The sequence below is a fragment of the Quercus lobata genome, chromosome 8 (genome assembly GCF_001633185.2).
Source record: "Quercus lobata isolate SW786 chromosome 8, ValleyOak3.0 Primary Assembly, whole genome shotgun sequence".
Classification (NCBI taxonomy): domain Eukaryota; kingdom Viridiplantae; phylum Streptophyta; class Magnoliopsida; order Fagales; family Fagaceae; genus Quercus; species Quercus lobata.
The window spans coordinates 23,311,254-23,370,091 of NC_044911.1; the positions used below are offsets into that span (position 1 = coordinate 23,311,254).

Below are 58,838 nucleotides of genomic sequence, written 5' to 3' on the forward strand. Positions count from 1 at the left end.
GTTTTAACTCAGCTTTTGCACCGACCAATGTTTTTCTTTCAATATATATGTTTACGCATATTTTTGTTGCTGGTAAAGTATTTGTATCCATTAAGGATTTTTCTCTCCGTCTATTTGTATGTTAATTTGTACAAACCGGTCTGTTGATCCGTTCACTTTAAAAAGCTTTGCTCACTTCTAATCGGACCCGTCCACTTTATGTATAGGAAATATTATTCGTCCACTTTACAGATTTATAAAATTATTCTCCGTTTTGGGTGATCCGTCCACTTTGTGGCGGCTATACCGTCCACTTTATGGACTTGTAAGATTATTCCCGTTTCGGGTGATCCGTCCGCTTTGCGGTGGCTGTTCCGTCCATTTTATGGACTTGTAAAATTATTCACGTTAGGGGTGATCCGTCTACTTTGTGGACTTGTAAAATTATTACCCGTTAGGGGGTGATCCGTCCACTTTGTGGACTTGTAAAATTATTCACCGTTAGGGGTGATCCGTCCACTTTGTGGACTTGTAAAATTATTCACCGTTAGGGGTGATCCATCCACTTTGTGGACTTGTAAAATTATTCACCGTTAGGGGTGATCCGTCCACTTTGTGGCGGCTACATCGTCCACTTTATGGACTTGTTCTTTTACTGTTATGGAGATCCGTCCATCTTGTGGACTATGTAGTTATCCTTCAGGGACGATCCGTCGGACGCCCATCTTGTTGATTTCAAGTAATCATCCCTGTAGGATGATATCATCCCTGTGGGATGCTCCGTCCATCTTGTGGACTTTATCTTGTATCCGTCCATCTTGTGGACTTTAAGTTGTCATCCCTGTGGGATTCTCCGTCCATCTTGTGGACTTTATTTTGTGTCCGTCTCATGGACTTTTAACTAGCTCTCGTTATCTTTGTGAACAATTGGAATGACATCCAAGTAGAAGATCATAATTGTATCTAATTATAGAGATGCGTAAAGGAAAAGTGCCTGCCCCCCTGGGCTTAAAAAAGGCACGACAAGATTGTAGCAATAGAAAAACAGTAAAATGAAAAACTTATAAAAAACATAAAAAGCCAAAAAGAAACATGGTTGTCGTTCGCCGTATTACTATCAGCGGTAGTATTTTCTCAAGTGCTCGGCATTCCATGGATGCGGTAGCTTCTCTCCGTCTGTTGTCTCCAGGTGGTATGTTCCTTTCCTTTTCCATGCCGTGACTCTATAAGGTCCTTCCCAGTTGGGGCCGAGTTTTCCCTGTGTAGGGTCTCTAGTTGTACCTATGACCCTCCTGAGTACAAGGTCTCCTACTTGGATGTTTCTGTGTCGGACCCGGGAGTTGTAATGTCTGGCCATGTGATCCTGGTATCTAGCGATCCTTTGTTCCGCCGCCGACCTTACCTCATCTATCAGGTCCAGCTGTAGCCTCATGGATTCGTCGTTCCTGCTTTCGTCATGGTTGTGAACCCTGCAGCTTGTGAGCCCAACTTCTGCTGGGATGACCGCCTCACTCCCGTATGTCAGTCGGAATGGCGTCTCTCCTGTTGGAGTCCTCGCCGTTGTCCTGTATGCCCACAGTATGCTCGGCAATTCATCGAGCCATATGCTCTTTGCCCCCTCGAGCCGAGTCTTGATAATCTTTAGCAGGGATCGATTCGTGACTTCAACCTGGCCATTAGCCTGAGGATGGGCGGGTGATGAGTAGTGGTTTTTTATTCCTAGCTATGCGCAGAAATCCCGGAAGTGGCCGTTGTCGAACTGCCTCCCGTTATCTGAGATTAGGACTCTAGGAATACCGAACCTGCATACGATGCACCGCCAGACAAAACTTCTAATGTTCTTTTCTGTAATGGTGGCCAAGGCTTCCGCTTCTACCCATTTTGTGAAGTAGTCAATACCCACTACCAAGAACTTTAGCTGCCTTACCGCCGTTGGGAAAGGTCCCATGATATCTAGTCCCCACTGAGCGAACAGCCATGGAGCCGTTATAAGGGTCAGCTCTTCAGCTGGCCGTCCGATAAAATTGCTGAACCTCTGGCATTTGTCGCAGCTTTTAACGTAAGACTCGGCATCCTTCTGCATGGTTGGCCAGTAATACCCAGCTCGTACCAGTTTGTGCACCAATGACCGCGATCCAAAATGGTTCCCGCATATCCCTTCGTGAACTTCCCTCATTACGTAGTCTGCCTCCTCAACCCCGAGGCATCTTAGATAAGGGCGGGAGAAACCTCTCTTGTAAAGAATGTCTTTTATCAAGACGAACCTTGCCGCTTGGACTTTTAGCTTTCTCGCTGCCTCCTTCTCTTGTGGCAGTAACCCGTCCTTCAAGTATGAAGTTATCTGTGTAGTCCAGTTTCTTTCGGAGTGTATCTCCTGCATGTTGTCGGGGTCTATTAGTGGAAAGAGTTGAACAAAGGAAAGTACATTACCCGGTGTCACCATATGTTCTGCTGAAGCGGTCTTCGCTAGACGATCGGCGAGCTCATTTTCTCCCCTTGGTATTTGGACGACCATCGCTTTTAGCCCGTTGGCACTCGCCCTTACTTGATCAAGATATCTCTTCAACCTTTCCCCCTTGCATTCATAATCTCCGTTTACTTGATTGGTCACGACTTGAGAGTTGCAATAAACGACCACACTTTCAGCTCCGGCGGCTTTGGCTAGGTCGATTCCTGCCGCCACCGCTTCGTATTCTGCTTCATTGTTGGTAATGGGGAAGTCGAGACGGACCATACATTCGATCTTGTCTCCTTCAGGTGACAGCAATACTATGCCGGCCCCTCCAATTCGCCGATTGGATGATCCGTCGGTGTAGATGCTCCACTGGGGGGTTCTTCTGCCCCCTTGTCCTCGTCATGCGTAAACTCTGCTATAAAGTCGGCTACAGCTTGTCCCTTAATGGCCACACGTGGTCAGTACTTGATATCAAACTCGCTCAATTCTATTGCCCACAGCGTCAGTCGACCTGCGGCTTCAGGATTACTCAGTGCCCTTCGCAAGGGCTTGTCGGTCATTATATTCACGGTATGGGCTTGAAAGTAGGGTTTGAGCTTACGAGCCGCCGTGACCAATGCAAAAGCGAGTTTCTCCATGGGTTGGTATCTTTCTTCGGCACCGCGGAGAGCCCGGCTGGCGTAGTATACAGGCTTCTGTGCATTATCCTCTTCTCTAATTAGGGCCGCGCTGACGGCGACAGAGGAGACGGCCAAGTAGAGGAAAAGTTCTTCACCAGGTTGCGAGGGACTCAATAGGGGTGGTGAAGATAGGTATGCCTTTAATTCCTCAAACGCTTGCTGACACTCGTCCGTCCACTCGAAAGATTTCTTTAATGTGCAAAAGAAAGGCAAGCACTTGTCCGTTGCTCTCGACACAAATCTATTTAATGCCGCTATCCTGCCGTTAAGGCTTTGTATCTCCTTCACATTTCACGGGGGGGCCATCTCTACTATGGCTCGGATTTTGTCCGGATTAGCCTCAATTCCTCTCTGGGAAACCATGAACCCTAGGAATTTGCCTGCCGTTACGCCGAATGCGCACTTTCCCGGATTGAGTTTCATGTTGTAGGATCGGAGTGTACCGAATGTTTCCTTAAGGTCCTCCAGGTGGTCTTCCTCCTTCCGGCTCTTTACCAGCATGTCGTCGACATAGACTTGGACATTCCTCCCGATTTGCTGCGCGAACATCTTGTTCATTAGCCTCTGGTATGTTGCCCCCGCATTCTTCAGGCCGAATGGCATTACTTTGTAACAGAATAGTCCTTGGCTGGTTACGAACGAAGTCTTCTCCTGATCGGCCTCGTGCATGCGGATCTGGTTATAACCCGAGAAGGCGTCCATGAAGCTTAATAATTGGTGTTGAGCCGTCGAGTCTACTAGGATGTCGACCCTTGGGAGGAGGTAGCTATCTTTAGGGCACGCTTTGTTAAGATCGGTGAAATCCGCGCACATCCGCCACTTGCCGCTCGCTTTCTTTACCATTACCACATTCGCCAGCCAATCGGGATAGTAGACTTCCCTGATGAAACTTGCCTCTTGGAGTTTGCGGACCTCTTCCGCTATTGCTTGGTCTCGTTCGGTGCGAACACTCTCTTCTTTTTTCGGACGGGTGGAAATGAGGGCAATACATTCAATTTGTGTACCATGACCGAGGGATCTATTCCTGGCATATCGTCATGGCTCCAGGCGAACACATCCTTATTGCTCCTCAAGAAAGCTACGAGCTCTTGACGGATTGCGGGTTTGGCAAGCGTTCCGATCTTGGTGGTTCTGTCCAGATTGGAACTGTCGAGAGTTATCTCCTCCAGCCTCTCTGTGGGTTCTGCCATCGTTCGGTGCTCTTCTATGCTCAAGGCCTGGATTTGGTCTTGCATTTCCATCATAGTTACGTAGCATTCTCGTGCGGCAACTTGACTTCCGCGTAGCTCTCCTATCCCATACTCCGTTGGGAACTTGATCATTAGGTGGTAAGTTGATGTTACCGCCTTCCACGAGTTGAGCGTAGGTCGTCCAAGAATAGCATTGTAGGCGGACGAACAATCGACCACCAAGAATGTCACGTTCCTGGTGATTTGTTGGGGGGTAATCTCCTACCGTCACCGGTAACGTTACCGAGCCCAAAGGGAATATCCTACTCCCTCCGAAACCAACGAGCGGAGCATTTGTCGGTATCAGCTGCCCCCTGTCAATCCTCATTTGCTGGAATGCCGGATAGTACATGATATCGGCCGAGCTGCCGTTGTCGATCAATACTCGGTGCATGTTGTAGTCTCCTGTTCGCAGGCTGACGACGAGGGCATCGTCGTGTGGGTGGTGTAGGCGCCGTGCATCCTCTTCCGAGAACCAAAAAACAGGGCTTTCTCTTTTTGCTATCTTTGGCACTATGCCCGTCAGCTGGACATTCTGCACCATCCGAAGGTATGTTTTGCAAGCCTTTTTTGACGATCCGGCCGCAGCCGTTCCTCCGATTATCATTCTTATGTCCCCTAATGGGGGTCTTGGCCGCCCGTCTTCTCGGCGGGGGTGTTGTTCTTGTGGGGGTTGATCCGTTCTTCCCTTGTTGACGAACTTCTGCAGCTTCCCTTGTCGGATAAGGGCTTCGATTTGTTGCTTCAAGTCATAGCAATCGGCCGTGTCGTGGCCGTGGTCACGATGGAAGCGGCAATATTTGTCTCTGGACCTTTTACTGGGATCACTCTTCAGCTTTCCTGGGAACGTCAGGGACCCTTCGTCCTTAATCTGCATTAGGACTTGGTCTATCGGCGCGGTTAACGGGGTGAAACTTGTGAACCTTCCGCCCGTGGGTTTTGGACGTCTGTCCTCCCTTCGGTCTCCCATCCTTCCCTTTTTCTGCCCTTGGTCCTGCCGGGGATCCTCTTGTCTGTCTCTTTTCTTGGGTCTATCTTCTCGGGCTAGTAGCGCGTCTTCGGCGTTCATATATTTGGTGGCCCTGTAAAGCACCTCCGACATGGTCTTAGGATCGTTTTTGTACAAGGAGAACAAAAACTTACCCCCCTTCAGCCCATTCGTGAATGCTGCTACCAATATTTTGTCGTCGGCCTCGTCGATCGAGAGCGCTTCCTTATTGAAGCGTGATATGTAGGCTCGCAACGTCTCCTCCTCTCGCTGCTTGATATTCATTAGACAAGCCGTGGATTTTCTATACCAATGTCCTCCGATGAAGTGCGTAGTAAATTGAGCACTCATTCTTTGAAGGTGCTGATGGAGTTGGGTGCTAGCCGACTGAACCAAATCCTTGCTGCGCCCTTTAGGGTTGTAGGAAAGGCCCTGCACATAATCGCGTCTGCCACTCCCTGAAGGTGCATCAGGGTCTTAAAGGTCTCTAGGTGATCTAGAGGGTCCTTTACTCCGTCATAACTATCCATATTTGGCATTCGGAACTTTTTCGGCAGGGGGAAGGAGTTGACGAATGTCGTGAATGGCGAGTCAGTCCGGTTGACGAGGTCGTCAAGATCACTTGACACTCGACCCTTGAGAGCGTTCATCATTACATCCATCTGTTCCTTCATCGCTTGTATCTCCGCGATGAAGGATTGTGGAACCGTCTCCGTCGGGGAAGGGATGTTAATGTCCCGTCGCACTGGTCTGCTCGGGGCGTTACTCTCCTGTTGTCCGTCCTGATTTCTCCTCTCAGCGCTGGTCCCTTCTTGATCCTCTCCTTGGTTATTGACCGCCGCATTCTTTTGGTTCAGCTGCTCTTCTAGGTCGTGGTTTTGTTTGGTTAGGCGCTCCACGGCTGTGGCGAGCGTCCTGACCTGTTTCTCAAGGGCAGTCGTAGGGGCTTCTTCTTCTTGAACGTCGTTCGTAGTTGCCATTGAGCGAGTGAGTACCATGTAACTCTTTTGTCTAGGAAGTGATCGATTTCCCACAGACGGCGCCAACTGATGACGTTGAAAATTGTCACCAATAGATCACACCGTACTCGTGACTCAAAGCGAACCTGCACGACAAGAACAATCGAAGAAAACCTTTAGAGAGCACCGGTGTGGTGCCGGCCTAACACTCTCCGAAAGTCAAGTCAGAATTCGTCGTTTTACTTTTTAGAGCGCAAGAGAGGGTCAATTAATCTTACCTCGATTTCCGAGAATGTCAGTCCTTTTATAATGGTGGAGAGGTGGCTTTTCTTCTTGACCTCCAGATCTTTCCAATGTGGGACTATAGTGGTGGGGAGTAGGCTTTTCTTCTTGACCTCCAAATATTTCCAATGTGGGACTCTGATACCAATTCTCCAAAATGTGGTGAGCAACGATTTTCCTTTTTGGATCTTAGTGTTTTTCTGGGCGATAGAGATTTCGGATCATGGGCCCATACTGCGTCTGTCAGCGATGGGCTTTCACAGCGCATGGGACCATCTTCACATAGGTCCAACAGTCCCAATCCGTCAGGCCCATTAAGGTAGGCCCAACAGGCTCTATATTTTATCATCTTCATCTACAGTCATCAAAAAGCGAGAAAACTATAGTATTAGCATATGAGGGATTTTTTAGAGCATCAACAAGAGCTTTGGCATTAAGCTCCACCATAACAGCATTCAAATTTAGATGCTTATAAAGGAGTAAACCATCACGCAAGGCCCACGTTTCAGCCAAGAAACTGTTAGCTTTATCGATTTTCTAGTGAAACCTATGATCCAATTGCCCTGATCATCCCTAATCAGCCCGCCTCCTCCAACCGACCCTGCAGCAACATCCGCAGCCCCATCAATATTGAGCTTGACCCAACCCGTGTCTGGCCTTTCCCATTTGATTTGTCTAAATATCATTCGATTCCTGCACCTTGGTTGAGTTACACAGTGCACAAACTCCATGGCTTGCATAAATATCATGTTAGAGATGTTTGGGTTGACACCTTTGTTGTTGAAGACCACTTGATTCCTCTGCTTCCACAAAGCCCATATGGCAAAAGAAAAAAGGGAGAACCAGGGAATACCTTTGACAGTGTGAGAAGACTTTGAACAAGCATTGGAAGACAGCCAAAGTTTAAAGTCTTGAGAAAATAAATTAGTATTTAAGTGGTGAGACCCCAACTGATGCCACACCGGTTTCACAAGGCGACAGTCACGAAGAGCATGGGAAATAGATTCAGGATGCTCTAAGCACAAGGGGCACAAAGTGTCTAATGACATACCTCTTTTGGCTAAGCACTCCTTGACACCAACACTGTTGTGCATACACCTCTAGATGAACATTTGGATTTTTGGCAAGGTCTGGATCTTCCAAATCCAAGAACCCAAATAGGAAACAACAACCATTTGATCAATGGCTAAGAGGTAAGCACTCTTCATATCAAAACTTCCCTTAGCAGAAAATTTCCAAGCCAACTTATCACAACTTCTAGCAACTACCGGCAATGGGACCGCTTGAATGTCAGCTTTAATTTCTGGGGGAATTTCAAAAGGTATGGCAGCCCAATCCCAACCATACGGTGTACGCAGGTCTTTCAAAGTGAGGATGGCCGAATCTTGAGGGAGGGGGCCATGAATGCTAGATCTGATGGGACCACTATTCAACCAACAATCCAACCAAAAATTAAGGCTGCTCTCATACCCTGGAACTCATTTAGCCCCTTTTTTGAATACATCCATGCCTTTTCTCAAGCCTTTCCAGGTAAAGGAGCTTGGAAGCTTTGACTCATTTCTAGAGATTAACCGCTGCCTTGATCCATACTTGAATCTGAGAACTTTGGCCCATAGAGCTTCCTTCTCGATGTGAAACCTCCAATTAAGTTTAGCTAGGAGAGCCGTATTTCTCCCTTTTGCAGATTGAAGCCCCAAACCACCTGATTCTTTGGGCTTGGTAACTATTTCCCAGTTGACCCAGTGCATTTTCCTTTTGTGCTCAAAGGACCCCCAGAGGAAATTCCTATTGACTCTATCTATGCCATTGAGGATTTTGTTGGGTAAAGAATTACTCTGCATTACATAGCTAGGGATGGCTGAAGTCAATGCTTGAATAAGAACCATTCTATCCACCATAGAGAGCAGATTGGCCTTCCAACCAGCAAGAAAATAACTTTTGTTAACTATTAAGGATTGAAGAAAATCACCACCACCCAGCCTTAACTTGATGCTTACTCCATAAATACAAGTTTTTGTAAAATGTGAGAGAGCAATGTTCGTAAATAAACTTTTTTTTTTTTTTTTCAAGAATTTGATAGGGCTACAACAGCCTACAGGAGAGGCCACTATATATAAACTTAGAACTCCATAGGTCCTTTTTTTTTTTTTTTTTTTTTTTAATAATCACTCATCTTATCTACATGAGTCAAGTTGAAATGAGTATAAAATTTTTTTGGATGAAATACATATTATCATAAAAATAATAATAATAATAATGGCTATCACTATTTTTGGATCTATTTATAAATTATTAATGATCAATGATGTGACAAAATTATATCCAAACCTATTTCAAAATGAATGGATACAATTTTAAGAACTCTATAGTAGAGTTGTTCTAAGAAATCTAGAGGATAGATTAGAGTAAATGTTTTAATTTAGTATATTTCCATATTGAACAAATTCAAACTTGTTCATAAATTACTTAATTAGCTAATTCTTTTCCCTTACACAAATCTATGCTAATAATTAATAACTAAATTGTAGTTGAATTACATTATTTGAATTATGATTTCATCACTTAAAATCGTGTTTTCAAAACATAATTACAATTACAGAGACGTAACCCTACAAAGTACAAACACCAAAGGCAAAACATATTCATTAACCAAATTGAAGTATAATAACCATATTCTAAATTGCTACGATCTAGTAGCACTGCAATTTTGAATCCAAAGACTCTTTAGTTATGAAATTTGTTGCACGTGAACCTCTCGTCCACTGCTTCAAATACCCACTTGAAGTTTTGGTTCCAGTAGTTTGATCTTTTAGATGGGGCAACAACTTTAGGATCATCAAATCTTTAGTTCCTTTAATCTTGATCTCCAAATGATTGCTTTTCAAGAGCTCGGTTCTCACAACCCGTAAATACAAAAGCACAACTCTCTAAAATGTCTTAAATCACGTCCTCTAGGTTTTCTTATATAGTCTTCCTTTGGTAGCACAAAACCTTAGTAGTTGGACAAATTAATGGGATTGCATATTGAAAACCTTATGCGATTCTCATTCACTTGAAAATAGGCTCTATTGATTGCAGTGGCGACACCACGTACAGGTAAAGGTGTTCCCAGGAACACCCTGACCTTAAAAAAAAAAAAAAAATTTAAATTATATTTAAGCTAAATTAGGAACACCCTCAATCACAAAATTAGGAACACCCTCAAATTAAAAAATAAAAATAAAAATAAAAAATTTATCTGTTCAACTTTCAAGCAAAAAAAAAAAAAAAAAAAAAACCCCAAAAAAAAAAAATTGTAACAAAGCCAAGCCAAAATTTATTTGTTCAACTTTCAAGCAAAAAAAAAAAAAAAAGCCCAAAAAAAAAATTGAACTAAAATCTAAAAAAAAAAAAAATTGTAACAGAGCCAAGCCCACGGCAAGCCCAACAGAGCAAACCCACCCAAGGATACTCAAAAAAAAAAAAAACCAACACAGAGAATCAGAAATCAAACTTACCCACCGTACCCACGGTCACGTAGCTGGCAGAGAAAACCAAACCCCAATACACCGATACAGTCTATACAGAGCAAAAGCGAAACAAACCAAAACCAATACTCAAAAAAAAAAAAAAAAAAAAAAAAAAAAAAAAAAAAAAAAACCCCAATATAGAGCCTCTGTACCAAAACCAAACCAAAAAAAACCCTAATACTCGCTCATCGTCGCCGTAGCTCACTCCTCGTCATCGTCGCCGTAGCTCGCTCACCCCTCGTCGTCATCACTCGCCCCTCATCGCAAATCGCAGATCGTAGACGGTAGATCGCAGATCGCAATCGCAGATCCCTCCCTGAGCTGAGCTCCCTTAAGCCTCAAGGTATTTCTAATTTATCTCTCTTTTTCTCTCAGTCTCTCAGTCTCTCTCTCTCTTTATCTCACTGAAAGTTTGATTTTCTAAAATAATGAATGTCTCTCCCTTTTTAGTCACTATTCTTTAAGACTAAATTAACTCAGTAACTCTCTCTCTCTCTCTGATTGGTTGGCCGATGAATGGGGCTTTATTTATATTTTGCTTTTTCCTGTTTTTTGTCTTTTTGAATTTGGCTTTAGTGTTTATCTTATTCGTTGGTGTTGGTTAGTGTGTGTTCACTGTGTTGGTGAGATATTAATTGTCTTTTAGTGTGTATTGTGATTTGTGAATCTGTGATTGTGAAATTTTCTAATTGGCAGGCTATTGTGATTGGGGCATCAGGCTATTGTGATTTGTGAATCTGTGCTTGTCCATTAAGTCGGGTGGGGGTAGATGGGCTGATGAGCACATGGGGCTGGGAGCACAATAATTAAAGCAGTGTAATGTGCTACTCTTTTAGTGTAATGTGTACAAGGGGCTAAACAATATAACAAATTAAAACAGTATAATTAATGACAAATAAATTAAAGTAATATAGTTTATTGTTACGCTAAACAATAATAATTAAAGCTGTATAATTAACCAATACATTATAAAAGACAAATAAATTAAATTATGTTAAGCTAAATAATAATTAATAATTTTACAATTAATGAAATAACAATATAACAAATTATAGTTTATAAAAGACAAACAAATTAATGAAACAACTAAACAATAATAATTAATAATTTTATTAATATTTCAAATGAACTTATAGTTTATTGTTTATTCTTTTGCTAGAATTATGGACAAATATTTGATAAGAAAACCACGTACCCAAGATTCATCTCCTATGCAAGATTCATTTCCTGTGCAAGATTCATCTTCATCTTCTAAGCGAATTCGTGTTGACTTTAACTTAGAAAATCTTCCTTCAGATCCTAGGCTACGACAAAAGATATCATCTTATCATCCTAATAATCATGATGAAATAAGAAGACATTATTTAACAAAAGGCCCTTGTCAACCTGTTCTTCATGATTTCCCTGTATCATATTTTTCTGAAAAGCCCCGTCGATTTAGACCCGAATGGTATGTGGGTAGAAAGTGGTTGAAATATAGTATAGACAAGGATGCGGCATTTTGTTTTAATTGCTACCTATTTGGGCGGTAAAATGTTGGTAAGCAAGGAGAATGTGAGACTTTTGTAACGAATGGATTCAAACTTTGGAATCAAGTTGCGAAGTTAGATTCCCATGTTGGAGGAGTTAATAGTGCTCATAACCAAGCTGTCAAGAAGAGTGAAGATCTACTGAAGGAAAAGTAACACATTCAAAGTGTTTTGGTTAAGCAATCAAATAAAGATAAACATGATTATTGGGTTCAATTAAATGCAATAGTTGATTGCATAAGATTCCTTTTATGCCGGGGATTAGCTTTTCGTGGTCACGATGAATCTCAAGGTTCAAGTGATAAAGGAAATTTTCTTGAGCTTGTACAATTTTTGGGGGATCACAATGAAGTGTTGCAAACAGCTCCGAAAAATTGCAAGCTTACCCACTCGGATATTCAAAAAGATATTGTGAATGCAATTGCACGTGAAACATCCAAAGCCATCATCAAAGATCTTGACAATGGGTTCTTTTCAATATTAGTTGATGAATCACGTAATACCTCAGTGATAGAACAAATGCCCTTCGTTCTTCGTTATGTGAACAAAAAAGGAATTATTATAAAGCGGTTCCTTGGTATTGTACATGTTACAAGTACCACCGCTTTGTCACTCAAATGTGCTATTGAATGTTTACTTTGTGAACATAATTTGAGTTTGTTAAACCTACATGGGCAAGGTTATGACGGGGCTAGTAATATGCAAGGTGATATCAATGGTCTCAAAACTTTAATTTTGAAAGAGAATAAGTCAGCATTTTATGTCAATTGTTTTGCTCATCAACTTCAATTGACACTTGTTGTCGTTGCTAAAAATCACATTAACGTTGCTGAATTTTTTTATGTGGTTAGTAATTTAGTAACTGTTGTTGGAGGCTCTTGTAGGAGACGAGATGCACAATTTGCCAAAATTAAAGAAGATTTAGAGAATGGTGTACGTAGAAGTGGGTAAGGTTTGAATCAAGAGACAAATCTTAAACGCCCTGTTGTTACACATTGGGGATCATATTATGGGACTATTCTCAACTTGATTTTGATGTTCTCTGCTGTTGTTGATGTACTTGAGATTATTGAAGAAGATGGCCTCTCTGACCAAAAAGTTGAAGCTCGATCTATTATGAGGTCAATTCTATCTTTTGAATTTGTCTTTGCCTTACACTTGATGAAAAATATTTTAGGGATCACAAATGAGTTGTCAATAGCATTGCAAAAAAAAAAAATCAGGATATAATAAATGCTATGAATCTTGTTAAAGTGTCTAAACAACGACTGCAAGTGATGAGAGAAGATAAATGGAATTCTTTATTAACTGAAGTATCTTCATTTTGTACCACGAATGATATTTCTATCTTGAACATGGATGAAACATTTGTAGTTAGTGGGAGGTCGCAATGCAACACTCAACAAAAGACAAATTTACATCATTATTGTGTTGAGCTATTCTACACAGCCATAGATATGCAATTTCAAGAGCTTAACAACTGTTTTTCTAAGGCGAATACCGATTTGCTACTTTGTATGGTTTGCTTGAATCCAAGTAATTCATTTGTAGTTTTCGATAAGGAAAAGTTGATACATCTAGCTAAGTTCTATCCCTCTGATTTTCTTGGGACAGATATTTTGGCACTTGACTCTCAACTGTAGAATTATATTTTTGATATGCACAGCAACGACTTCTCTTTAGAGCTTCAAGGAGTTAGTAAACTTGCTGAAAAGTTAGTGAGCACAAGGAAGCATGAGACTTATCCCTTAGTCTATTTGCTTGTGAAGTTAGCTTGACCCTTCCAATTGCTACTGCAACAGTAGAAAGAAGTTTTTCAGCAATGAAATATATAAAGAATGAATTGCGCAATCGAATGGAAGATCAGTGAATGAATGATTGCTTGATTGTGTATATTGAAAAAGATGTAGCTTGTAGAATTGATAATGAGACTATCATGCAACGATTTCAAAATATGAAAACTCGTAAAAGACAATTGTAAATTTTATGTATTTGCGTATTTTTTGATTGTTGTTGTTATCAATATATAAAATTTTCTTTTTATTAAATTGTGTAATTTATGCTTGTTGAGAAATACCCTGCCAAATTTTCCTAGAGTCGCCACTGATTGATTGAACAATTAAACATCTCAATCAATCGAAAAGCTGTTGAGGATGCAAAACACACTATCAAGACTTATATGTGACACAATTTGTTTATGATTATTTTCCACCCAAGCCCACCAAAACTAGGTTTTGCAATAAAATAGGAGATGACATTTTAACAACATTTGCATTCATATTTTGCCCTCCTAATATAAAATCCTATTTCCATCCTTGCGGTTCTAGGTTAATAGAGCTCCAGCCTTCTTGTAATCTGTCTAGTAGAATTTTTTTTTAAGTCTATTTTAAAAAAAATAATTTGATAGCTACAATGGAAAGGGGAGATTTAAACCCTAGATGTCATGAACACACCAAAAGGTGCCAACCAACTGATCTACAAGTTCTTGGGAAAAATCCAATCTTTTATCTTCGGTTACTTTAGTATTCATGCCAATTGCCAAAATATTTTTTGAAGATAATGAAATTGGCAAACTCTCTTTTCCTTTGATAAACAGTTTTATCAATAGACTTGACACTAAAATCATTTCTTCAAGACATAATTTCAACTACTATACTATTTCTTGCTGACAATAGAGGTATCAAGAAGCATTTCAAACGGATGGGCAGCAGGAAATTACACCCAGACAGCAGCATATGCAGAACCTTACTAAGCCAAATTGGCAGGTAATCCTCAAAGTGGCAGCCTTCAAGAACAAAAGATCCAAGAAGTGTGGTTTTGCCTTTGAAGCTTTGAACCAGGAAGGAGTCAACCTATTCTCAGGGGGCAGCAGTTGTGGGAAAAAGAATCATTACCTTGCTATCCAGGATGCTGTGAGCGAAGCTGTTTTTAAGGCCAAGGAGCTGGGTTTCAACAGAATTCTAATCCTGAGTAACAGTAAGGGGCTTGACCAGGTTTGCAATCAAACTAGGAAGCCTACTTGGCTAGAACAGACCCTCTTTTCTGATCTTCATCATTTACATCTTCAGGGTCTCATTGTAAGCCACCTTTTTGTTCCTACAGTTGTTATCTCTCATGTTTTGGATTGGGCTTATATTACTACTTCCTTTCCTGTACATCACTGTAGGCTAAACCCAGGCTATGTTTAAGCCTGGTGAACTTTGCTGTAATGTTTCCTTTTGTTCAATGCATGTTTCTCTGGGACTGGTATCAAAAATAAAAATAAAACTACTATACTATTTGTATCTTTAATACAAGTTATCTTGATTATATTAGTAGAAAAATGTGTATTTTATTATTATTATTATTATTATTATTATAGTTAGCGGGGTTTACCATGAATGTGAGAATAAGAAGCACCACATTACTGTATTCTAAGAGTACTTAATAATTACTTGTAGAAGTAAAATACTTGCAACCTGTCCCGAACCTACTCTGCATGTGGTGTGTGTGTGGTTAAATACTTCCAACCCGCCCTAAATCTGCTTTGCATTGGTTTTTCCCATCTTGAAGAGGAGATGGGATGGGGCATTCCAAATCCAACTCCACCAAGTACCATTGTCATCCCTGCAAAGTTTTGCAGTAGAATAAGAGTGTTTCCTTAGGATTCACAAACACAAGTATGGGTACGATACGACACCACAAGCAATTTTTGAAAAATTATAATATAATATAACAAATAGGATACTGTTACGACACAAATACGACCAGTGACAAAGCCAAGTTTTCAGTTCAGGGGAGGAAGCGAGATTGAAAGCAAAACTAATCTAAAAGAAATTAATTGATATTAATAACAAACTAAATAAACAATTATATATTAATATAATTAAGAGATCTAAATACATAGAGTTTAAATTTTTTTTTTCCCTATTCTTTTAAGATGTTGAAATTTGGATCATAGCAAGAATAGGGTTTGAGACTAAAAAATATTAAAAACTAAAGTGATTATAAAAAGAGCGGAGGCAAGGTGCAACATATGAACATTCCTCAACTTTTTTTTTTTTTTTTTTTTTTAAGATATAATAATTGTGTAGACCCACCAAGAGGAGAGTTGGAATGTTCATAAGTTGACTTTCATAATTATATAAATGGTAGACAATAGAGTAGAATAAGTGGTGGGCTTACTTGAGAAATTTTTTTTTTAGAGAGTTTTCAACTTATAGCGTCCGCTTCTGATAATAGTTCTTTATCATCAAACCAAAACACCAATCGATTTTTGGTGTGGTCAGGTATTGAACTCTAAATCTCTTATTCAACCATCAAAGACTTTACTAATTGAGCTAACTGGAACCCACGGGCCTACATGAGAGTTGATAGTTCAACAATTGTGAAATTTGTTGGAAAAAATATTATGTATATAGTATTATTTTGACAATTGTTAAATTTATTGTGAACAAAATTATATACGTAAATCATTTACCGTTCATAGTGTGAAAACCTATCAAAAGAACAAAACTCTTAATTTTAAGTGGGGCCCATTAAACTTTGATTTCATTAGAAAATAAAATGTGCTAAGTACTTGTACAAACTGATGGACATAAGATAGTGTTTTTTTAAAATTAGAAGTAGAGAGGTTTTCTTATTTATGCTAGGGGGCAAATTTCAGATAGAAAAAATTTGCCAGAGGCAAAATGCTTTGTTAAGTGTATTATAAAAACAAAAGTGTATTATATAAGAGTTTTTGGGGGAGGTGGGGAGGGTAATTGCCCCCTCTCGCCCCCTTAGTTTCGCTTATGGATACAACACTTTAAATAAAGTGTCCGTGCATCTTAGGTGTTTTTCTACCCCCTCCCCTTGTCAAGTAGTGTTGGAGATCAAGCTTTTCAATATTATTCAATAATATCCATCATCTATCTGATCTTGTCTATAATGCTGGTAAAATAAGAAGTTAATGTCAACAAAAAAAAATTTGGGTAATTTGAGGGCTACCTCGACTTGTTAACACACAATAAAAAGAGTTCTACTTTCTAATCAACGACTTTCTTATACACATAATAAAATGAGTTCTACTTCATGAGAAATTATTAGGTTTATTAGGAGGACTGCTAAAGTGGTCATTCTAGTATTTCTTATCAATAAAATATTGTTATTTATGCAAATGTGACATCACCTAGTGATTTTTTATTTTTCATTCTTATGCTAATTAGGAATTGGACTCACACATTTGCATGTGTGTCATTATTTCATTGGTTGGGAGGACTACTTTAACAATCCTCCCATGTGCTTAATAATTTCACCTACTTCATAACCAATGACTTTCTATCCATATACATTCAAATTTTAGGTTGAAGTAAATTATGCAGATATTGTTATAATGTACGAAATGCGAAACTAAGAAAGTAGATGGGACCATACCATTTTTTACCTATAATAATCAAATTAATTATAAATTGTTGGGTCCCAAATAATATTATCACAAATATTAGCAATCCAAAATAGCAATCACACATAAGAACACAAATATTTACATGGAAAACCCTTTCTCTTTGAAGGGAAAAACCACGGGATAAACTCCAAATAATTTCACTATTATCAAATCAATTACAATAATTCTTGTGTATATCTCACGGCTAAAGAAAAAAATCTCTCTTATTTTTCTTTACTCTCACACACACAAATTATCTTTCTCAAAGGCAACAATCCTTTTTCTTTTCTTTTTCACTATGTGGCACCCACCTTTTTTTTTCACTATATCTCTAAATCTAAAACACACATCCCAAGCTTTATATAAAAGCTCTTGCCACCGCCTGTCACTCTCCTAATTACATTAGGAATAGAAGTTTTATTCATATAGAGCACTTCACATATTTCCACTTGCAATAGAAGTCTAAGTGGACTGGGCTATGATGCATGTGCACCCAACAATCTCCCCCTCTAGCCCACCAATGGGAGGAGATCTTCATTCCATCTCTTCAATTCAATTTTATGTTAGCCAAGCCAACACAAGGCTTGATCTTCTTCATTATCTTCACCAATACTGAGAACATCTCATCAACGTCAATTCCTTTCATTCTCAAATAATTAATCTCATCTTGGATATCCTTAATCCAATCTCTTGGCTCCCTCTAATCAGAAGCCCAATTATTCTCGAAGCTAACAGTTTGATGTTCTCTAGTAGTCCTCTTCTCATGAGGTTCAACAATCTCTAGTGGAGGATATTGCTCCCCCTGCTCAACCCCTCTAGGATCTTTCACTTCATCGTCATCCAATGTAGCCTTAGCATCTTCATATTCTTCATCACCTACCACTTCCTCTTCTGAAGCACTATTAGGCAATGAGAATTTTACTCTCTTGGTTTCAACACCATTAATCCCAACATTCATCTTCGGAGTCCTCTCAAAATTTTTAATCTCATTGAACTTCTTCTTCTTACAGGTCTTCACATGAGTCCTGTACAAACCGCAACATGCATGTCCTCTTGCAACAACCAATGGCCCCTTAGTAAGTTTCCATCTTCCATTACCAAGATAGTTACAATAACCCGCTCGATTCATGGCCAATGTAGAAAACACATTCATCCTTAAATTTGGAACATGTCGCACATCCTTTAACATCATAGTGCTACCAACATTGGTTTTAATGCACACATTACCAATTCCCACAATTTTTGAGTAACTAGAATTAACCATCTTCAATGTACCAAAGTCTCCTGCTTTGTACGTGGTAAACAACCCCTTCGTAAGGATAATATGGTGGGGGGCTGCAGAATCAACAACCCACTCAACATCATTATTAGTAACATGCTCACACTTTTACTCTTCAATAGAGAACACCACAACATCCCCATCAATCACAGCAACTGTAGTATTTTTCTCACCATCATTCTTTTCATATTTTCCTTTATTTTGTTCCTTATTCCAATGCCAACAATCTCTTCTTAAGTGACCCTTTTTCCCACAATGGAAGCATTCTCTAGTTTCCTTGAACTGAGATTGTAACGCCCCAGCCAATAAAAAAAAAAGGTGGATTAGATTTTAAGGGGCCACACGTGTGACCCCACCTACCCATTTGCTCCCCGCCACTCATTTGTAAAATATCTCTTTTCTCTCTTTGGCCGGCCACACTCATTCTTTGCTCTTCTTTTCTTTTTCATTTTCTCTCAACACAACACACCTCTCTCTCTCACTCCCTCACTCTCCCACCGGCACCTTCACTTCTCATCACCTCAACCATCTTTTTCCGGCAAAGTATACCGGAAAACTCCATAAGAATAAGGTAAGGCTCACTCATCTCTATTTATTTGCGGTAGAAAGTTCCTAATCTTTTGGTGGGTTTATATGCTTTTGCTTGAGGTTATGTCTATCTAAGTTTTAATAATAATACCCATGTGATTTATGAGCATTAGAAGTGATATTTATGTGTTTTTATGTATGGGTTTTGGTCTTGGTGGATGTATTTGATGAGTGGGTTTATGATTTTTGCAATGGTGGTTATTTAAGTGGTGAAAATTTGGGAGTTTTGGCTTTTTAATGTGAAATAGATTGTGAATATAATTTTATTGAGTTTATTTGGAGCTAGTAAAAGATTTAAATGGTTGTGTTGGAGGATATTCTGATTTTGGTTTCATGGGTCTTTAATGATGTTGTGTAAATCTTATGGAAGCGACTCATAAATTGTTAAGATTTTAGTATTAGGGAGACGATATTGAATGGGCAAATTTTATAAATTGGAGCCTATGTCTTGTGAGTTAATTTGTTGAGAAACTTTGGAAGTGAAATATATTATTTGTGAGGTTAATTACTAGGCTTGCCTAATTAACTGCTTAGTTAGCAATCTCTAATTCATAATTAAATGCAATGTCAAGCTTTATGCTTATTGTGATAGGTTTGCATGGTATTGTTTAGGTTCTAACTAATCTCCTTTGGAGCTTGGAGAGTTAGGCTTTTTGCGGGTTGCAAGGTAAATAGCTTTTTAATGGGAATTTTTTTGGAAGATAATCATGTTGCATAAACTTTGTTTGGGTCAAACACATATTGGAAAATTATTTGTGGAACTATGTATTTCTTAAAAAGTATTGTGTTGTGACCCTATTATATATGATTATATATATGAAAAGCGCATCATGTTTAATATTGCATATGGGAAAATGTATGATTTGTTAGTATGGAAGAGATAAACATCTTTTATATAATTCTTGAGAATGGCTTTTATGGATTTGTTGCATTATTTGCAAATTCTAAAGATGTTTTATCTTGATTTGTGATATTTGGGAAATTGATAGAAAATGTTATTGACAAGAAATGATTTTGGAAAATTTGAGAACCTTGTATTGGGTATTTCAAGGGTTTTTGTGAAACTACTTGAAATTGAACAGTGTTTTGATTTCATGTAAACTGTGAGCTCTTTATGCTTTTACCCTTGGGCGGTGACACATGACTACCCGGTGATTACCCAGCCAGATGTCGTAGTCTTTGTGACATTGGTATCTTGGCACCCCGTCTTTGTGGCGGATTGATGTCTTTGTGGCATAATTGATGTCTTCGTGGCATAACTGAGTCTTTGTGACATAATTGATGTCTTCCTGGCATAACTTGATGTCTTTGTGGCATACCTAACGTCTTTATGGCGGCTTTTCATGTGGCCTTGGGCTGGATTTTCAGGTTTTAAAAAGGGTGTTTTGATAGCTCACAGTAAATAGTACGTAGTTACATGATGGAATACTTTGAAAAAAAAAAAGCTTGGTGCTATGTTCTTTTAATCATTCTTGTCATTTTATTAAGAAAAATGGATTTGCTGGATTTTTATGGAAATTTCTAGATTATGAAATGTTTTGTAAAATGTCCATTATCATGAAACTTGCATTTCCCCCACCCCCATCAATTGCGCTACTTACTGGGCTCTATCTCATCCCATTATTTTATAAACTTTTCAGAGTAGACAACAATCTTTTGAGACAGTTTTTTGGTGGCTAATAGTAGTTAGACTAACTACTGATGGAGGCTGAACTTTTGTAATGGAGATATTAGATGTTGTACATCTTAGAATAGGCTTGACTCATTCTTTTGTATATTATAGTGGTTGTGACTTTATTTCCACTGATGGGACAAGCTGTTGATATGTAATTATTTATTCAAACCTCTATTATTTTGTGGCCAGTAGTCATTGTAATTAATGCTTAGAGCTCTAACTTACTCTGAGAGTATATTCAATGGAATTATAATGATAATTCTTGATATTAGAACTTGATATAATTTTTGTGGATTGAATTGTCAAAAAGGAAAGAAAAAAAAAATCTACAGGTACTTTGAGATGTGATTTCTCATGCCGTGGACCCTTTTGGGTTTGGGGCGTGACAGAGATCTATCTCTTGATTGTAACCTACCATTGAATTTCCGATCATTAGGTCCTCTACTTCTACCTCTACTCTTGTTCTCCGTGACAAAAGCTTGATCTTATGCATTGTCTATATTTGCATCTCTCCTGCGAACTTCTTCACTTAAAATCAAATCTCGAATATCATCATATTTGAGTTTGCTTTTCCCTGCAAAATTACTCACCGCCATTCTCATGGCTTCCCAACTGTTTGGTAAAGAAGCCAAAAGTATCAACGCATGAACCTCATCATCAAATTCAATTCCCACTGTGGATAATTGATTTGTGATTGTATTGAACTCATTCAGATGTTGCGCTATAGGAGTGCCTTATGTCTTCTTCAGATTAAATAACTTCTTCATCAGATACACCTTGTTGTTAGCCAAAGGCTTTTCATACATTCTAGACAAAGCTTTCATCAAATCCACTGTGGTTTTTTCTTTCACAATATTGTGCACAACTGATCTTGACAGAGTTAATCGAATAACTCCCAATACCTGTCTATCAAAAAGATTTCAATCTTCATCCTTCATAGTTTCAAGTTTCGTCTCCAAAAGAGGCAAATGCAATTTCTTTCCATAGAGATAATCTTCAATCTGCATCCTCCAATATGCGAAGTTTGTTCCATCAAATTTCTCAATTCCTATACCCTTGCCTTCTTCTTCGACCATCGCTTCCACTCTAACCTTAGCTCTGATACCACTTGTTGGGTCCTAAATAATATTATCACAAATATTAGCAATCCAAAATAGTAATCACACACAAGAACACAAAATATTTACGTGGAAAACCCTTTCTCTTTGAAGGGAAAAATCACGGGACAAATTCCGAATAATTTCACTATTATCAAATCAATTACAATAATTTTTGTGTATGCCTCACGGCTAAAGAAAAAAATCTCTCTTATTTTTCTTTACTCTCACACACAAATTATCTTTCTCAAAGGCGACAATCCTTTTTCTTTTCTTTTTCACTATGCGGCACCCACCTTTTTTTTCACTATGCGGCACACTTATTTTCTTCTTTTCACTATATCTCTATATCTGAAACACACGTCCCAAGCTTTATATAAAACCTCCTACCATCGCCTGTCACTCTCCTAATTACATTAGGAATAGAAGTTTTATTCATGTAGACCACTTCACCTATTTCCATTTGGAGTGGATTTTAGAGAGGATGAAAAAAAATTATAAAAAAATAAAAAATAAAAAAAGAGGAAAAACTTTTTGGAGGGTGTTTAATTGAGAGGGGGAGAGGGAAAAATAATGATGGAGCCCACTTGGGCCATTAAAAAGTTTTCTCCCCAAAATGGGGGAGAAAACTTGGTAGGAGAAAATCTTATGAGTGAAGGACAAAAATTCTCATGTGCAAGTTACACATGGACTTTAGTAGGTGTTTTTTTTTTTTTTTTTTTTAATTCCAATTTTAATAACTGTTTGATTTTGTTCTCATTCTTTTTTTTTCCTTTTTTTTTTTTTGTCATTTGCTTTTCTGAGCTTTAGTACCCTTGATTTTTATTTTTTAATAAATTTGGGTGATTATATATATATATATATATTTTTTTTTTTTTTTGTCATTTTTTTTTTAATTGGGCATCATTTTTTAGCAATGGTATATGATTAAATTTATACAAACTTACTTTTTTCATCCCTCCACTTGTCCACATTTCCAACCAAATGGACCCTAAGAGACATCTATTATATTAAATTGTCCAAATTAATTACAACAAAGCTTCACCATTATAGTTTAAATTTTAAACATTAAAAAAAAGTTTCATAAAAAAAGAATTTACATTTATTATTTATTACATAAAAATGATTAATACATTTTTTTTTTTTTTTACTCATATCACTCTTAATTTATACGCAGCTCATTAAATCACCTTCTAAACCACCCAACCCCATTCATCCAAAAGAGAAGGGCAGGAGACTGCTTTCGCTGCTAAGGCCTTACTCAGATGAGATCAACTATTGATTCAGATTCACATAGAAAGAAAATCTTTCCATATTCAACGTGATCCGATCTGTCCCCTTGTCTATAATATCTTCTCCTTCTCTTCTGGCTTGGCTCCTGGCTTCTCCAATCCTATTATGGGGCATGGCCATCTCTCCACTCTTCGTCTTTGTTCACGTCCCGTGGAGGAGGGAATTAGGAAGGCATTTTGAACGTATAATTGGAACATAGGCTAGTCTCTACTCTCTACAGAGCAGGAGCCGCACAGACTTCTTCTTGGATACCTTGTTTATTTCTTATCTCATATGTTTGAGTAAAGCCTTTAGCTACTAGCCTGACCTCTGCCCTTTTTTTTTCCTCATATTATTCTTATATATATATATATATATATATATGTGTGTGTGTGTGTGTGTGTGTGTGTGTGTGCGCGTGTGTGTGCGCGCGCGCGTGCAGTTTATTAAATCAAAGTGTATTTTAAGGTATACTTCCCTAAAAATATAAATAAATTGTGGAAGACTGAAGTAACTAAAATGCAGTGGGGCCTAGGGACTGTTCAGTAACATGAATATATTCCAACAAAAGTCAACATTCATCAAAAAACTAAAATTATGAACTTTCACTGGTTATTTGATTAGTTTTTTTTTTTTTTTTTTTTTTTTTTGAGGAACAACCCAACGTAGGTTGAAAATATATAACTAAACCAAGTCTTTTACAACATAATTCAAAATGTTTGGAGGAACAACCTCCCCCCAAACTCTTAACGGAAAAGAGAACCTAGTATCCCTAACTAATGCATGAGCAACATAATTACCCTACCGCCTCACATGGATGATAGAGTAGGATTGAAAATAACCCCCTATAGACGTGAAGTCTTTTACCAAGTGTCCAACCAGCGCATTTGAAGCCTTCCCCTCCTGCAGTTACTCTTCACCACAAGGTCTGCATCTCCTTCAAAGCACACCTTGCGAAAGCCGAGTTCCCAGGCAAAGAGAGCAGCTCTACTGGCCGCCAACATTTCCAAGATCTCCACTGATGTTGGCATGGGAACTTTCTCGAACAGAGCAGCTAACACCTGCCCCTCATTGCTGCGAATAACCACCCCAATGCCGCCCTCCTGCTCCTCCCTAAACACCGCCCTGTCAAAATTCGCTTTCACTGATCCCACAGGTGGAGGCTGCCACCGCACTGGTCCAATCCTTGTCTGAGGTTATTTGATTAGTTGTATAGCTGCTTTCTATTGTACTTTCAAAGTCATGTATTAGTGACAGCTGTAGAGTTGCTTTCTGCCCCTTTTTTTTTAATTCAAATAGAATAATTTTAGGAAAAATTTAAAAGAAACACATCCGACCAAACTTATTTAGTTATGTAGCACTTTTTTGGAACTTCAATTTGTCAAACTTGAGTAGTTCCAAGTATTATATTTGGTCAAATTGCCACGAGAGCACATAATGCTTAAATCATAAGTGAACATCGTTGATTATTAACCTTTCTTTAATTGATTTTTATAACATTAAAGTCATTAAGGGTTCTAGTGTTCCCCTAAAATCAAAGATATAGATTCTGAGGTTCAATTATGAGTGGGAAGGTGATTTGCATTCCATGACATATATCATACAACAACTATCCTATTTTGATCAAGCATCCCATGGTATGCATCAAGAGTGATACAAGTGAAATGAAACTAGTGTCACACAATCAACTCTTCCCTCTTTGCACGATACCTAATGCCACATCTTTAAGAACAAAACAAATGTAATGAAACTTGGGTTAAATCAAATACGCACCATGCTTTTATAGATCCACCAGGAAAGTCAATGCCTTCAAAAAAATTTAAAAAAAAATTTTAATTTTAAATTCCATACATTTTAGAAGCTAGAAACTTGAGCCGAATACTTAGTATAACCTTAAGCTTAATAAACTTTCTAAACGTGTTATAGCGAACAAAATTGCAATGATGTCTCGTTTGGTGAAATGGATGTAAATATTAATAATGATGTGAATGACGATGCATATATCCTTTGCGGTTAGATGTAAGATGTTTTTTCCTCTTTCACAATTTCTATTGTAATGATTGATTCCCTAAGATCAATTATTATAGATGTTTGAACATTATTTTGTTTAGGTATGTAATTTCATCGTCACTTTACCGATAGATTTTGGCAGTCATGTTAACATATGATGATGGTTGAAATAAATTTCTTTTACTGGACATGATTATTTCAAATAGAATTCCTGAGTCAATTTCTGAATTCTGAGTATTCATGACCATAACACACTGATCATTACGTATTTATATATATCCAAAAGAGATATTGACAAAAAATTGCCATATTTTTGCTTGTCAAAATTTTCCAAAACAATCATATTATAATAATATATACTCATTTCCAATCTTTGTCGTTTCCATATTTTCACATATGCTTTTGTTAAAAGAAGCTGAATGATATGCATCTGTACACTTACCATACTTTGCCCCTACCGTATTTTACTATAGCCCTTTTTTCCCAAGTCATGTTGCATTAAGACAACACCAGGATACCCTAGCAAAAAAAAAAGACAACACCAGGATTGCATGATTAATTCATTAGTGTTATACTACCCCAAATTCAGTTTGTTTTAGCTTCAATCAAGCACTTGTCACGTTCACTCGGCTTCTCCTTCCTCTTCACTGGCAACTGTGGCAGGTAGATCATCATCAGCAGCTTCTGTTGAATTTTCTTCATTATTATCTTGATCGTCTGCATATGCCTGGGAGCTCACCACCTGACCCATCAAGTCTTTATGCTTTAGATTCCCTATCAAAACAGAAATGAATGGTTAGGACTTAGCATTGAAACACACACACACACAGATAATGAGGACACCTTGGACTGACTAACCACCTCAATCTACAGACAAGGATAAATAAGACGTTTGATGAATAAAACCAAAGCAGAGCATAATTATAAAGGATTAAAAGTATGTATTTGTTTTCTAATTTCAACTCAATTTTTTTTTTTTTTTTTTGCAGGACTTAACAAACACACCTGCACAATACATTCACAATCCAAATCTGCACACATATCTACACATTTATATTAGAGTAGACATAATTCAAGGCTCCCCTCCCCCCCCCCCCCCCCCAACCCAAAAAAAAAAACCCACAAGAAAACCAATGATGTATATTGCATACCCATCCAGAAAGAGCATCCACTTGATGTTGTATGGAGAAGAGCCTTCACACAGAACAAGAAACGTTCCATAGATCTCTTTGTAGCAGGGATTTTGCTGGTGATAACCGTTTGTTTCAAGCCCTTTTGAAAAGAATAAAACCAAAACAAAGTGATGGATGTAGGTCATTTAATCTCAGATTCTTTTACTAATAAAATTATATTAAAACAAAAAAAGTAGGAATATAGGTTAAACCTTTGCTTCAGAACATAGGGCTTGAATTGTTCTTGTGGCCTTTTGAAGATCTCTCACCTGATTCAAAAAAAAAAAGGCTCAAATCTCTAGAATGTGTATTTCAATTAATCATGCCACAAGAGATTTTGTGCACCTTATCATACCAATTGGATTATAAGCTCATTGAACATATTGAAGTGGGCCTGCAAGAAGTCAAAAACTGGAAAGCATTCTGATTTTAGTACCCAAAAAATTGCACCTCAGATCATTGTTATCAAAAGTGTCACACCTATACCTTTCAGAAAAGAGTCGACAAACTTCCCACCATACTTGACAGCCATGGCATGCACAGTTACCTGTACCATCATTTTAAAATGTGAATATTTTTCTACCCTATGGCTTCTGTGCTTCAGAAGGTGACCATGAAACACAAAACAAATGTTAACAAAGAAACCCCCGAGTTCTGTTTCTTTACCTTATGGTGAGTTCTGCACATGTTAACTAATGATACAACTACGTTCACAGACTGTCGTAGTTTGATCAATAGTTTTTCAACGGTTTGAACTTGAACACCAGCTCTGGGTTTCTCTAAAAGAATGACTTCCTTGACCTAATAATAAGAAAGGGAAGGACAAAAATTCTTATTCTTTGACAAATAGTGAATTTTACTAGCTCATCTGATCACAGATTCAAAGATAGAATCTACAGCTTACCAATTTGTTAAGAATAGTAAGATTTACTTCATGCTGCACATAACACCATCTTCTGTAACATCTCAATCAAGAAATAGAATAAAACAATCATAATAGGAAAATGGAGATGCCTTACCAGTACCCGGTACCATAAAACAAATGTTGCAGAACATAAAGTTGGGAAACCATGATGATCAGCCCCTTCCTTAGTTTGGGAAACCTGTTACAGAGAGAGAACTCTATATTATGAAGGTAAGGACAGCAAACAATGCATAATGGGTTGACAGGTTCTAATTATATATGGACGATATATCCAAGTTTGAACCAAGTCAGTGTTATTGTTTTCATTTTCATAAATCCATACTCATTAAGTTCCTTTGTGTACAGTACACTCTCATCTCCTTAACAAAGGACACAATCTCAAAAATCTAGACATAGGTGGTATTAGGGTGATCACTTTCTAGTTTCAAAATGGCCCCCTTATAATTGACACATAGCATAAGGACAAAATATCACCATTAGTCTGGAAGGTAAAATGTCCAACCCAATTCAAAAAGTATGGAACAAATTCAAGCACCTGAGGCAAGATATCGCAGGCTAGTTCATCCAGCAAATCAGAAGTTGATTCACTGTTTTCCAAGTAAATGTGCAACATTTTCTGTATAATTTCTCCCTGCAAACAGCAGAAGGTTTTAACAACATATATGCAAACACACATACTGCAATAAGTTCCAAGATCATTCCCTAATCATGGCTAAATTACAAATATGGAGAAAAAGAGCTAGGAAACATAACATAGACATTCTTACTCTGCTCTTCCAACCACTCTCAAGTTGGCTGTTATCCCAGTTATGCCTTAAAAGCTTCTGAGCAGATGCTCCAAGTCTGCTGCGCAATGCAGGAAGAACCCCCTGGATACATTCTGAGTGTGTGATTTTACCATTTTCCTCCAACTTATCCAGAATATTCTGGAATGAGTTTACAATAGATTCTAGAGTAAGAAGAGATTCTGATGCCAGAGTAAAGGAAAAAGAGCACACTGCAGGAACCAGATGCCAATACCAATATGGTTAAAAATAATAACAGAAATAATTAAAGAACACCGACAAAAGGAAACATATCAGAGTTTATACCTGTGTTCAAGACACTTTCTATATATGAATAAGCGCCTAGATATAAATATTCTAAAGTCCCAGGCAAAATGTTGGGCTGTATGTCTGATAAAACACTATCCGGTATTTTGTTGGGCTGGAAGGCTTCAAGAAGATCAGAGAGAACTGGCTTTTCTCTCTGAATAGCAGGAAGATTTAGCATCTGCACTTAAATATTAGAACAGGTGTTTAATAGTTTTAGATACCACAACTTTTCTGTAATGAATCAGCAAGATCAAGTATCAGATTTGGTACAAAGACACACACACAGTGAGTAAAAAAGTTCACCTTACTGAAACAACAAAGTGTTTCCTTGAAAACCAATGTAGAAACTGCGGATCTTGAAAGCACAAGATTGGATACATCTGGGTTCTTAGCAGAAGCAGATTGAACTTTCCAATGTTCTTGACAAGTTTCATCACCTATAAAGTATCCGATCTAAGATTAAAAGAATATCGAAGCTCTGGTATACTATTTGTCCAACCAAGTTGAATACTATCATCTTACTTTCTTTCAGTGAACAAACTACACGTTTAAAATGCTTCTTAATACTTGGAAAAAGTGGTCTAATTTTGCTCATGAATTCATCCACTGTCATCCTGGTGAAACCAGCTGATGGACTCAAGCTTCTAGCCAAGAATTGTTTGCCCGGAGTGAAACAATTTAGCTTGTAGTGAAGATCCCGGAGGAGGTATAGATATAGGGGAAACTAGCAGACAATATATGGTTTCTGTTATCTATAAGGGGGTTAAGGAAAATAAGAACCTGTAAACCATTATCAGTGTAAAATTAAAATGGTACCTCTGCAGCAGGATCAGAGCAACAGGAACCTTGATTCTGCATTTGAAAAGACACATTATATAACTCCACACTCTTCCATTCATCTATAATGGACAAATCCAAGACTAAGCAGCATGATTTTTAACTCTATGATGCACTTACAGGAAATCTATGTCATTAAGCAATGAAACATATAAAATAGAAGTAGTTCAACACAGAGCGTAGTTTTCTGGAAGTTCTATTTGACAATCTACACATTGTGGCAATCAATGGTCCTGTTTTCTATATGTAAAATAGAACACAAAATTTGAGGGGACGTATACTTGCATAAAATATTTTCTCTCACAACTTGCAAGTTCCAACTGCTAAGCCTAACCTATCTAGGACTAGACAATTATAGTTATACTTCTAAGCCCAGTGCACAGAAGCTTTCCATTACCAAAACTGCAAGTAAACAGTTATTCTTCAAAATCTCACTAAGCTTAAAATTGTTAGGTGCACAGACTAACAGCAATCAGATTCAATAATAAGAAACAAGCACCAGTTTCAGAATTGGCATTTGAGCTTCATGGCCTTTTGCGAAGTGAGTTATAATTGTCAGCTTCATCTACTAATTACTGATCAGTAACAAATGCTGGATTTTTTAACTAAGCAATTGTAACTTTTTTTTTTTGAGAAAAACTAAGCAATTATAACCAAGGCAACCAGTTTTTTTTGTGTGTGTGTGTGTATAAATGCTGATAATAGCTTCCTACCTGATAATAGATTCCTACCTAAAAATTTTAGATGATAATTTCAATAACTACTCTTTAAGAAGCTCATAAACCAACCAAAAATAAATCTAATCTGCCCATTTATGACTCCTATATAGCACTGCTCCCGTCAGCCCTATACATATTACTCCACTTACTCCTCAGTTTTAAAGGCATCTCTCTCTCTCTCTCTCTCTCTCTCTCTCTCTCTCCACATTAAACAAAACCTAGAGAGAAATCAAAAGTCAAATGTGGAAGAGCTAGAATCAGCACTCAAAACACTTTGAAACCTTCTCACTTCCAATCCATGCAATCAATCTTTAGGTACTACTCTCCTCTCTCTTTCTCAGTTAGAACAGTATCCGAATGTGTCCAGAAAGTATCTGATTTTAAATTTATATGTTAATTTGTGAACACGATCCCAACCATGTCCAAGCTGTAGCCATGTGCAATACACATTCTGAGTGCCTTTAATAGTGTTATCACTTCCTTTTAGAGAGTATATTTGTAGCATGGATAAGTAAACTTAAAAAGGTAACTATTTATCAGGTTACTAAGTGTTTTTATTACAAATAAACAAGTTTTACTGGAAAAACTACTTCATGTCATGCACAAGTTAGATTTTAATGAGATCATAGAATTTATTTGTGCTCAGTCTCCATACTATCTCTAGTTCCACAATTAAATTAGCATTTGGAAAACATATTCAAAGGAAGCAGATATTTCACATAACTTTGTCATATGAACTTCATGCATCTATGTTAAAACAAGACAATACAACCCTACTCCTAATCACTTTCTTAAGCACTCTCAGAATCCAATGCAATGGAGATGAGTTACATCATAATTTAAGGAAAAAAAAAAAAAAACTAAATATGGGAGTATGTGAATTTTTAGGTCAAGAACAGTTTAATGAGGTCATAGAATTTATTTGTGCTCAGTCTCCATACTATCTCTAGTTCTACAATTAAATTAGCATTTGGAAAACATATTCAAAGGAAGCAGATATTTCACATAACTTTGTCATATGAACTTCATGCATCTATGTTAAAACAAGACAATACAACCCTACTCCTAATCACTTTCTTAAGCACTCTCAGAATCCAATGCGATGGAGATGAGTTACATCATAATTTAAGGAAAAAAAAAAAAAAAAACTAAATATGGGAGTATGTGAATTTTTAGGTCAAGAACAGAAAATTACTCAGCCTCCTAGAAAATGGATTGATGGTAAATAAAATCAAAGGATCCTAAATGTGAGATTTTGTCTGAATTGTAGGAGAAATAATGCATTCTAATTTCTACATTACAGCATAGTTTAAAAACCGGACCGGACAGTTGAACCAGTTCAACAGGGAACCAATCCGGTCCGGTAAAACCAGTCAAAACTGGGGACTGGGAGTAAAAACGGTTCTTTGACCGTGTTGGTTTTTAAAACCATGCATTACAGTTCATTAGTAAAATTAATAAAATTATTTTATTTTGCTATTCATTAAAGAAAATATAACTACTTAAAAAATTAGTTTCAGAAAACTATAGTCACACTAATTCACAAGATCCTGCAGGTAATGCTTTGAAAATGCAATGAATACTCATGCCAATACTATCTACACCCACACACCTCTGAAAATGCCAAAATGGAAAAGCATTGAACCAGAAGGGGCCTGAATTTGAATCTCTGCACTTCCAGAGCCTTGGCAACTGCAGAAACTTCTATAATATCAGGCTCACTAGAGTCACAGAAGTTTTGATTTGCTGAATTAGATGCCCTTCCTTGTGAATTTGAAGCCAAAGACTCCTTATTTGGCACCTCTTGGCTAGTCACAACTCCCACTTTCTTAAAAGCATCCAATATTGTTGGCTGCCTGAGTTTTTCATTAGCATCTGAACTTGAGACCTTCGATGTCTTTTTATGTCTCCTGTTTTTTTGTATGTTGCTGTCTTGGGCTTTCTGATGCTTACTCTTTTCAATGTGCCCCATATGTCGGTTTGGGAGTGGAGATCCAAAATGATCAACATAAAAATGAAGCTCAGGTAGAGATATAGAGCACCCTTCAATGGAATTGTTCAACAAGATCTCCAGAAATCTGCATTATCAAGACAGACAGATCAAAATATCATGACAGAAATGACAATTTGAAGGAAAAACCAACTCTTGGACAGATGAAACTAGAAATGATTTATACCAAAATCCGGAAGTAAATACTTTGTAACATATCGTCAATTCTCATAAATAAAACCCAATTTTAACCATCTTTTTTATAATAATCAAAACTTTCCATCCAAAACATTTTCATTTCTTCATAACTCTTAAAACCATGATTTCACATTTAAGTAGGAGGTAAGGCATTTCATCCCTTCTAACTCTTAGAACCTCAGATTCAGAATCAAATAGGAAGTAAAACAGTATCAGAATAAAATAGTTGCAGCATAACAAAGCAAAGAGTGTCTACCCTTGCTGACCTCAAAAAAGGGGGAAAAAATAAAGAAGTGCGCACGCGGGTACGAGCGCGCACACACACACTCATATATAAAACACCATTTGTGTTTTTCAATCAGTTCTATTAAAAGTTAACATTAATGGAAAAGGCACTGTTTTTCACAGATTAAAGCATACAGAACTCCAACACTGAAACTGAATTAAGAAGTGGGGCTCCATTCTTAATCTTTCTTTAAAAAATTAAAATTTTTTCATTAGGAGTTGGATTGGCAAATATCTGTGAAAATGCATTACTTGAAAGAGTTGTAATTCATGGTGAATTTGCGAAGTCAAAAAATATGTCTTGAAGCTGCTCAGATCTGCCATAAAAAAGATCTTGCTCGAGCAAGAGATATTCGTGCTCAAGCAATCTAACTCAAGCAAGAGATATTTGCTCAAGCAAGCGCAAGCCCACTCAAGTGAGATATTCAGCATCAGCTTTTGTAGTTAGATAGAGTTTTTGCCTCTAGCTCATTGGCAAGCTCACTTGAGTGAGAAAAAGCCCACTCGAGTGAGCTCATCAGATTATGTTTTTAAAAAAGGGCCCAGCATCTTGAGTTATCTCTGCACAATTCCGAATGCACAACTTGCTCAGCAACTTGCAGCAGCCATTTTCAACTTGAGCAAGCTTTGGATGTTTGTTAGAGAGCTATTTTTGTTCAAGAAAAGAGAGGGCTGAGCTCCCCATGCTTCCAAGCTGAAAATCTACATAAACAGGAAGATTTTATTCTATAAAGCCATCAGCCATTTGGTTTGTTTGCTCAACCCATATAGAGAGTAATTTCCTTTGAGAATGAAAAATTCTCCTATCTCTCTTAATATTTTGAGTTTCTCAATCTTGTGCACTTATTCCTCAAATCCCCATGATATAGCCCAGATCATAAAAGACCCTTACTTAGTGCTTTATAGAAATACATATTTTATTTAGCCCATTCATCTTTCAATCCCAAAGAGATTGCTTGAGACTAAAACCACCGAGCTATATATCCAGTGAGGTTCACTGCAGTCAAACCTTGGAGTGCCAAAGGTTCTACCTTTTGCGGGCAAGGAGTTCGTGGTGAATTAGATGAGGATTCCAAAGGTTTTGGGACTACTGCAGTATGAAGGCAAGCAACGCGTTTGCAGAGGCTGCATAGAGAGTCTTGGCTACAACGGTTTTGTGAGTCATTGACTATTGTAATTATTCCTTATTTAGTGGATTTTCTATGGGACTATTTGTGTCCCCATAATGGTTTTTCAATTGGAAAGGTTTTCCACTTTGTAATTAATTCTCTGTATCACTATCTTTATTACTTTAACTATATTGTTTTATTGGTATATGTGTGTGGGATTTTTTTTTTTTTTTTTTAATTGTTGTGCTTATTGACTTATTGTTAATTTTTTTTTTTTTTTTGATAAGTAATAAAGATGTATATTCAAGAACACTTCCCCATGCAGAAAGCCATAAGGCAGAGTCTAAAAAATACAGAGAAAGAAGATAAAAAACAAAAAGAAAAGATACTAATTACAAAGGAGTGAGCTAAGGAACATAGGTAGAGAATCAAGAGGTGAGTCCCCAAGCCCTAGACCAGTCAAAAAGGGAGCCATTGAACGAAGCCAATAGCTAGTCATAGGAACTTTCCATGTCCTCAAACGTCCTCCAATTTCATTCCCTCCAAAGACACCACATTAAGCACAGCAGAGCTAAATTCCAAATTCTAGACGAATGCTTTCCAAGCCAATTCCACCAACCAAAGAGAGTATCCGCAATCGATCTTGGCAAGACCCATGCAATCCCAAATGATCTAAACACCAAACTCCACAACCGGTGAGCCTTACCACAATGCAATAGCAAATGATCCACCGTCTCCCCATTACGGCACATAATGCACCAATCAACAAAGTCCATCCCTCTACCCCTCAAATTGTCACCTGTAAGTATCTTATCCCATACAACAATCCACACAAAAAAAGAAACATGCCGAGGGGCCTTAACCTTCCAAACACCTTTCCAAGGAAAGATAATGGGCAATGGATCTCTTAACTTATTATAAAACGATCGGATATCAAAATCCTCATTCTTCGTCAACTTCCATCGCATACGGTCTCCATTCTCAGTTGGAGGTAAATTGGAACCCAAAGTACGGAGAAATTCATCCACAACACCCATTTCCCAATCATTTGGTCTCTAAATGAAACGGACATCCCAGCTTCTCCCTTCTCCTATCCCCAACCGATCAAGAGAAGAGGCCACTGATGCCTCTTTATTGGAGGCAATACCATACACAACCGGAAAGGTCAATTGAAGTGGAGAATCCCCACACCATTGATCTGTCCAAAGCTTCACTATATCCCCCACCCCTACCTCAAACCGAATATTTTTACTAAAAACCTCCCAACCCATTTGGATGCTTCTCCACAAACCACATCCATATACTCCTCTATCTAGCTTGGAGGTCCATCCCCCCCATTCTTCCTCAAACTTTAGAGCTACAACCCTTCTCCAAAGCCTTGTCTTCTCAACCCCAAACCGCCATAGTCATTTCCCTAGTAAGGCTTTATTAAAAGTAGTTAATTCCCTTACTCCTAACCCACCATTTTCCAAAGGTGCACACACCTTATCCCATCCCACCAAATGTGTCTTGGAATCCCCCCATAAGAAATCCATTTGCAACCTCTCAATTTTATTGGCCACATGCGTAGGGATAGTAAAAAGAGATAAAAAGTAAGTCAAAAGACTAGATAATGTGCTTTTAAGCAATGTCAATCTTCCACCTTTTGACAAATACATCTTTTTCCACCCAGCCAACTTACACTCAATTTTCTCCAAAATAGGATTCCAAATAGTAAGAGATTTGTGGGACGCCCCCAATGGCATACCAAGATAGGTCATAGGCAAAGACCCAATCCAGCAACCCAAAATCTCTGCCAAGACATGGTTATTAGGAACCTCTCCAATGGGAACCATCTCACTCTTCAAGGCATTAACCTCTAATCCTATCACAGCCTGGAAACAAAGAAGGAGCATCCGAACATGTAGAATCTGCTCCTCATCTGCATCACAAAATAGAATCATATCATCTGCAAACAAAAGATGTGAGACCCATACCCCTCCACCCCGTCTACCATCAGCCCTGAAACCTCGAAGTAGACCAGCACCTTCAACTCTTTTCATCATCTTATTGAAAACTTCCATCATAACTAAAAACAACATAGGAGATAGCAAGTCCCCTTGTCTTAATCCCCTCGAACTCCCAAAAAAATCAGCTACAAACCCATTAAACAAGACAGAGAACTGAACCGTAGATATACATGTACGGATCCACCTACACCACCTCACCCCAAATCCCATTCTCTTCAACAAATCTAGAAGAGCCTCCCAATTCACATGATCATAGGCTTTTTTAATGTCTAGCTTACAAATAACCCCCGAAATCTTACTCTTCACCCTACTATCAACACACTCATCAGCAATAAGAACTGAATCAAGTATCTGTCTACCACCCACAAAACTATTCTGAGTCTCAGATATCAGTTGATCTAAAACCTCTTTCAAGCAATTTGTCAGAGCCTTAGCTAAGATCTTGTATACACTCCCTACCAAGCTAATAGGTTTGAAATCTCGATTATTGGAGGCACCATTCTTCTTGGGGATTAGGGCTATAAAAGTTGCATTAAGAGATTTTTCAAACTTACTGTGTTGATAAAACTCTTCAAACACAGCTAAAACATCCATTTCCACAACTCCCCTACAATGGCGATAGAAGGCCATAGAAAACCATCAAAACCTAGAGCTTTATCTCCTTCCAACTCTTTGACAACTCGAAAAATCTCCTCCTTTTCAAACCTTCGTTCAAGCCAATCCCTCTCCAGCCCCTCAATCTGATTAAACTCCAAACCTTCCACAAAAGACTTCCACTCCTCTGTCTCCTTGTACAAGTTTTTACAAAATTGTACTACTTGGTCTGTCATCTCTGATTCGTCCTCATAAATAACTCCATCCACCTCCAGCATACTAATATGATTAAACCTTCTTTGAGAATTAGCCACCTTATGGAAGAATTTGGTATTGTTATCTCCTTCCTTAATGCAAAGCATCCTCGATTTCTGTCTCCGCGAAACTTCTTCCAAAAAAAGAAGGTTCTATATTTGAGATCTCATCACAACCCTCTCACCTATCTCCACTTCAGAAAGGCCATACTCCCCTTCCTTAGCATCCAATAATTTCAAGGCTTCCAACAATTCTTTCTTTTGACGACCTACATTTCCAAACACACTACGGTTCCATTGAATAATGTCTCCTTTCACAGCCTTCAACTTCTTGGCAAGCACAAAACTGGGAGTACTTGAGAAGGAGTATTGATTCCACCAAGAATGAAACCCTTTCTGTGAACCCATCTGTCTTTAACCACATGTTCTCAAACCTAAACGAACTCTTCCCCCTCAATATCCTCCTAACCTTCACTAATATAAGGAAGTGGTCTGAAATAGGACGAAGTAAAACCCGCTGGATCACATTCAGATAGTGGTCCTCCCAATCATGAGAAACCAGAGCCCTGTCTATCCTGGACATCGAAGGCTGATCCGAGCCAATAGACCGAGTATAACTCCCTCCTTCCAACAGCAAATCTATCAAATTAAGCTCCTCAATGAACTCAGAAAAATTCTCCATAGCCGGAGTAAGGCGCGATCCCCCCAACCGTTCACTTAGGAAGCGAATGATATTAAAATCCCCTATGTAACACCATGGAACATCCCAAAGTTGTTGAATTCCAATTAGCTCATCCCACATCTGCCCCCTTAAGTTATTATCATTTGGGCCATAAACCCCAGAACATGCCCAAATAAAACCATCCCCCACATCCTACCATCGAACCGATACTGAAAAGTAACCCACCATTACCTCCAACTTTTCTAAAGCCCTCCTATCCCACATCATCAAAACCTCACCAACTGTTTGATCCGCATCCAAAGCCACCCAATCTACATAAGGACAACTCCACAAGCTGCAAACCAACTGTCTATCCAACCAGCAAGCTTAGTTTCTTGAATACAAACTACATCACAATTCCAATCTCTTAGTAAATTTCTAACTACCAAACGGTTCCAAAGTCATTCAATCCTCGAACATTCCATAACACCATTTTCAACGTCATAAAAACTGTTAATTCCCTACTCCAATCTCAGTGTTGCAGTCAACGAAGACTATCTACCATCATAATTAACCAAGGAAATCAGATTCCTCAACTCCCTCTTCCCTTTATCCTTGGACACAACTTTCCAATGGGCTGCATCTTTCCTATGCTACAGATTAGCAACCTCAATCTCCCTCTCAAGCCTTTGTAAAAGCATTATGCACATCTTCTCATGTCGTCCCAAAGAAAACCCCATCATTTTACTAAAACTAGGGATTCTATGTTTCACCCAATTAGAAATATTCAATGGATTTTCCACCCCCATCACCTCGATATTATTATGCAACTCCACCAACACAACCAACCCCATAGGATTTATAGTCATCAAAGGGGAGAAGCTATCCACATCACCCAAATCTAGGTCTGCACTAAGTGCTTCTACCTCAGTCAATACTCCTGGTACAGAATAACCGTGGTTTGCCAGCACCGATAATTGCGTAACCTGATGGGAAGTATCTATCCCCTGAACATCATTTGCACAATCAGCCCGACTACCTTTATCTCCATCTTGAACACCAAAACCCCCAATCTAAGCTCCCGATAGACTCAGAACAGAATTAGACAATACAAGCCCAACTGATGCCCTGACACCCTCTGTTTCTGCCTTACCCAATGTGATTAAAGGCTTCTCGACGCGAGAGTCATCGAAAACAGGACACTCAACCTTCACCGATGACACCACAAGGCAACCCACTGTCTCGGATTAAGGAGCAGACTTCTCATAATCACCATTAGGGTTCATCATCATCCTCATGGAGTGGGTTAAATCTTCATCGGGTTTGTCCAATATCGTCAATGACTCCTCGACACTAAATCCATCGAAAATAGTACACTTAGCTACCACCGAGGGCTTCGCGAGACTACCCATCGTCTCGATTTGACCAACCACGATCTCACAATCACCAACACCCATCGCCGTCGCTGATGTTTGATTTCGCACCTAAATCGCTGGCGCCGGTGACTTCTCAGCGTGAAATCCACCATCTTTAATGCCTACCAACTTTGAGTTCAGACACTAAAAGGAACTGACCAAAGGAGTTTGATCCGCGCTGCAAAGTGTACGCGATATCTCCTTCCCTAAGCGTAAAAAACTGTTTGGGATTGATTCCGACCACCGTGTGTTCTATATTCTTCATCAACCATAATACTGCATTCTTGCCCATGAATACTGACTTCATGAAGTGTTTGCCTCGTTCAAAAATACGTAAGGAGAATTGATTCTGCAAGGTTAAACACATAGGGGTCTCAAACCATATTTTTTCATCTTTGAATAAGGGAGGGCCCATGTCAATGTCAATGTTTAAAATTATCAAGATAAAGAGAAAAGTAATAAGAATTAACTACCCAATTTTTAAGAGATGTGAGACTATTATTTTTTATTTTTTGTAAGTAATACTTATCAAGTAATATCACTTAGTTGTATGCAATAATTCCATCCACATTTATGTTTCAAGGTTTCGTTTGTCTTATCTCTACCATCAGAAGGCCAAAAATCTCTAAATTTAGTTTTGATTCTTTTTCTTTGCAACATATTTACTTTTGTAGATTTTATGAGAGTGGAGAAAGAGTGTAAAAAGAAGAGAGAACACGAGGTTTATGTGGTTCAACCTAACAGCCAACGTCCACAGAGAGAAAGGAGAAAGTCTTGACAACTACATGTTCACTATAATATCAATTTACCTAGTTAAAATGAACCCTAAATGGGTTTATGTTGGGAGAGAGAGCTAGGGTTAGGGATACATGGGCTTACAATAGAATTGGGCCTCTTGGACCTACTCATATAAACCTAATACCTCTAACACCCCCCTCAAACTCAAGGTGGAGGCTTGACAAAAGCTTGAGGTTGGAATGTAACTTGCAAAGATGAAGAAGCCTTGAAGATGAAGAAAGATCACTCAAAGATGCCTTGAAGATGACCATGAAGACAACTATAAATAGATCAGATAATGAACAAGTGAATTGCTAATGATGACCAGGGCTATCTGCAAGTCGGGCCGGGTCGGTTTTGGACCCAGCCCGAACCCGACCCGCCGGCATCGGGTGGAAGGCGGAGGGACCCAAAACCGACCACCGGCGTCACTCGGTCGAGTCGGTTTTGGGTTCGAGTGGTGTTCGGGTTGGTGGAGAGAGTCGCTGGATCCTACAAACGTCACCGGAATCTTCAAAAATTCAGCGGAATCTGCAAAAACCTAGTAGATCTACGCCAAAAATCGCCGAAATCAGCTTGGATCACCTCAAATGTCGCCGGATCTCACCAAATCTCGCTTGGATCTCCTCGAATGTCGTCGGATCTCACCAAATCTCGCTTGGATCTCCCCGAATATTGCCGGATTTGTATATAATGTCGGTCGGGTCGGGTGGCTCAGGTTTTGGAGAAGAAAACCCGCCACTCGACCCGCCGGCGTCGGGTCTTGGGCACGGAAACCGGTCACCGACCGACAGGAGCATCGGTTCAGGCTAAAATCGGGTGGAGATTGGGCGGGTTGGTCGGTCCGACGGGTCTAGGTCGGGTCTGGACACCCCTAATGATGACAACAAACGACTATAAAAGACTGCCAGAAGATAATAAGGTCCTAAAAAGGCTACATCAGTATGCATGTGCGCATGACCATAGAAAGAAAGCCAATAAAATCAAGTATGCATGTGCGCATTGAATATTGCCAAAATCACCAAAATTGTCAAGGTTGTCCATATGCTGTCCACGACAGGAAATAAATTAGGATGATCCTGTATAGTGGCTAGAAGCAATGGCAAGAGAAAACCTTGACTACAATCTATTGAGCCCATATTGCTATAAAATATGAAAGTCACTCGGCCAATGTCCACAACAAGATTACCTTTACCAAAAGTTGAAGACCAAATTTCACTAGCCACCTACATATCCAGCAATGCCACATGGAGCAATCTACAAGATTGATTGTTGTAGTAAATAATGCGTGGCAGCAAGTTGTATAAACACCATCACTTTATCACTTACTGTCAAAGTCAAAAAGACTTCTGAGAAGTTTATGAAGAATAAGTCAAAAAGACTTTTGAGAAGTTCATGAAGAATAAGGCTTTAACTTTAAGGAATATCATTAATCTACCCAACATTAAAGGAGAGGAGGATGCCTCAAAATGACTATTCAACGCAAGTAGCATGAGAGACTACAATTACATTCAACAATAACTTATCGCACCAAGAGCTTCAAGCATGAGTGCGTGACCCAACTTGAGTACTTCATAGTAGTGTAAAGACTAAGGCAAGGATAGTGCGGCAAGGTTTTGACAAAGGTAGGGTGCAGTCTAACTCTGTAGAGATAGAGAGGACTTCGGATCTTGACGGCATCAACAATCTTGATGGTGGTGGTTGAAAGGAGGCTCTGTGACAGTGGTTTGTGGAAGGCAGTAATCCTATAGTGTGATGCGATTTCTGACAGCAGCTAGACTATACTAGAGAGTTTTGATGGTAGTAGTGTGAGGCCAAAGAGAACAAACACGAAGAAACACTAAGGAAGACAAAGATTTCTCTTGAAAACACCGTAAGGACAGAAAACCATGGTGACAAGAAGGTGGCTTTAATACCATGTAGACTTTATAAGAGTGGAGAAAGAGTATAAAAGAAGAGAGAGAACACAAGGTTTACATAGTTCGGCCTAACGGCCTACGTCCATAGAGAGAAAGCCTTAATGGCTACATCTTTACTACAATCTCAATTCACCCAGTTACAATGAACCCTAAATGAGTTTATATAGGAAGAGAGAGCTAGGGTTAGACATACATGGGCTTACAATAGAATTGGGCCTTTTGGGCCTACTCATATAAACCTAATACCTCTAACAACTTCATTTCAGGAATTTTTATCAAACAGTTTTACACTCGTTCGCCCCTTTTTCTCAATTTGTATTTGTCTTTTTACAGTTTCAATTCCTTTTTATGTCCTGTTTGTTTCAACATAAAATATTTTTGTAGAAAGCATTTACAATATATGTGTATTTGTGAGTGCAAAATGAAATTACATGTGTATTAGTGTGTAAAATCCATTAATATGGCCAAAAATAAGTGTCCATATGTAAATCAATGTCTAAGGACAAAGATAACAATTAGAGATAAAAGGCTTCGACTATTGAAAAACACTAATTGGAGCATAGAGATAAAATTTATATTAAACTAAAATCTCAAAAATTAAAAACGAGGAAAAAAAAAAATCTAGAACACTAATGCTACAACAAAATAGCCTTAGACTCCAAAATTGTTTTGGAGTCAGCTATGGATCCTCAATAGATTACTTACGATCAGCATAAGTATGAAGTGTATCATGTTTAAAAAAAGTTATTCTAAACTAGATAGGAAAAGGACTTAAAAGTTAAAACATAAAATAAGACTTAAAAGTTATTCCATATTTTTGAAATTACCAAATTGCCCTTATTCTAGTAAAACTTTATTAAAACTAATCCAACAACAAATAGATGACTAAGCAAGGTCCCAAAATAGCTCTCCATCAAATTAATGTGTGAACACTAGAACCAACTTTCCCTCACCTCTTATAAGTCTTTAAAAGGGGGCTGCTAGTTACATTCCCCATCAAAATATCATCACATTCGAAAGTAAGAAACAAAATGTAATCGCCCAGTCAAGTGTTGAAGTAGAATATGGAGTGATGGCACATACTAGTGGGTTGACTTTGTTACAACATTTCTTGAAGAGTTGGGCTTCTCAGTACCTAATCTCATTCCACTGTAGTGTGATAATTAAGACGCTATATACATAGCCTCCAATCTTGTGTTCCATGATAGAAATAAGCACATTATAGTGTATTGCTACTTTGAAGGAGATAAGTTACTAAGTGGAGAAGTCACTACACCATATGTGTCAAAAGAGCAACTAGCAGATATCTTCACAAAATCATTGTATAGGAGTCAGAGTCAATAATAAGTTGCAAGATGGGCTTATATGACATATATGCTCCACCTTGAGCGAGAGTATTAGAGAGCTAACATTGTTGCATAAGTGTTGTGTGAGTGATATCATTGGGTGATAAGAATCGAGAAAACACTACAATAGTACAGTTGTGAGGTATATCTATTGAGGTTTCCTCATCAGCTGTCATTGTGGTAAGGCATCCTCACCAACTATGATTTTCAAAGAATATTCCCTTCTCTCTTATAACAAACTTCCTTACATATTTGGAATACAAATGGTGAGTGTTGACACATGAATTTCAGCTCCTCTTTCTAAAGATATTCTTCTATAAATACCCTATTAACAAAAATAAATATTTATCACTCCATTCTGGCTATGTGATAATTATAGAAATTGTCAAACAGAAATCAATAAGTTAAAAAAATTTTGGACCAGATCTGTGCTTGGGCTAGTTTGGAGTCTACAGAATGTATGTTGGGATTTTTTTTTTTTTTTAATTGATAAGTTACAAACACACCTAGTGGGTCTCAAACAACATCATCTCCCACCTTGTGCTTACTAGGGGAGAAGTGCCATTAAAGCTAGAGCCATTGGCTAATGTAGAATGGGAAATGAAAGGTGCAGACTGATTAGGCCTGGCCGAGCCTATCCAAAATTTCAGTTAAGCACTACTCAGTGAATCACTCCACAGTTGCAATTCATCAATAATAAAAACTGACCATTTGTGTAAACATTGTCAAGAGCACAAGAACATACACAAGGTTCCTCAAACGCTTCAATAGCTTGAAAACAGTATCCTCTTTTGTAGCTTGACTTGTACATGTAATTCTTCCCTCTACTTGTGTACAGAAGGCATTGAGCTTCATGTGGCAGCAGGAGTGTAACAAACTACAATGTTAATAATCTGTCCTTTGAAACATGAAAGCAAAATTTATAAAGTTAATGACTGTACCAGTTCCCGTATCCAATTTGCTGCATAATAGAGAGATAGACACACAATTTGTTTTTGCTTCTCTGCCAAAGACTTCCAACCAGCTCCAGAGAAGTACTGGTATTGCACAAGCCAAAAATTTATCAATGCAATAGGCAAACCCAGCAGTATTCACAGACTACTTGAATGTAGAAGCCAAACCAAATCACAATAACAAATAAAAGTTATAAATCAAGATAAAACTAAAAACATCAAAAGCTACGTTGAATAATTAAAAATAACAATTTGATATGCAGATTGGGAGCATAAAATTAATGAAATTGAGGGGTCAAATTCAAAGCTCTACTAGCAAGGAAGAATTCCCTCGTACAATGAAATTAATAAATAAAATTTTCTTTTTTTTTCTTTTTCATGAATGAATTAATTTGGATCAAGCTATAGAAGAATAAATGTAAGTTAAATAATGGACCAATCCAATTTTAATTATTGAAAAAACGATATTAAAGGAATGAAATGTTCTAAACTTCTAATGTAGAGGACAAATCATAACTATAAAAATAAAAGTAAAAAAACCAAAAAGAAAACTGCAACTGAAGCTCTTCAAATGAGAATGATGAAGTGGCCTGTTGTCTGTCTAAATTTATTAAAGCACCATTGAACACCTCAAACAATACCAACTCCACCACCCCCCCACCCCCCTTCAAAATTTTAAGATTTACAGGACTTAACAACAACATATTTTTCAATCTTGCAATATTCACCAATGTTGTGAACAAGCAAAGCAGGTGTGTCATGCAGCCGGGTCACATGAAAGATGAATTCAAGAACTTGTATGAGAAAAGCTCATTTGAAGGCACAAACATGGCTATGTCTACCATTGCAGGACCTTCCAGACAAAAAAGAAAATGCTGAGGGAAACAAACAAAGCGTTTTGATACCCTTCTTTCCTCCAAAGTTTCACTCTGCTAAAGCCTCTCAAACTTGCTTCTAAATCTTTAATTGCCAAGTCCAAGAACATGAAAGAAAAACATAAAACGCAAAAATATACATTTGGTCCCTAAATTTTGGTTCAGTGTCTATTTAGTTCTTGAAATTTAATATACACTCAGTTAGTCCTTTGTGAACAATACCATGAATACTGACAAAATATCAAAGAGGAGGAAAGAGAGATGGAATGAGAAAAGAAAAAGAAGGCCAACATAACTAAATATTTTATTCATCACTACATCTATTCTTTTGAGTACATTGAGTAAAAATATATATAAGGGCTCTTTCTGGTATTGGCAGAAAGTTAACTCTAAAAGTTGGCAATTGGGTTTGTTCCAAAGCATTTATGCAGCCTTCGATTGCAATATTAACTTTCCAAGCATGAAAAGTTACTTCCATAATCTTCTTGTTTTTGGAAAATATTTACAACTATATTAAAAATAATTCTTTCAAGTTGAGGGAACAAAAAAAGTTAAGTCCAAATATAAACATTACTAGAAGTAGTAAAAAATGATATGTCAATTGGAAGTAACAATGGGTATGACTTCGGATAGAATAAAATGGCAGAAAAGAATACAAGTGGCTGACCCAAACTAATCTATGGAGAATCCATCAGCAAGCCCCAAAATATTTGGCACTAAGGCATTGTTGTTGTTGTTTATATTAAATGTAATTCTTAAAATAAAATAAATAAATAAAAAACTCAGCTTTGCTTAGTACCTAGATTTGTCAAGGTCTGTCACCCTAGCCAGCAATTGCAAGTCTCTAACATTATCATCTAGGATGTACCTTTTCCTGGGTCAAAGTTACTACCCTAGCGATACTTAGCATACGCTCTACTTCTTGTATAGGCAATTTTATGTAAAACAAAAGTTTCAATTCGGCAAGTCTTCCTATAACAAATAAATTTTGTTGAGTTATAAAAAAGAAAGATATGAGAATTTATGACTTCAAGAACAGCTTCAAAGGCTTCATCCCATTATTTTTAGGCTTTTAAACCCTTCAATAACTTTTATGAATTACTATTTTTGAATCCTTGATCAAGACAAAAGCCATTGAATCTCTGAAGAAGAGTATTCTAAATCTGATGATGTTAGAAAAAAAATAATAATAATTTGTTGGTTCTAACCTTTGAGGAAGGAAGGTGCAAAGGGCAGCCAAGTAATGCATCAATTCCTCCAAGGGATCCTTGATTTGTCAACCTCTCAATCTGAAGATTGACATAAAATCCCAATTATTTATCCCATTTTGTTACTCTTCTCACTTCCAAAAGGACCATGCACTTACAGTGGATAGTATAAGGAAGTTAGCAGGAAGAATCTGTAAAGAAGATGACCTGCATTCAACAATATTTCAACTTTAGCATTCAGTCATTTAAACAAGCTTTGAATGGTACAATACATGGAAGAATATGGCCAAAATATTACTGCATCGAAGAGGAAACCAGTGGCAAAATGTTCAAACAAACAGGAGATATATCACCATCCAAATTCATCCACAATTCACCTGCAAAAAAGAACAAGAAAAGATACTTTAATCAGTAGCCCAGCACAATTTTTTTACAGGTTAAACAGGATTACACTGCATCACAACCTAAAACTCACCTTCTAAACCAAAATATGGTTCCTTAAAAGGCAATTTTCCACTTTCAAGATCAGACAAAAAAACAGATTCGAACTCTCCTACTTGTTTCCCAACCCTACAACATACAAACAAGTTTTAAAAAGTAAAACAAAATTACAATATTATTTTCCCATATTGCTATGTAGCATTAAATTACCAGCATCAGGTTGTTAAACTTAAACTTACCATTCCATAATTGATGGATGAAGAGTTCTATTGGCCAACATTACATTCAATTCATCATAAAACAAAATCAAAGGTAAGGGCGACTGTTTGCAAGAGTCCAGAGATGTATTCAAGAGTTCCAAAGCCTCTTCACAGTTTGACTTCTGTGCGAAATGATGTTCAGGAATGGTGAATGCATAATCTAGAATATATTGGTAAGATACAGAACATGACAAAACCAAAGAAACTAATGCTGATTGCATCTCAAAGAAATCATTCACAAATAAAAACATTAAAATATCATTAGCTCATTGAAATATTTTAGCACTGAAAACAACATCAATTGGATGCAAACACTCTCTATATCTCTAATTGAATGACTACTAGGTCCAACCTGAGATGCAGATGCACGACAAACACTATTTGCATCTCCAAAGCAGGAAACTATCTGTAGAGTTCCGATTAAACCCATCTTCTTGTACTTCAGATCTGGATTGCTTACCTACCCAATGGGAGGGGCAGAACAAATCAAATTACTTTACACATAACAGTAACAGTATAAAGACAATGAATACAACCAAAACAAAGATACCAAAATTCAACAAAATGATCAAAAAATTAATGTATACATTCCATACCAAAAAGGATTTTACAGTACCTGCTTCCTTATTATCATCAATAGTTTATTTGCAATAGAAGATCCATATGAATTTGCACTTGATCGAGCTGAAAGTGCCAAATGGCTAAAAGCCTCATAAACCTACACAAACAAGAAAGCCCGTGAAACAATGCCATGTAGACCACTTATATAAGAAAGCACACAATACTATGAAATACCTTGTGCAGATTTTCAACACTAAATCCATCCAAGTAGTCCAAAATACCTAAATTTCAGAACAAAGAAGACATCAAGAAATCTTGGAAACAGATCACTTCAGAAAATGCACATGAATCTAGAAAAAAACAAGGCACCAGTTATATGAGAAGAAAGAGGAATCAAATCTTGTGCAAATTTGGAGGCCAGCAGAGTCATAGTCTCCAATGCAGACTGTACTTCGGAAGTAACACCAGATCCAACATGAGTAACTAGTGCACCTAAAACCTGCAAAGAAACCACAACAAACAGTTCCCAGAATCTTTTTCATCATTTATAAACAAACTAGTTTATTTTGAAATTGCTTACTTCCTGCCTTGAGTAAATATCTATGAACTCTTCAAACAGACAAGTATACATGTGAATTCCAAACTCCCTTGCTTTTTGTTCTTTGCAAGCCAACAGGCACTCGGACAACGAAAGAAACAACGGGAAATAATCCTAATGAAAATCAATGAGACAAGCAGATAGAATAAAAAAAGCTATAAAATCAAAGTTAAGTGATTCCAAGTAATTGGTATAGATACCTTCACTAATTCCTTGTTTCCACAAATGCACTGATCAAGCATAACTGTCTGAATGCAATCTTCAATAATTTTTTTCTTGAACATTTTTACTATGCTCTTCTGCAGGGACTCACCGTTACTATAAATGAGCATAAGCAGCCATATGTCAATGACTTTGTGATCCTGAGGTTTCTCAAGGCAGTTCAGTTGTTTCAAAATCTCCTGACAGAGTAACTGTGGATAGAAACAAATACAAAAATCTAATAAAATGAGTATAAAAGATTCTCCAGACTACAACAGAGCAAAGGCCATATATTCCTATGCAGCAAAAGAAAAGGGCAATACATTCTTGAATCGGAGACTTGATCTTAGGGCATCAAGAATTGAAGCCTCTGTGTTGTTTACAAGCGACTTTCCTTTGATTTTACTGTGTTGTGATGCACGAGAATTTGATACACCAACAAATTTTAACTGCTCACGAATCTGCGAGATTATCCTCCAAACATTTACTGGTGTCGCTGATAGCAGCAGAAATCTAAGCAGATATGGCATGTGCTCCGCATCAATCACTCTGACGCATGATAATGCAATGCTGATGACCTTGGAATTTAAATAAATAAATAAAAACTATTTAGATTCGAGCTATTGAACACAAAAATGGTAGCTTTACTCATATTTGACTGCTGATCAAATGAAGCAAAATAGGGATAGTACAAATCACAGTCCCAGTATTCATGGCTTATCAAGAAATGAAATAATCAACTAAATAAAAATCAGTCACATCCAACTCGACTAAGTGAATTGTCATGTTTTTCCAGTACCAAAGAACAAAAGTTTGAGACTCCATATTTCATTGGCCACCAAACAATGCCTAATGCACTCTTTGGTGGCTGTCAATTTAAAGCAAAAAACAGAAATTAAGTTTCTGAATCTTATACTTATTATTTCTAGGAAATGAAAAGGCAGAAACCTTCAGTTCATTGAGCTCAATTCAGCTATGTGGCAAGTTGTCTTGGGAAACTAAACAACATTAAATGTAGGATTCAAAATACTTGGAACATTTGTTTCCCAAATTTTTTCTCGACAACAAAGTCTCCAAAAAAAAAAAATATATATATATATATATATACCTGTTCTTGCAACTGTTCATCCAAATTAAGGTTCGAAATAGAGTCAAGCACTGGCACAATGATAGCCGAATCCTCTTGAAGCATTTGTTCCAGGCAATCAACCACAGTCTTATTGTTTTGATCGCCAATAATCTCTGGCAATGATCCAATGATCTCTTTCTTTAAATTTGGAGGGCAAATCGAAAGGACTTGCATCAATTTGTTAGCAAAGGCATTGGAATCAACAATGAAATCAAGCCACCGAAACTGATTAACAATAAGCCTAGCAATATCATCTACAAGTGTTCCAGAATGTTCTGCATTCAAATCAAAATATTCCGGAAGCTTCTCGAGAAGCATGCTTTGAAGGTCTAGCTGGATAGAGGGGACCAGCAAGAGATGCTGGACTAAACTCTTGCTTCTGGTCGAACCAAAACCATCATAATTATTCGTAGGGGTGAGAACCCTGCAAGTCAGAAAATGTTGCAAAATGTTGAGAAATTTTCATACATAAAACATATTTAATCAAATTATGTTAGCGGACGATTAGACTGTTTGATTGCTAAGTTATAAATTACCCCCTCAAAAGCTTAATCCGTTAGAAAATTGTAAATTTAATCATTTAAGCATAAGTGGGATTTTTAACTAAATGAAGACAGAATTCGAACTTAGAACCACTTACTCTGACACCACGATAAATTACCAAAAGAATAAGTTGTTAAGAAATGTTGAATTAATAGTCTAACCTAAATTTTAACACAAATATATGTGTGAGTGTGTGGAATTTTTAAATGAGAAGTAGAGTGAAGATAGAGTTCAAACTTAATCAATTAAAAAATGATGAATTAATCATTTAACAATAATTATAACACTAAGAAGTGGAATGTAAGCCATAAATTCTGTTCATGAAGTGATGAAATTAAACCTGCGAAGATGATGAGGAGAATGAATGTAGGAAGAGAAAGCGGAGAGGAAATCGGAGCGGACATCGGGAGAAGAGAAGAGGCGGTGGAGGTGGCTGCGGAACTTGTGGGGTTGGGAGGGGAGACATGGTGGACCAGCGGGGTTGAGGAGAGTACAGCCGGCCTCCGCAAGAATCGACACCATTTTGTCAAATGTTGGTGTTGGTGTTGGTGTTGTTACTGTGGCTTTGGGGATTTTGGGAGGAGGGAAAGGGGGAACGGTTGAGGAAGAAGAGGACGGTCTTTTACGAGAAGGGACTTTATTGTGAAGAAACACCATCTTCAGACTTCAATTCCGCTTCGTTTCTCTACTGTCTCTCTTCCTTCTACTTCCTCCACTATTCTAGAGAAAGAAGGTGTCAAACTCAAAAGGCAGAAAATAAGCGCCAAATTTCAAGAGAATAGGGCAAGGTTGATTGTTTCGTAATTTTCAAAATCTCACGTTCGCGGAAGTCATCATTTTCTATGTCTTTTGGACCGACGGTTCGGTTATTTTGTCTATTTTAACGAGGGGTAATAAGGTGTGCAGCCAACCCGCTAAAACTAACTCGACCCGACCTAACCTAACCCGTTAGATTCGATCAGTTTTTAGGACTTGGTGAGTTGGGTGGGTTGGGTTATAAATTTTTTTTTGATAATGGGTCGAGTTAGGTTTGGATTATAAAATTTCAAACCCACCAAAGCCAACCCAACCCACCAATATATTTAATATATTTAAAATATATTATATAATTAATAAATTTTTTTAAATAACTAGCTCTTACTCCTATCCTATATAAAAGCCAATATTAATGCATATTAGTTTATATATTAATGTATAACTGAGTTGCAATATTAGTTCTGTAAGGGTAAAATTCTCAAAGTCAATAATGGGCCTTGGGCCTCGCACGAAGCCCAACCACGACCCAAAGGGAAAGCTCCACAATGAAGAACCATCCCAAACAAACATACTCCTATCCTATATAAAAGCCAATATTAATGCATATTAGTTTATATATTAATGTATAACTGAGTTGCGATATTAGTTCTGCAGGGGTAAAATTCTCAAAGTCAATAATGGGCCTTGGGTCTCGCACGAAGCCCAACCACGACCCAAAGGGAAAGCTCCACAGTGAAGAACCATCCCAAACAAACATGGGTAGTAGGATGAGCCTCACACAGCAGAAAAGAGGAGAATGTAAGACGTCCAAGGAGAAGCCACAACTGCCGCATTAAATGCAAGGAAGCTACTTTTTCAGCCGCATTAATGTGGAGAAGACAGGCGAACAATGTTACATTGGCCAGTGCAACTCACAGAAAGATAAGGTGGATATCCAATGAGACAGGCACTCAAGTGAAGGTCCAGATGGTTAACAAGTGTAAAGTCCTTATCAATTTAAGGAGGCTATATAAGAGAAAGAGATCCCCATGCAGAAGGGATCGGAGAATTTAGAGAAAAGAGAGAGAGAGAGGTTAAAGAATTCCGTAGCCTGTAGCCAGAGCAGGAGGTGCCCTTATACGTCTTCTCGGACCGGTATCCTGCAAACTTAAATGGAGTATTCTCACGTTCAGACTATTGCATGGCATTCAACTAACTAACATTCACTTCGTCCAGCCCTAGTTCTGTAACCCGCTCTCTACAAATTCATTGTCTAGGGACTTTTGGGCCAGAACCACTTACTTGTTGGGCCTGGGCCCCAAAAATCGCCCCTACAATTGGCGCCGTCTGTGGGGAGAACTTGTGTCTCGACAAGTGAATCTGTAAGAAATGGAAGGATCAGGTCCGCGCCAAACCGGACGTGCAAATTCCCAACAGCAGGACAATTTTTTGAATCTCGAACGAGAGAAGGACCGAGATAATCAACGAGAGGGCAGTGTGAACACCTCTCACACAAGTAAAAGCCGCTCAAAAGGGAAAGATCATGCATCCCATAAGCAAAACGATCGAAAGGCTCTACAGCAAGAGATTGATGATTTGAAGAAGAAGCTACGCCGAGCGCAACGAAAACGTCCTTCACCCTGCTCAGACACTAACAGTGATGAGGATAACGAATATAGGCGAAGATCAAGAACCCCTCCGAGCTAGACTTTTTCCTATGAGGAAAAGCGGCCTCGCAAACGTAGCCACAAAAGCCCATCTTACCGAGGCTTGGCCAACGATGCCATGAGCAAGGCCCTGGATCGCATCTCCCAGTCGTCGTTCACGCGTAGAATAGAGAGGGCAGTGCTTCCTCGGCGGTTCCATCAACCAACGTTTGCCATATACAATGGACGGACTGACTCAGTAGAGCATGTAAGCCAATTCAATCAGAGGATGGTCGTCCACTCTAGGGATAAGGCGTTAATGTGTAAGGTGTTTCCGTCCAACTTGGGACCCATGGCGATGAGATGGTTTGATGCCCTCCAACCTAATTCCATAGATTCCTTTAAACAGCTAACACAGGCTTTTGGTTCCCACTTCATCACCAGCACTAGAGTCCCTCGACCCCTCGATTCCCTCCTATCCTTGTCCATGCGGGAAGGAGAGACGCTGAAGGCCTACTCTGACAGGTACTGAGAAATGTATAATGAGATAAAAGGAAATTACGATGAAGTCGCCGTTAGTACGTTCAAAAGGGGCCTGCCGACAGAACATGGCTTAAGAAAGTCCCTCACTGGGAAGCTAGTCACCAGCGTGCGCCAACTCATAGACAGAATTGACAAGTACAAAAGGGTCGATGAGGACCAGCAGATGGGGAAGGGTAAAGCGAAGGTTGTCCCTCAGGAGAGGAGGGACTTTAGGTTGAACCGCTTTAATAGCAGTAACAAGCCGAGAAAAGACTACGCGAAACAGTCCGGACCTACTGGGGCTCAGGCAGTCCATGCTGTATTCCGAGAACCATTGCACAAGATCCTAAAGAAGGTGAAGTGCGAACCTTTCTTTCAATGGCCGAACAGGATGGCAGGCGACCCCTCAAAACGCAATCAGAATCTGTACTGCGCGTACCACCAGGAGCCAGGTCACACCACCGATGATTGCAGGAATCTGAAAAACCATTTGGATCGGCTTGTCTGAGAAGGGAAGTTGAGGCATCTGTTGCACCGCCCTGAAGGATGGCAGGAACAGTCAAATATCGAAACCAGACAAGGCACATTGAGGCCACCCATTGGCATAATAAATGTCATTCTTGCCGCACCTGGAAGGACCGGTTCCAGCCCTTTCAGAGTAATGTCAGTGGGCAGGTTCCCGACTGAGCCGGACGAAAGGGAATCCAAGAAAGCCAGAGTGAGTGCCACGCCCTTAATCGGGTTCTCGGAGGAGGACAAGCAAGGAACCCTCCAACCCCACGACGATGCCCTAGTCGTCACGCTCAGAATTGGAGGTTATAACGTGAAAAGGGTGTTAGTTGATCAAGGCAGCGCCGTGGAGGTAATGTACCCTAATTGGTATAAAGGGTTGAACTTGAAGCCAGAAGACCTGTCGCCATACGATTCCCCTCTGGTCAGCTTTGAAGGAAAAATCGTCACCCCGAAAGGCATGATTAGGCTGCTTGTGCAGACAGACTCAGACGTGGTAGAGGTGAACTTCATTGTCGTAGATGTGTACTCCCCCTACACAGCTATCGTGGCCCGGCCGTGGCTTCATGCACTAGGGGCTGTACCATCAACCTTGCACCAAAAAGTGAAGTATCCGTCAGGAGGTCGAGTCAAGAAATAATAAGGAACCAAGGAATGGCTAGGCAATGCATGGTGTCGGCAATCTCACGACGACCAAATAGTGAACCTTCCACTTCAGCCGAGAACGGCTTATAGCAATCAATGACCCCGGTCCCAACTGCGAGTGGTGGAGGACCAGCCATAGAGGTGAGCTATGAGGAGCTGGAGAAAGTACTCGTCGGATCAGACCCTGAGAGGTTTTTTCAGATCGGCTCGGAATTACCACCACAGGAGAATTCAACACTAATTGATTTTCTTTGACGGAATGCGGACGTATTCGCCTGGGATCCCTATGAGGCCCCCGGGGTTGACTCAGATCTCATATGCCATCACCTTAATGTTAACCCGGTTATAACGCCTAAGAAGCAACCTCCTTGACGGCCACCAAAAGAACATGCAGACGCTGTGAGAGAAGAGGTCGCAAAATTGAAGAAAGCTGGGGCTATCAAGGAAGTATTCTACCCCGAATGGTTAGCCAACACAGTCGTGGTAAAAAAGAAGAGCAGGAAATGGCGGGTCTGTGTAGACTTCACGAACTTAAACAAGGCCTGCCTGAAGGATCCTTTCCCAATGCCACGGATAGACCGATTGGTAGATGCGACTGTCGGACACCCTCGAATGAGTTTTTTGGATGCCTTCCAGGGCTACCATCAGATATCCCTGGCTGCCGAAGACCAAGAAAAAACTGCTTTCGTCACCCCGATGGGAAACTATCATTATAAGGTGATGCCCTTCGGTTTGAAGAATGCTGGGTCGACCTATCAAAGGATGATGATTAGGATGTTTGAACAGTATATGGGTAAGAATGTTGAAGTGTATATAGATGACATGGTGGTAAAGAGCAAATTGGTGGCCAACCACATCAGAGACCTTGGCGAAATCTTTCAAATTCTGAGAAAGTACAAGCTACGACTGAACGCATCCAAATGTTCATTTGGGGTGGGATCAGGAAAATTCTTAGGCTATATGGTGACCCACAGAAGAATAGAAGTTAACCCTGACCAAATAAGAGTCATTCATAGCCTGCAGCCTCCTCGGAATCCCAAAGAGGTCCAGAAGCTTACCGGCATGATAGCTGCATTAAACCGTTTCATCTCCCGCTCAGCGGACAGATGCAGGCCTTTTTTCCTCCTATTGCACAAGTGGAAGGGCTTCGAGTGGACTGAGGAGTGTGCTTTAGCTTTCCAACAGCTCAAGGAATACCTCACCCGACCACCGATTATGTCCAATCCCGATGCCGACGAGGTGTTGTTCGCCTACATCGCAGTAACCTCTCATGCGGTGAGCTTGGTGCTAATCCGAGAAGACAACGGCACGCAGCGACCCATGTATTACTTGAGCAAATCGCTACAGGAGGCAGAGACCCGGTATCTCCCCTTGGAAAAAGCTATCTTGGCCATCGTATAAGCCACGCAGAAGCTCCCCCACTATTTTCAGGCACATACAGTAGTTGTGCTGACTCAACTTCCGTTGAAATCCGTCCTCCGCAGCGCCGACTACACAGATAGAATTGCAAAGTGGGGAACAATCCTGGGTGCCTTCGACATTAGATACATGCCTCGCACCGCCATAAAAGGTCAGGTCCTCGCCGATCTAGTAGCTGAATTTGCGGAGCCCACCCTAGAAGGAATGGAAGTGTCGGGATCACCAAGTTCTGGTGAGAAACTGATCAGCATAGTCTTTCAGCATGAACACAATTGATGGAAAGCACACATCGACGGTGCAGCGAACCAAAGGGGCTCAGGGGTGGGGCTCGTTCTAATCTCTCCCGAAGGGATAACCATAGAAAAGTCGTTAAGGCTCGGATTCTCAGCCACGAATAACGAAGCCGAGTGTGAGGCGCTATTGGAGGGGATGTCAATGATCCGGAAATTGGGTGGAAAATTAGTAAATATGTTCTCGGATTCAAGACTCATCGTGGGGCAAGTAAACGGGGAGTTGGAGGCGAAGGATGAAAGAATGCAAGAGTACCTAGCCCGGGCTAAGCACCTACAGACCCATTTCTATCACTTTCGTTTAACACATGTACCCAAGAGTGGGAACACCCATGATGATTCACTCGCAACGCTGGCCACCTCCTCGGCTCAGCCCCTTCCGCGGGTTATTTTAGTTGAACATTTCTGCCACCCAACAACAGAGAAGGCCAACGGAATTCGGGTACACAATGTCGGGGCAGGACCTAGCTGGATGGACCCTCTGGTGCTGTTCTTAAAGCACGACACCTTACCAGACGATAGGGTTGAGGCCGACAAAATCAGGAGGAAAGCTTCTCGATTTTGGCAGTCCGAGGACTCCAAACTTTACCAACGCTCGTTCTTGGGGCCATACCTGCTGTGTGTGCACCCAGAGGCTACTGAACTCATCCTGGAGGAGTTACATGAAGGGATTTGTGGAAGCCATACGGGGGGTAGGTCCCTGTCCCACAGGGTCATGACGCTGGGTTACTGGTGGCCGAGCATGCATAAAGAGGCTCTAGAATATGTGAAGAAGTGCGACCAGTGCCAAAGGTTCACCCCGAACATACACCAGCCAAGTGGAGAACTTAACCCGCTGTCTAGCCCTTGGCCATTCGCACAATGGGGCCTAGACATACTAGGACCATTCCCCAAAGCGGCAGGGAACAAGAAATTTCTTCTCGTCGAAACCGATTACTTCACAAAGTGGGTCGAAGCTGAGGCGCTGGCAAACATTAGGGATGTCGATGTCAAGAAGTTTGTTTGGAAAAATATTATCACTAGATTCGGGACCCTGCACACCCTGATCTTGGACAACGGCCTCCAGTTTGACAGCAAAGCCTTCAGAAAATACTGTAATGAGCTAGAAATTATCAATCGATACTCCACACCGGCCTACCCACAGGATAATGGACAGGCGAAAGCCATCAATAAAACCATAGTGAATAGGCTGAAAAAGAGGTTGGACCATGCGAAAGGGAGGTGGGTTGAAGAGTTAGCCCACGTCTTGTGGACATACCACACCACGCCTCGCAGGTCCACGGGAGAAACCCCCTTTTCAATGACCTACGAAGCCGAGGCTGTCATCCCACTGGAGATAAACTTCCCAACACAGAGGACTACTGCCTTTAGCCCCATTACTAATAACAAACTTCTGGAAAAAAGCTTGGACCTCCTCGAAGAAAAAAGGGAAAGTGCAATGGTCCATCTAGCGTACTATCAGCAAAAGCTCAAACAAGGTTACGACGCCAAGGTGAAGTCAAGGCCATTGGCGCCCGGGGATCTAGTATTGAGGAAGGTCCTGGGCACCGCGAGGAACCCTGCATGGGGAGAGCTTGGACCAAACTGGGAAGGCCCATATCGTATCACTTCCGTAGTCGGCATAAGAGCCTACTTTTTGGAAGATTTGGATGAACATGTAGTGCCACGCCCTTGGAATGTAAATAACCTGAAAAGGTACTGCTATTAATGAAAGACATCATTCTTGACGCCGTATTACTGTACAGCTACTTGGGCTAAGTGTTAAATAGAACCCAAGTCCTGCCTGACTCCTCGGACCACAGACTTGGGGGAAATTAACCTCGCAGCGATTCTCACTAAGTGTTAAACAGAACTCAAGTCCTGCATGGCTCCTCGGACCATAGACTTGGGGGAAATTAACCTCGCAGCGATTCTCATTAAATGTTAAACAGAACCCAAGTCCTGCCTGGCTCCTCGGACCACAGACTTGGGGGAAATTAACATCGCAGCTATTCTCACTAAGTGTTAAACAGAACCCAAGTCCTACCTAACTCCTCGGACCACAAACTTGGGGGAAATTAACCTCGCAACGATTCTCACTAAGTGTTAAACAGAACCCAAGTCCTGCCTGGCTCCTCGGACCACAGACTTGGGGGAAATTAACCTTGCAGCGATTCTCACTAAGTGTTAAACAGAACCCAAGTCCTACCTGGCTCTTCGGACCACAAACTTGGGGAAAATTAACCTCGAAGCCATTTTTACTAAGTGTTAAACAGAACCCAAGTCCTACCTAGCTCCTCGGACCACAGACTTGGGGGAAATTAACCTCACAGTGATTTTCACTAAGTGTTAAACAGAACCCAAGTCCCGCCTGGCTCCCCGGACCACAGACTTTGGGGAAATTAACCTCGCAGCGATTCTCACTAAGTGTTAAACAGAACCCAAGTCCTGCCTGACTCCTCGGACCACAAACTTGGGGGAAATTAATATCGCAACGATTCTCACTAAGTGTTAAACAGAACACAAGTCTTGCTTGGCTCTTCGGACCACAGACTTGGGGGAAATTAACCTCGAAGCCATTTTTACTAAGTGTTAAACAGAACCCAAGTCCTGCCTGGCTCCTCGGACCACAGACTTGGGGGAAATTAACCTCACAGCGATTTTCACTAAGTGTTAAACAGAACCCAAGTCCCGCCTGGCTCCTTGGACCACAGACTTGGGGGAAATTAACCTCGCAGCGATTCTCACTAAGTGTTAAACAGAACCCAAGTCCTGCCTGGCTCCTCGGACCACAGACTTGGGAGAAATTAAACTCGAAACCATTTTTACTAAGTGTTAAACAGAACCCAAGTCCTGCCTGGCTCCTCGGACGACAGACTTGGGGGAAATTAACCTCGCAGCGATTTTCACTAAGTGTTAAACAGAACTCAAGTCCTGCATGGCTCCTCAGACCACAGACTTGGGGGAAATTAGCCTCACTGCCATTTTGTCTAATTATCGACTATCATTTTTTACACATTCATTCACTTATGCTTGGTTTTCAACAGTTAATGGCAAAATAGACATCCATTCATGATGAAAACAGAAGAGAAAGTAAAACAACAAGAATAAAAGGAAACGACACCTTTCATTAAAATCCAAAAGCGATTCTTTTACAACCATTAACAGAACAAAATATAAAGGGTTTAACAAGTAAAATCCTACACTACTTTCCTAAATCTGAACTCTGAGTAGGCCTGGGTTGGTCGTCTGCTGCCTGGGGCCCCGGAACAGTTTCCTTAGCCTGTGCAACAACCTCCCTGATTGAAAGACTGTCCTCAGGCAACTTGTCCTTCTCGGCCGGCTGCGCATCCTCAGCTTCAGGCATAGAGGAGTCCGAGGCTAAAGCCTTCGTTGGGAGAGGCTCTTCAGGGGCAACCACGTCAGGGATCTCACGGATGTCCTCTGGAAAAAAGATATTCTCAGCTTTCCTGAGATCGGAATCCGCTAGGACCGCCGCCCGATCCAAGGCTACACCCCAAGACAGGGTGATGTATTCCCGCATATAGCGGCCACCTCCTCGGCCAGCCTGACCTCAGTGTCCCTGACTCCGCGATCATAAGAGGTTGCCACTGCTTTCTCGGCCACCTCCCTGGCCAAACGGGCCTCCCCCTTGACCTTTGCAAGCTCGACCTTGAGATCTGAAATCGCCTGCTTCTCTGTCACGAGATTTTCCTCGGACTGGCGGAGCTGTAGGCGCAGATCCTCAGCCTGCTTAGTGGCATTTTTAAGGCCGGCTTTCGCGCTCACACGACCCTTCTTTGCCTCCTTTACTTCATTGCTGAGGCTATCATTTTCCTGTTTGAGATCGCCAGCAGTCCTCTCAGTAGCACAGTGGGACTGAACCTCACTATGAAGGTCCTCACGTGCCTTTTTGGCCCATTCCTCGGCAACAAAGATTTGCTGAGTGACCTGGGCCAGAAAAGTAAAGGCCTAATTAAAAGAGAATGATGAATAAATAGATACGTAACAAGAGAACGAGATAGTAGAAGTTTTCACTTACCATAGCCATGTCCCTCTTTAGCGACATGAAGAGGTCTGATTG

The 58,838-nt window shown here is 39.4% G+C and overlaps 3 protein-coding genes and 1 long non-coding RNA gene across 8 annotated transcripts; 3 read left to right on the plus strand and 1 right to left on the minus strand.

Moving 5' to 3' along the window:
- The first annotated feature begins 18,739 nt into the window (after window positions 1–18,739).
- Window positions 18,740–20,738, plus strand: LOC115954747. Its single transcript, XR_004083951.1, has 3 exons — window positions 18,740–18,864; window positions 19,494–19,548; window positions 20,522–20,738. It is a non-coding gene; the product is annotated as an uncharacterized LOC115954747 (long non-coding RNA).
- A 4,523-nt stretch (window positions 20,739–25,261) lies between these two features.
- On the minus strand, window positions 25,262–49,814 carry LOC115955669 (Fanconi anemia group D2 protein homolog). Of its 5 annotated transcripts, none has more exons than XM_031073901.1 (31): window positions 49,349–49,811; window positions 48,445–48,889; window positions 47,660–47,914; window positions 47,336–47,548; window positions 47,118–47,249; window positions 46,907–47,036; window positions 46,772–46,818; window positions 46,593–46,694; window positions 46,329–46,436; window positions 45,956–46,095; window positions 45,751–45,845; window positions 45,574–45,652; window positions 45,434–45,482; window positions 45,276–45,356; window positions 43,181–43,276; window positions 42,985–43,088; window positions 31,295–31,760; window positions 28,943–28,978; window positions 28,649–28,850; window positions 28,430–28,563; window positions 28,124–28,304; window positions 27,800–28,029; window positions 27,568–27,663; window positions 27,127–27,210; window positions 27,012–27,044; window positions 26,774–26,908; window positions 26,594–26,654; window positions 26,463–26,518; window positions 26,320–26,376; window positions 26,087–26,207; window positions 25,262–25,709 (listed from the first exon to the last, which is right to left on the minus strand). In XM_031073901.1, the coding sequence occupies exons 1-31, from the start codon at window positions 49,663–49,665 to the stop codon at window positions 25,558–25,560; spliced, it is 4,437 nt and encodes a 1,478-aa protein (XP_030929761.1). In that variant the 5' UTR covers window positions 49,666–49,811; the 3' UTR covers window positions 25,262–25,557. The 5 variants fall into 5 exon arrangements, 3 of the variants coding, with proteins under 3 accessions (XP_030929761.1, XP_030929760.1, XP_030929762.1); XM_031073900.1 differs by having other exon boundaries at window positions 45,956–46,098; XM_031073902.1 differs by lacking the exon at window positions 26,594–26,654 and having other exon boundaries at window positions 26,463–26,501; window positions 45,956–46,098.
- A 2,110-nt stretch (window positions 49,815–51,924) lies between these two features.
- On the plus strand, window positions 51,925–52,419 carry LOC115956626. Its single transcript, XM_031074945.1, has one exon. It carries the CDS (start codon window positions 51,925–51,927, stop codon window positions 52,417–52,419), a length of 495 nt encoding a protein of 164 aa, XP_030930805.1.
- A 153-nt stretch (window positions 52,420–52,572) lies between these two features.
- LOC115956627 lies at window positions 52,573–53,061 on the plus strand. The gene has a single exon (XM_031074946.1). The coding sequence runs from the start codon at window positions 52,573–52,575 to the stop codon at window positions 53,059–53,061; it is 489 nt and encodes a 162-aa protein (XP_030930806.1).
- The last annotated feature ends 5,777 nt before the right edge of the window (window positions 53,062–58,838 follow it).

Coding starts and splice junctions, on each gene's coding strand:
- LOC115955669 (XM_031073900.1), bottom strand. CDS start 49,665: ATGGTGTTTCTTCACAATAAAGTCCCTTCTCGTAAAAGACCGTCCTCT. Junction 26,519..26,593: donor TGTCGACTCTTTTCTGAAAG/GTATAGGTGTGA, acceptor AATGCTTTCCAG/TTTTTGACTTCTTGCAGGCC. Junction 25,710..26,086: donor TGGATGCTCTTTCTGGATGG/GTATGCAATATA, acceptor CTGTTTTGATAG/GGAATCTAAAGCATAAAGAC.
- LOC115956626 (XM_031074945.1), top strand. CDS start 51,925: ATGTATAATGAGATAAAAGGAAATTACGATGAAGTCGCCGTTAGTACG.
- LOC115956627 (XM_031074946.1), top strand. CDS start 52,573: ATGTCAGTGGGCAGGTTCCCGACTGAGCCGGACGAAAGGGAATCCAAG.